The 70,589-nt window shown below is 42.1% G+C and overlaps 2 protein-coding genes across 7 annotated transcripts; one reads left to right on the top strand and one right to left on the bottom strand.

Annotated features, from left to right (window-relative positions):
* Window positions 1–10,444: 10,444 nt before the first annotated feature.
* Window positions 10,445–13,285, bottom strand: LOC103755134 (thymosin beta-12). Its single transcript, XM_008921047.2, has 3 exons — window positions 13,217–13,285; window positions 12,194–12,301; window positions 10,445–10,778 (listed from the first exon to the last, which is right to left on the bottom strand). Exons 2-3 carry the CDS (start codon window positions 12,291–12,293, stop codon window positions 10,741–10,743), a joined length of 138 nt encoding a protein of 45 aa, XP_008919295.1. The 5' UTR covers window positions 12,294–12,301; window positions 13,217–13,285; the 3' UTR covers window positions 10,445–10,740.
* An 11,295-nt stretch (window positions 13,286–24,580) lies between these two features.
* On the top strand, window positions 24,581–69,474 carry FAM13B (family with sequence similarity 13 member B). Of its 6 annotated transcripts, XM_018081041.2 has the most exons (25): window positions 24,581–24,598; window positions 34,660–34,826; window positions 35,811–36,001; window positions 36,480–36,692; window positions 39,342–39,519; window positions 40,094–40,238; window positions 42,340–42,497; window positions 48,249–48,290; window positions 49,190–49,345; window positions 51,291–51,426; window positions 51,669–51,692; window positions 53,603–53,670; window positions 54,409–54,463; window positions 54,847–54,994; window positions 57,506–57,571; window positions 58,655–58,865; window positions 60,368–60,497; window positions 60,945–61,026; window positions 61,281–61,510; window positions 61,870–61,953; window positions 62,744–62,839; window positions 65,076–65,159; window positions 65,256–65,428; window positions 65,839–65,940; window positions 67,072–69,474. In XM_018081041.2, exons 3-25 carry the CDS (start codon window positions 35,845–35,847, stop codon window positions 67,193–67,195), a joined length of 2,862 nt encoding a protein of 953 aa, XP_017936530.1. In that variant the 5' UTR covers window positions 24,581–24,598; window positions 34,660–34,826; window positions 35,811–35,844; the 3' UTR covers window positions 67,196–69,474. The 6 variants fall into 6 exon arrangements, with proteins under 6 accessions (XP_017936530.1, XP_029818819.1, XP_029818820.1 ...); XM_029962959.1 differs by lacking the exons at window positions 24,581–24,598; window positions 57,506–57,571; XM_029962960.1 differs by lacking the exons at window positions 24,581–24,598; window positions 61,870–61,953.
* The last annotated feature ends 1,115 nt before the right edge of the window (window positions 69,475–70,589 follow it).

Genomic DNA, 70,589 nt, shown 5'->3' with positions numbered 1-70,589 from the left:
AGAGCTGTCAAAGGACAATTACTGGGAATGAAGTGTTTCCCATGTATCAGGGAAGCTCATTGATTAAAACCCATGCATAGGGCTTGGAAATCTGCTGTGCATTTTCTATATGCACACAGGTAATTTTGGGGTTTGTGCCTGGCTGTCCCTGAGGGCGCATCGATGGGTTTTGGTTTTTTTTCTTGTGTGAGAGAGCTTGTGCAGCTAAAAAAACGTTGGTGTGTCTGCTCTGTCAGTTCACACATGATATTCCCATCACATACCAGAAGAATAACAGCGTCCCTGGGCGTGAGCAGCCGCTGGCAGGACCCCACAGCTCTCTGGCTGTTAAAAATTTCCTTTCCAATTAAAGTCACAGGGATCTCAAAAGTCACTCATAACGTTGTCACTTGCACTGGTTGTCAGCAAACAAAGCAGCGTGCTGGGAAAAGCCTTCCCGCTTCCCTGCAGGTTTTTTCCACGCTCACAGCTCAGCCCTGACGAGCAGGAGGCAGCACTTCTGCAGGTCATCCAGCAAGGACTGCAGTCATCCCAGTGGGATTGCTGCTAGACTTTCCCACCTTAGGCAAAAGCAGACTTTGGTCTTGCTGTGTTACTGAATTTTGCACTTACAGAGTGGTTTGTGCAACGTCTTTGCTGTACAGGAGATTAAACACATCTCTATTTGCAGTTGGGTAAACTGAGGCACAGAGGTGGGTGGTCTTTTTGAGCTCAGTGGCAGAGCTGATCAGGAGCTGATTTTGGTGCTTTGTTCTGTAAGTCACCAGCCAGGCTCTGGGGGGCTGCAGGGCTGGATGCTCCCCTATCACCCATGGGAACAGCCCCCTGGTCACACTCTGGGTCACCTGAGCCATAGGTCCCATCTGAGAGATGATGCTGAGGGTAGTTTTGATGCTGAAGGTAGTGTTGATGGTAAAGGTAGTTTTTTTGCTGAAAATGGTTTCTCTTTGGCTTCCCCGCTGCCTGGAAACTAGCTTTTGGTTTGGTTTTGGATGGGGAAAAAAAAGGCTGAGAGGAAAATTCTGTTGAATTTACCTGGTTATGCAGAAAATGCACTGTCAGTCTTTCTGGGCAGCCTTGGACCTCACAGTGAGCTGTCAGCATGGAGACACCACCAGAGCCTGCGTTGGCCCCACGTGCTGCTGAGGGACAGGCTGTTTGGAAAAGCAGTGTTCTGAATGCCAGCTGGAGCCCCTTGGCTTCACTGACAAAATCCTGATGCTTTGTTTCTTGTTTTCTTGCTATGTGACTGAACAGCCAGGGCTTTTCATGGGATGATCAAAATCTTAAAGCATTTTGGTATCTGTCCTGAGTAAAGAAACAGCAGTAGTATATACAACCCCACAGCCCCACAGAACCCTCTTCACATCACAGTGTGGGTTTTAAGGGAAGGCAGACATGAGATAAATCAGTTTATCAGGGCAGCAGGTCCCACAGGGGTGGGGTCCTGGCTTGCCAGGGCAGCGAGCCCCGTGGCTGTGGACAGCAGGAACATAAAGCACAGGCCACTTGCTAAATTGCCCTGGGCAGGTGACACATTCAGAGCCCTGGCGTCAAATCCTGCATTGCTGCCCTCCTTACAATAGAAACCCACCTGGGTAATTAGAAAGCCACCCCCTGGCTGGCGAGGTGGAGGATGTTTTATGGGGCTCTCCCACCCCGGTGTCCCCGGGAAGCCCCTGAGCCCCCGGGGGTGATGCCGTGCCCTGGGTCTGTGCACAGCACAGGGGACGTGTCCCTGGGCTGCCCAGAACTGCACCATGGAGCACAGCAGCCATGGGGCAGCCCTCCTGCACACCCAGCTCTTCCAGGAATTGTTATTTTTACCCTTCTCAACATTCCTGCATTGGGGAAAATATGTCCCCATTGTTCTGCCTGTGGCACAGTCCCTTGTGGGCTGTGGCAGTTCCCACTGGGAGCAAGCACTGGCAGGACCCAAGCCCTGGACTTGGCAATGCTGGTGGGAGTTTTGCCTGTATAACGAATATGTTTTAATTAATGGATGGTAATTGGGAATGAAGGTGAAACTGGAATCAGGTGTTGTGCCACACCTACCCCACGGGCTCAGTGCTCTTCATGCCTGTGTTGGCACAGTTAGAAGTGGCCTGATATTCACTGAAAACAAGGTTAAACCACCCAACAGAACCAGCTTGGGATGTGCTTTCCCAGCGACAAAATTACCCCGTGGAGTTCCTGTCTCCCTGCAGCACCTCGTCCCCCTCAGCTGTGCCAGTGCAGCCAAGTTTTCCATCTTACTTATAATCCTGATTCCCAGCACAACCCCATGTGCAGCGTGCTGGGGTGAGCAGTGAACTTCATCACAGAGGCCACGAGTGAGCAAGTCCAAGGTAAGAGCCTCTGCTACTGAGGGAAACATGTCCTGGAGTAGAACACAGAGCCATTGGGATGCCAGAAAGCAGGACCACAGGAGGATGTAAGGTGCACTGTTTGGGCTTTACACCCTTTTGTTTCAGGAAGGAAAAAAAAATCAAGGTTTGGATCCAAATTCTGATTTTTCCAGCCACAAGCTGGGCAGGGACATAAATGCTTCCCAGCAAAGGCTGTCAAGATGATTTGGGAATGTCCTGATGGGAGTTGTGGAGCTCTTGGGAGCTCTCTGGGTGCACAGGACGTTGGGTTTAGGATAGAAATGAGAAGGTGGAGCAAATGAGGGAGGAAAAAACCAGTTATTTCATCAACAAGAGAAAGGACAAGGGGCTCAAGGGCTAGATTTAACTGGCTGTGGGCTCATGGTGCGTCAGGAGTGAAGCAGGTGGGGAGGATGGGCTGGGAGATGGGTCAGGACCCCTCCAGCCCAATTGACTGGGGGGCAATGGCTGGAGGGGAGATGTTCACCCTGTGATCAGCAGTGCCCTTCTCTCTTGGGAAAGCTCTTGAGAGCACTTGGCTGCCCAGTCGGCCCTGGAGAGGCAGCTCCATGACCTGATCAGCCTCACCTCACCTGCCTCCTTTAGGTGTGTCCCCCAAAACCTACAGGGCTGTTTACACAGCAGCATTATGAGGTAGGGAGAAGTGTTTTGTTTTCCTCACCTTTAAAGGAAGTGTCATGCAAACGGTGTTAGTGCAGCAGAGAAGTGACTGCCTGGGCATCTGCATGCGGGGACCAGATCTCTGTCCTGGCAAAGTGTCACTTCCCAGGTAAAAGCCTTTCCAGGAAGAGATTGGGCACTTGATACAGAGGAAAATTATCACCTCCTTCTTAATTATTCCCAGCCAAACTCAAGTTAAATTAACTGATTACTACCTGGCTCCTGTGGTGCTCCCTGTCCTTTCCCAGCGTGGGTCCTTGCACTATCCCTTTGCAGCCGTGGTTCTGTCACCCTTCCTGTCCCCCACCCATTTCATGTCACAGGGAACGGAACAAGCCCAAATATCTTAGTTTCTGGGCTGGATGATATGTGTGTTGCTGCTGGCTGTGTATGGCACACTGAGTGTGGGAGGTTTTGAGGCTCACAGAAGAAAATGGTGATTGAGCTACAAATACTTTCTTAAAACTCATCTTTATTTCTTTGGACAGAAGTGATTCTGAGTGCAGAAGGCTGAGGCTTCCTCTGCAGAAAGCTGGGCTGTGAGCAACTCTAAAAGTTCTTCGAGTTTTGCTGGGAGAAACAAAGTGAGGAGAAAACTTGCTTCTGGCACCAGCTTTGCCCAGGAAGGCAGTGGGGAGCCTGTGCTGCTGCGGGGCTTGTTCCACCCGTGGTGCCACTGGGGCTCCAGCACTTTGCTCTGCTTCCCCCTAAGGAAGTTCCTCTTGCCTTGCCTGTCTTTCACAGGGGTTGAGGTGCATATTTCCTTTTCATAATGCAGCTGGGCATCGATGCCATGTTCATATATTGCTTTAATCAGTCTGGTCATGCCATGCACTTATTCATCTTTCAGGTGGGAGGAGACATCTCAAGTGTTATCTGAGGTCAGAGTGAGATTACAATTCTTGGCAAGGTCCCTGGCTTTACTAAACCAGTTTTAGGCCTTTACTGTTCAGTGTAAAGTTGACCTGATGGGAATGTGTAAGGTGGGATCTGGGTCAGGGGTCTGGCTCATCAGCATCCTGCAGGCACAGAGACCCATTAGGACCCTTCATGGGGTGAGTTCTCCCCAGTGACACCCTTTATAAACAGATTTTGTAGATCATAGTCCCTTGGTGATTCCCAGATCAGCTCTGAACACTGGAGCTATGGTGGTTTTGGAGGGAGCTTTGCCCATCCCTGTCGAGGATGAACAGGACATTTTACATCCGTTAACTCTGAGCAGGTGGAAATGGAGCCAAAGCCACAGTGCCAGGACCGAGCCCAGAGGCAGAGTGTGGGGAGCAGAGGGTGCCTGGCGGGGGGATGCCCGCGGTGATGTCCCGGGGCAGTGTCCCGGGAAGTGTCCCCGCAGGCTGGTGACAAGGCTCCCCCCTGTGGGACCTCCCTGCACCGCACACCCAGCCCAGCCCATCCCGCACACCCCCCGTGACAGTGTCAGGCCGGGCGGGTGGACACAGAGGGGTGGGACAGGCTTGCAGAGTCCCCCCATCTGAGCAGCTCAAGTGTCAGCTGGGATAAAAGCTGTCCAGCAATCCCACTGCAGGAACGTGGTGAAATTTCCATGCTCATTGCTCAACTTGGCTGGCCCAGCCATCTGAGCGTGGCTTTGGGATTTATATACAGTAGCCCATTCTGAATACCGAGTGCTATTTTGGGTTAATCTCTTTTATTTCCACCTTGGCCATGAAGCACTGAATGCTTCACACATGAAGTTTATAAAAGCATGTAAGTTAAAGCTTTATAGGTCCTTTGTACAGCTAGAAAATGAAAGAAGGCAGGCTCAGCACCGTGAGGAGCCAGCGCTCACACTGAGGCAGCTCCAGTTTAAATTGGTCCTCAATTATCTGTTGGGAGCAGGGAGGCAGATTCCTGCAGCTGATACAGCCATACTGGTGTCCTGACATTTCCAATTCCCTGGGTATTCGTGAAACACATTAAAAGAGAAATAAAATTAAACTGGAGCCCTGGTCACGTGCATTGCACTTGGCATGTTACAGCAGCATGATAATAAAACAGTGCCAGAGGTGTGTTAAAGCAGAGATGCTGCCCCACTGTGCCCCCCAGGGCTGCCTGGTGGTGGGGGTTACCCAGGTCCCACTGAAAGAGGAGCCTGGACAGGACAAAAATAAGATAGTACAAGTCAGGAGGAGCAGTGGAGAGACTGGAGCAATTATAAAGCCATTATGGAGCTATTGCAGCACTCTCAGCTATTGCTACTCCTGCTCCCCGGAGAGAAGGATCCCAGGAGCAAAGCTGCTGCCCTGGGGGCATCCCTGATGCCTCCATCCCTGCTGCCTCCATCCCTGCCCTTGGGCTCAGCCCCAAAAGCACACACCTTCAGCCAAGGCTGATTTCTTCATTGCTGGGTGAAAGGTGTGGTTTTGGACCTGCACATGTGTTTCTTTACCACTTCGAGGTGGTGACTCCCCTCAGTGCCAGCAGGGGTGGGAGGACCAGCTGTGGTCAGGGGTGACCTGAGGGAGCTCCCGTGATTTGATAAGAAAATAACCCCCCAGTTCTTTTCTCTGAGGAGGAGAATTATTTCCAGCATCACGAGTAAACAAAACAGACCAAGAGGGATTATTTTCCCCAAACAAGATGCTGTTTGAAAACACCCACTTGGAGTCACACATCTTTTTTTTTCCTCCCTGGTTATTGCAACTTTGCCAAGTCCAAAAATTTTGATACTGAGTTGGCCTTTGAATTCATGAGACCAGCTTAAAATTCCTGAGATTGTTTTTTTTATTTTGAAAATTCTCCTTCTTTTTGTTCAGTGCCTACTGCTGGAGCCCTAGAAGGCTTCATTTTCGTATGTCTCTCTGACAAGAGCTAGAAACCTCCTTTTGCTCCCCCTTCCATCTCCTTTTTTACTGATTCCCCGTGGATTGAATGAATTCTGGACCTGGGCCCTGAAGCAAACACGAAGCATTGGGGAGATTTGCAGTTGGTGGTAGGAGCTGTCAGGAGCTGTTGTCAGCACAGCTTACAAGATGTGCTTGAACCATCCCCAGCAACTGTTCCTTCCCAAGCCAGCTCTCCTGACAAGACAGAAAGCACAGGGAGCCGCCTTTCCCAGCACAGACACCAAAAATGAGAGCTCTCCCTGCTGTCAGTTTGAGCTGGAGAAACGCCCCTGCACACGCACCCACCTGCTCCCACACACCCTGGCTCAGCCCCAGCCATCCCCTGCTGCCTCCCACCCTCCAGGCTGAGCGGGTTTTGCTGTGGGACACACCTCGGTGGCTGGGACAGACAGAGCTCCCAGGGCCCCACGGACACGCTGGGTGGGAGCAGGTGGAGTGGCCCGGGCTGGCTGCCTGTGCCAGGGCTCCTGGAGGACACAGCAGCTCTGTTTGCCCGTGCACGGTGTGGGAGGCTCCCCCAGCTTGGCACCAGAAGGTTAGGGCTGTTGAAAAGGCTATTGTTTTCACCCTGTGTTTTTGGAAAAACAAGGGGTGAGCCAGGCAGAGGTACAAGAGCTGCCCTGGCTTCTTCTGCCTCGAGTTTGTGCTGCCGTGGGCACCTCCCTGGCTGCTCTCCCAGCCCCTGACCTCCTCCTTCCCACGCCCTGCAGTTCAGACCCCCGATCCCGCAGAGCTTGTGCCAGTGTCCTCGTTCCCTCACATCTTTCCCTGATCCTCTGTTAGCAGGAGAGGTCTCTGCTGTGTCAGGAGCAGCACTGATGGCAGAACCAACACACAGAGGTGTTCTCCCCAAGCAAAGGCTTCTCCAGCCTTGGCCTCTCTCTGTTGTGGTGACCAAGCCACTGGCCAAGCCTGATTGTCCTCATTGCTGCAGAGCTGGGCCTAAAGACTTGCTGTGACATGGCTCAGCAACCATGGGGCTAATAGCCCAAATAAGAGAGAACCCCCAGATATATTTGAAAAAAAACCCCACATGTGCTTTGAGACTCGGCTGTGGTATCTGAGCTGGGGCTGGAGCTGGGCAGGATCTCCAGGGGCTTTTAGCCAGGCTCCAAGTGAGTTGGAACACACACGTCCTTTTCCCAGGAGAGCTAGGCTTAGAGCTTCTCCTTCCTGGCTTTCACTGCTATCAAATGCCTGCCTAATGAGATTTATTAAATCAACTGACTTCTGTACAACAATGACAGGAATGCAGATCTCCTCTGCTCGGTCAGAGCTTGCTGTGACTGTGCAATTAGAGGTGAGTCACAGGGTCAGGTGGACTTGGCCAGGATCCTGAGAGGGCTGTCCCTGTCCCTGGGATCCAGGGGGCAAGACTGGCTTCATGGTGATGCCAAGAAAGTGGGTGTTTGTCTGCATATAATGTTTATCTGAATATAATGATTTTTTGGCTGTAACTGCATGAGCATGGAAGGCATTTTTCCTTTGGAGGAGTTGCAAGGTAACACCTCGTTATGTACCCTTACATAACAGCAAGGGGCTGCTGCTAATTGGCAGAAATATTTAAGTTTCCCACCTGGTGCTAGTTCTGTTTGCTGATGACTTTGTCTCCAGCTCAGCTGCCCATCAGTCCTGAGGCTGGGGAAGGGGTGACTGTTGCAGAGCCTCGGCGCTGGAGGACGCTCTTCCAGGGGTGAAGGTCAGATTTACACCCAGAAGGTGTTTCCTAGGTGTGGGTAAGGTGTTTGGTTTTACTTGGCTTGGCTTGTAGCTCCCTTCCAATGGTGAGAACAAATATTTCCTTAGTGTAATGACTGGAAGGATGAAAATTCACTGTCCCGACCTGAAGAAATGAGCGGTTTCCTGTTCTGTGTCCCCAGCTTGCCCCACTGATAAGGGCTGTAATGCTCTTTGATTTAGATAACAGGGAGCCAAACCCATCCCTGCTCTTGACAAATTTTAATTTCCTGATCCAGATCCTGGGCTGAAGTGGTCTCACACAGCAGCAGAAAGGGATGTTTCTCAAATCAGGGTACTGCAGCTATGTGTTTTTAACTTTAAGCCTCTTTTAACTGCTAACTGTGAAAGAAGCAGTCTCCAAGCCCTGCCATGAAGCCATGCTCTACCTCGATCAGGAAGGAGAAAGGTGGAAAGATCTGGCCTTTAACCTTGAGGAATTTTTCCTGGTGTGCAGGTGCTGCGTGCTCTGCTGCAGCTCAGCAGCTCTCGTAGTCAGGTCCAGGGGCGGGGAACTTGAGATAAAAGTTCTTCTCAGCCTTTTCTGTGTGGTGAAACGTGGATAACAGCACTGAGATGTTTGGTTTACGGTGACAGGCCTTAAATGCAAACAGCTGAACTGGGAGGAGGCTTCATGGGGAAAGACAGAGCCCTGCAGCAGCACCAGGAGCCCTGAGCCAAGTGCTTGGACAAACCTGGTGTCTCTTGCATCACTCCCTAGGGCAGTGCTCCTAATCCTTTTTATCCCTGCAAACACAAGAGGAGAGTGTCTCTGTTGTTTTGTTGCTTTGTCCAGACCTTCCTTCCCTCCTGCCCAAAAAGTGCAGGCTGAGGATACAGCCCAGACCTTTGGTTTCTGGGAGAACTCGGGGCACAGCCATGGCCACTGGTTCAGTGTTGCCAAAGAGGTTTTTGGTGATTTGCAGCATGTTGTGCTGAGTGAGTTGGCAGATGCTCTGAGCTGGCAGAGAAGGAGGGAGATGGTCACATGGAACAAAACAGTCTCCTGGCAAAACCAAGGAGAAAGTCTGGTCTATGGGCTCATTGCTGGGTGCAAAATGGTACTTAAAAATCACCCTGTGGAAAAGTAACGGGTTGGGTGGATCTGGTTGAGCAGAATGAACTCCACAGATTTCCATAGGTGGTGTTTCTCCAAGTGCTGTCTCTGAACTCTTCCTCCATGAAGGAACCATCATCAAAGCAAGTATTTAAATAATGTCAAAGGCTCTTTGACCTTGAAGTGTGCAGGTGTGAGGGGAGGGCACGGGTCACAAAGAAAATAACCGTTTTCCTTGTTGCCCAACCCCTCATGTTCCTCACCTTTTAAATAAAAAAATAGTATTAATAAACCTAGCTGACCTTAAAAAAAACACCCCTTTGAGTCAGGAGACAAGGCAACGAGGTCCTCAAAAGGAGAATGTACAAAAATGCTTGGTCATGAAAAGAAAACCTCAACAATGTTGAACTGATGAAAGGGGATTGAAACAGCAGCCTCAGTCCTTTGGACACCACTGACATTAATGGAGCTCTGACTGAGATCACCAGTCCTGTGTGCTGGGTGTTTTCCCTTGGTCTCCTACTCACCTCTGGTTACCTTCTGTTGCCAGCAAAGGTCACTCCTGTGGCTCCTGGTGCTGTTTAATTGCAGTCCTGACTATTCCCGTTCAGTGTCAAGTGTCAAACAACCCTTAAGTAAAGGAGAGCTTTCTGAACACCACCCCAACCTTTCAGCTCTGTGTTCTGAAGCCTGTAAAGCTGCTTTCTGCCTCAGCTCAGGCAGGTGCAAGCCCAGAGTAACCCTGCTCAAGTACACAGAGCTGTTCTCATTTCACAGCACAAGCAGGACCAAACCAGAGCTCCAGGGAGAGCAGTTTATCTGCCCAGGATAAGCACTTGTTTTTCTGATAAGACTGGAAATTAATTCCAGAAGTGTTGTGATACCATGTAATTGGGAGTCCCCTGAGCTGGTACCAGAATCTACTTTTGCCAAGTCCTCTGCAGACCAGTGAGGATGTTATTGCACCACCAATAACGAAGATTTAGGGAGTCCTTGCTTGCTTTGAAGGTTTGTGTCCTAGGCCCTTGTGCTGCTGAAGGTCTCTGTCTCATCCCAGAAAATCAGTGCAATACTAAATTTTCTTTCCTTCTCCCACCTTCCCTCATTCTTGTATTGTTGATATGACATGGGCCAAGGGCTGTGTGTGCTGCAGTTGCCCCAAGGTTTACTGGATCTTGGCAAGTTAAAGAGAAAAAAAAATCTGTGGAGGGTGTGCTGCTGCCCTTTTTCCATCTGGGATGCTAATTTGAGTATTTCCTGAGCCCAACCATCAATTTTTCATGGAATTTCTAAGTGAGTACTTGTATCTGAGACCTCTAACCTACTGTTGGACAGGACTGAAGCAGGCCATTAATTCCACATCTTACTCATGCCTGCTGCCAAGCTGAGGGTTTAAAAGCACAGGAGCTGCCAGCATACACAGTTTGTCCCTCAGGGTTCCCATGAAACACTCATTTGAGTGACACAGGGAATGGGATTGAAGTCTCCAGGCTGCTGTGAAGGTATCTTGGGGGTTCCTGGGGGTTGGTGCCACCTGGGGCTCCAGGATTCTGCAGGATACAGATGAATGTGCTGATGGAGAGGGGCTGTGTGCCCAGGAGCCTGTGGGTGTCTGGGGTAACCCTTCCCGATCTGACCATATTCCCGAGTAACTGTGGAAATGGAAACAAAGTGGGAAGGATGCTAGGAAGAGTTGGAGTTTAAACCCCATTTCTGCAAGGCTCAAAGACAGCTGATCAGAAGAAACCTGTTTATTGTGAGGCTTAGGAAAACAATTTCTATGCAAATTGCTTTTTTTGGCAAGTAATGGGGTCGATACAGAACTTGGAATTACAGTTTTAAGAATACAAACACATAGTATCTTCTTCAACAAACACAAAACAAACTTCTCCAGGGAACATTAAATGAACAAATGCTTCCTTAAACAAATGGGAAACAAACAAGGGCTGGGGGGGGACGAAACAAAACAGCAACCCAACTCAGAAGCCAAAACCCCACTGAAGAAGCAGCAGTCACATCTTGAACTTTACACTCAGGCTGTACTTTCGCTTTGCTTTTCCTGTTCAATAGCTGGCAGGAAAACAGAGGAAACAAAAACACCATCAATAAACATTACTGTTTATAGACTTTGCTTTCCTATGGAGACAGGCTGGGAGAGTTGGGGGTGTTCATCCTGGAAAAGAGAAGGCTCAAGGGAGACCTCAGAACCCCTCCAGTGCTTAAAGGGGCTCCAGGAGAGCTGGAGAGGGACTTTGGACAAGGGATGGAGTGGCAAGACAAGGGGGAATGGCTTCACACTGGCAGAGGCAGAGTTAGATGGGATATTAGGGAGAAATTGTTCCCTGTGAGGGTGGTGAGGCCCTGGCACAGGTTGCCCAGAAAAGCTGTGGCTGCCCCTGGATCCCTGGAAGTGTCCAAGGCCAAACTGGACAGGGTTGGAGCAACCTGGGATAGTGGAAGGTGTCCCTGCCCATGGCAGGGGGGTTGGAACTGGATGATCTTTAAGGTTCCCTCTAACCCAAATCATTCTGTAACTCTGTGATAGTGGTTCTACAAGGTACAGATTCCTACAGTCTTTTTTAAAGCCAAGGAATGGTTAAATCCCCACTTGCTTTTTTTGGTCACCCTGGAAATGCCAACTCCTTCCCATGTCTGCCTAGCTAGGAGGGGGCAGTTCCTGATGTGCAAACCTCCTTTTGTATTTATAGCTTTAGCACTGGTAAGGATAATGAAACAGGGGGAAAAAACAGGTATCATGCCAAGGGACAGTGCATCTCCATGGCTATCAGCACAGATATCCAGAGGGGTTAGCAATGCTCTTCTGAAGGAAGCTGCCCACAAAATCTGGTCCAAAATGCTCTTTCACACCTGAAGTAGAAGTGAATCCCAGCCTCATCTGGCTGCCTGTGCACAGTGCCTGTAGGGGAGAAGACCCTGCACGAGTAAAGCTCAGGGGTGCTTTGCTAAAGATTTCCTATTAGGTGAGGATGATAATGGGGTTTTCTTCCAGACTTATTCCCAGAGAAGGTGCCTGGAGGTCTCCTGGCCAGGGCTGGCAGCAGGTACCAGTGGGAGGCAGCAGCTCATCTGCCTGCTAACACATTAAATCCAGAGCCCAGGCACGCTCTGGGGAGGCTGCCAGGGATGGGCAAGGGTCCCCCTGTGCCTCCAGAGAGGCTGGTAACATGGTAATTACAAACAGATTGATCCTGTTACCAGCACCCAGCGGGGACACTGGTCTTGCTTTTAGCAGAAGCAAGAGCAATCCCATCAGAAAGGGTTTTTCAAACAAAATGCACCATTGGTTATAATTACTGGCATCCTTGGAAGCCCAGCATAGGCTACAAGTCTTAGTATTATCCCCACTTAAAATCAGGGATGAGTTTGAGCCTGTAATCCCATGATTAGTATTCATTTTGCATATGAACTGCAACACAGATTGTGTCCTTGCTACTCACAGTTCAAATAGCCTCAGAAGCACTTACTCTCTTTAGTGGGCAAGGGATTTTTCTCTCTGGTTTCTGTCTTCTTCAGCTTGGTCTTGTCAAACGTTTCAATTTCTGCAAAATCTGGTTTGTCGGACATGATGGGTCCTGACAAAGAAAGGGAAAACACACCCATGGCTTCATTAGCTAGTGCTGTGATATCAGCCATCTGCAAAGCATTTTCTCCTCGAAAGAAAAAAATGTGAAAAGACCATGGAAATGTTTATTCAAAAAAACCCCACAAATCTAACACCTCGATCTGGGACCTTTCCCCCAAGGCTTGGCTCTTTCAGAGCAAAAGAGGAAAGGCATAAATATAATTTTCTCTAGATTTCTCATATGAAATTACTAAAAATCCTATTTTGCACATGGCAACAAGAATATTCAGTGTTGAAGAGACAATGCATTAATTGCCAGTAATCCACGGTGCCTCCTGACGCAAACCTCTATTTTAAGAAACGCTGCTAACCAGAAAATCTACAGTAAACCCCAAATCCAACAGGAACAAAGAGCTTCAGTTATGATTTTCTTTTAATTAATAGGATTTGTCTTAAATTCTGAGCCCCCTGTCCTGAGCACATCCACCCCCTGAGCTGCTGTGGACACTTCAGCGTAACAATAGAGGACCGGTTCCCTCAGCCCTTTGTTTGCTCTCGCTTCATATCCCACTCACAGCTCAATGGGTTTGATTATACCCTGTTATAATAAAGAGAAATCCACAAAGCACACCAGCATTCAACCCTTCACCTGTCAAAACTTCCCTAATCCAATTCATTTTTTAATAAGAAATTCAAGTTAAAATCCAGCCTGGGCGTTATTCCCCTCATTTCAGTAGAGTTTCCCGTCAAGGCGAGGCTTGGCCCGGAGATGGCTGGTATAATTATATTTTTTTCCTTCCTGCAGAAAATCGGATTTCATTGCTATCTGCACTGAGACAACAGAAGTAAATATTCACAAGGAAAAAAAAAAAAACCAAAAATGAAAAAAAAAAAAAGAAAAGCTACTAAAACCACATGGCATTACCGTCTGGCTGCTCTCTCCTCAGCTGCTTGGTGGCCGTCTGAGGCAGTGTGAGTTGAAAAAGGTCAGGGTAATCCCTCCTCTCCTCTCCCCTCCTCCCCCCTCCCGAGCCCATTGCTATTAATATTGATTAGTTTAGTGCTGGGATTGCTCAGCGTTTAGGGAAAGGACAGATTGCTCCTGCAGAAAGTGCACGAGGGAGGGAAATGGGAAAACTGGCATGGAAAACTGCCAAAATACATCTTGATCTTTCTTTTTTTTTTTTATTTTTCTCCTCGTTTGCCGTGGCAATCATGTTGAAGTTTTGCTTCCTGTCCTTTCCCAACGCTGAGGTTTGGAGCAAAGGTGAGCCTGGGGGCTGCTGCTGCTGCCAGCTTAGTTTTTGGGGAGATTTTAGGTGCATTCAGCAACATGCCTGGGGTTCATCCCTACCTGCCCAAGCTCACAGGAGCTTGGGGCTGGGGAGGGCTCTAAGCAGAGCCGTGGTACCATTGCCAGGATCAAGGGCCAGATCTGAGATTAGCACAGCCTGAGCACCACACCAGGAATGTGTCCTGAAAGGATGGACAATGGATCTTCCATTCACTTCTGTTTTGTAGCAATCCACCCACTTTTTGGTGCCTCTCTCAGCCTGTGGCTCTGCACACCAGACCAGGCAGCTGCCCACAGCCAACCTTCTTGCCTTCACTGTGCAAAAAGCCATGTGTGACCATTCCCTGTTCTCCACCTGTGCCAATGGCATGGATCACACATGGATTGCTTCCAGGGAACCTCTTGAGCTGCAGCAAAGGGAGAATTGTGTAGGTGCCAAGTGATGTGATTAAGAAAATTCCTTTAAAATGGCTGTTAGCCCTTGTCTGTGTCTGCAAGCCATGCTGGGTATTAGATGTGGGCACGGCCTGTAGCCACTGCCCAGCGCTGCTGCTCTCGAGGGCTGGGACATCCCTGGGGCTGTGACATCCCTGAGACTGGGACATTCCTGGGGCTGGGACATCCCTGGGGCTCTGATGTGGCTCCAGCTACCCAGCACAAAACCACTTGGGGAATCACTTTCCAAGGGAAAGGAAGGGAAGGGCTGTGTGCAGCCTCCTAGATCCTGGTGTGGGGTTTCCTCTCGGGTACCTTTGGATGTCTCCATCTGAATTACCTGTCTAGACTCCATGATAAGCCAAAAGGGAGGCAAGTAAGTTGGGATAAAATTAATTGAGCCCTAGGAGTACCTGGTTCCCTCTAGTGACTGTAAGGCAGCCTGGACAATGGGCTCAGGGGGACAGAGATGTCTGTGGATCTTCCTGTTGGCATAACAGGCTCAGGTAGAGTGGGTTTGAGTCTGATATATGTGCATGGAAAAAATAGTTTTAATGTGTTTAAGTGTGTCTTAAGGATCTCTTCTTTGTTTAAATTCAAATAATGAACAGGTCTGTGGTTGGGCTAGATGGTCTTCGAGGTCTTTCCCAACTCAAATGACTTCTGCAGACTGGCTTGGTTACCAGCCAGTTACTGCATCTGCACTGACTGTCCCCACAAAATCACTGTGTGTGTGCACCATATTTAATGTCAGGGCTCCGTTCCTTTGCTTCCATCCCATATATGCAACCAGTTGTCACAAACTGAAAGCTGTGTTCTTGACTGAAAGACTCTGGGAACAAGCAGGAAGGTGGATACTGGGTGAATATTGGTGGAAGCTGTAGCTGAGATTTGGCACTGAACAGTCTTGGTGTCTGTATAAAGAGAAAGCATTAACCTCTTGTTAGGCTGGGCATGAGATTTGAAAGATCAGAAAAGACTTTAAAACATAATATGAGTGATTCATCAATCAAGGCAGTTCAAGAGTTTCAGTGTTTTTAATGTTTGTCCATTTTTACAAATAACAAATATAATTCTGATTATGAAGAGAGACCACAAGGGCAAAACCTCTTAAACTTTTAGACTGACACGAGTTCTCGGAGTTGCAGGAAGCAAACAAAATGTTACAGCAAAGCAGAAGAATCTCACTTCTGGCTTTCTGTGTCCTGTCATGGGCTCAGCCCCAGGATCCACAGCAGAGCTCAGGCTCTTCTAAACGTGTTAGGACAGGGTGAGCACGCTTGTTTTCACCACCACCACTTTAATTGCCCAATTTATTGGAAGAGCTAGTATTAAAAACAGTTTGGGATACATTGTTTGGGGTTTTAGGCTGAAGATGACCAGGTTCTTAATTGATATTGGGTTGGGTTTGTGAGGAAGGTGCAACAGTGTTAAGCCAAACAACATAATGATGAGAAATTACATGTTCTCACTCTGTTGAAATCAGGAGATACTCATCTCTGCAACAAACGTCTTGACCACTGCAGAAAGTGCCTGTCAAGTTTCTGTAGCTTTTAAGTTCGGTCCTGTGGTCAAACACAGCTCATGTGGGATTCAAACCTCATGTTTATATACTCTGTGCAGCACAGGCAGCTGGATGCAGTTTACATATGGAAAGTTTGGAATTTGGCCTGAGGGCACTGCACACTGCATTGAGGCTGATCACAGGAGAGCTAAAGATGGGTAGGTAATATAGTACTCAGATGCCTTTTCCTTTCACTGGGAATGGAAATGTTTTGCTATGTGAGCAGCAAAGCAGTTATTTGTCAGGTTTTTAATGGCAGGATTTTGGAGTCACCACTGTCAGTAGGGGGAACATGGCATTTCCCTGGCCTTGGGATGACTGTGGTTGCAATAAATCTCAATTTCTTTGAGGAGCACGGAGGCAGTAGAATGATCCAGCACACATAAATGTGAAAAACCAGGAAGCCAGTGGAGCATGCAAACTATGAGATCTTTACACATGTTCTACACATAAAGCATGTAAAGCTACACTGGTGTGGCTGTGCCTGAAAAGCTGCCTCATACAATGGAAATTGCATTTTTTTTCAATCTGCTGCCAAAAGATGAAGGGCTGAGTCAAACTGACACCTCTGATACCAGTGAGTCACCTGCCATTGACAGCATCAAACCATGCCTGGCAGCACAAGGCACTGAGTGTCTGTCAGACACCCACAGAGAAACCGGGGAAAACAAACACTTGCTACCAGGATTTGGTAATAGGTGAGAGGAAACGTTTAAAAGGAGCTCGAGTGCAAAGTCTGAGGAGTGAGGCTGGGACTTTTGGAACCTGCTGCCACTTGGCCTTTTCCCTTGACTGCTGTCCTTTGGAAGCAGTGTGCCCAGTCCACGTGGGGCTGGGGCTGCAGGGACATCAATGTATATATTATATACATGAGGGCTGTAGCCTTTCACGGGCTGGGGGACGCTGTGCTCATGTTTGGCACAAGAGGTGCTCTGGAAATGCCAAGTTTCATGGAGACGAGATGGGCAAGTGCCAGAAAGAGGGGGTTTCTTTCTCCTTGGTGCAACAGTGGGAATCAGATCGTATCCATTTCCACGGGGAGCTGAGGAGGGACAAAGCACCCCAACGAGCAGCCGGCGGGAGGAACAGACGCTCGAGCAGATCAGTGTCTGTAGCTGAGCCAATAAGCTGACACAACTGATTTTATAATCACATCAGTGCTGTCTCGAAATAACACACCCACTCCAATGTAACAGTGATTTCATTTCCAAAATGTTGTGGTATTTTTGGTGCTAAAGGTAGGGGATTAATTTTTCAAGGTCAAAAGCCGGGCTGGAATCTGCACGTGGCCGAATTCCTCCAGGTCCCTGTGAGCACTGAGCACCTCCCGGGCAGGTAGCAGGATTGCGTGTGCTATAAGCTGTCCTTAGAAGGTTTCCCGTCCTCAGGGGAACAGGAAAAAAAAAAAAAGACTACAGCTCCACTGAAAGGGTTTTCTTAGTTCTCTTTGTGCCTTTTGTTCCGTCTTGCTGCCAAAAAAAATATCCATGTTTGGGAACGGAGACAGGTTCCCAGGCTAAGAGACAATGAATCCTGGGGGTGTAAGGAAGGCACTGATCCCTCTTTGGCAGACTTTCTGCTCTAAGGCTGCACTGTTAGTGAGTAAATACTCGATACTTGTCTTACACTGTATGTTTTATCATTACCTAAGGTGTTTCATTTTCCTTATCAAGACCACTGTACCTTCAGGGTAGGTACATAGAGAAGATGAGGGGGGAGGAGAGGCAGTTGTAGATAGTCCTTCTCCTTGGGCTATTTTTTCTAACCCTGTGTTTTCTGAATAGCTCAGGATATCAAACAGTCTATACTGGGAGTCCCATTGCAGCAAAGAGCAAGAAGAGAAAACATAAGCTAGTGGGAGTAGAAATTTCCTCTCTCCCTTTTTTTTTGATATAAAACTTGGTATGGGAGTGAATTTTTAAAAGTTTAACCAGATGGAGGTTCTTGCAACAGAGCTTTCTTGAGAACTGACCCAAAAGTGTGTCTTCCAGCATAAACTACTTTGCTCTAGCCTGGCCTTTTCTAGCAAAATGTGGTGACCCATGTGTGCATTGTTAAAGGAAAAAAAGAATTAATACAAAATGTCCGTGCACATGGTTCTCTCCCAAAGACAGGGTGGGGAAAGAAGCATGTGATATCTTAGTCACATGAGTTAATGCTATCAAGCACATGACAGTTTGTGATGAATGCTGGTCTAGAAACACAAGTTTAGCATGACTTTGAGTCTTTACTAACAGTCATTTTTTTCTCCCTGTCTCTGGACAGAGGCATCTCTTGCAAGCAGCAGCTTTTAGGGAAGTAGTAAGACAGGGAAGTCTAGGATGTGCTCAAACACATGATAGCTCTTCTCAGTGTAGCTGGCTGCTCTGAATGGAACAATCCACTCTTGGAATTCTCACTCTCTTTGCTTTAGACAGGAGGAACATCACCCTTCCTTATGAAGTTCAAATTGTGCAGCAAATAGACAACCAACATAATCCAAGAGAAGATAATCAAAGATAATACAATCCAGAGATCTACTAACTTTATATTACCTTCAGATTTTCCTTTTGTCCAGAGGAAGAAGGACAATCAGTGGGTCTGTCGTTACAATCTGTGTTGTGCTGGGGTAGGTATGGTGGTGTGGTGTTGACTCCTGGGACACAGGGCTGTGGGTGTAGTTTTGATGGGTGTCTGACCAGCACTTCTCTTTGTGTCGCCAAATCATTCAATTTTCAACAGCCTGGGACCTCCTGGTAGCTTAAGTGGTTTTATGTTTTGGGGAGAAGAAGATAAACTCTGAAGTTTTCCAGCTGCTTAAGGGAATGAGGCTGCTGAAGCAGAGGAACAGACTAAGCAGCCAAGTATCTTTTCTAGCTGATTACTGTGAGCAATTCACATTCATACTTGCATTTCTACATTGTCTTTTCCAAAAATCATTTTCCAGTTTTATAAGCTTGTTAAGCAAACACACGGGTATTCCATACGGTGTACAGGGTCAACAATTATGTAAGAAAGTGGTAATCAGCAAGTTCCACATCTGTTAACTTCTGCCTGCTCAAATGGAAGCTGCAAGTATGTTGTGTTAAATGCTGTTTATCTTTCTTTAAATGTAAAAAAAAAAAAAAAAGATGAGACTATTTTCCTCTCCTGGCATCTGAAGTGAAAATCTTTCTCTTCAAAACTTGACTGTTTTCAATTACTGGTTTTATGGCTTTTTTTTCCCTAGCAAATACATATAAAGTGCTGAAATCAGTCAGATTAAAGCCATGTCTTCATGACAGAGTTAACCTGAGCTCTGTCAAAGTGACTCCTCTGGTGTTAGTGTACCTTGAGTGTGAGTGGCCACACCATGAAATAACATGGGAGCAGCAGAGGAGTGATTGTGTTGGCAGCAGACAAATTGTGCTAACGTGAACTGTGGCCTCTCCTCAACTCGAGGTAAAAGCACCACAGCAGCCAGAGTACAGATCCATGGGAGTGCAAAGAATGGGAATTCCAAAGGGATGGGGACATTCAAGCTTTAATTCAAGTTAACTTTTAAGTGGGGACTATCTTTAGGGCATGAGCTTGTACATCCAGAGCCCGGGCTGGTGAACGCAGAGAAAAGCAAATAGGAATTAAAAAAATACAAGTGTGCAATATTGCAATTTTCGCTTGCCTGGTGCAGACACTGAGTGATTTTTCCCTTTGGATGAATAAAAGCTTGCATAAAATTCAAATAACTCAGCTGTCTACAGATGGGGGGGGAAGTGTGGGAAGGGGAACAGACGGAAGGAAATGGAACTGAGAAGACTGAATTAACCTTTCGATGTCTTGAATTTCAAGAAGGGAAGAATTATCTCCTGTTAAGTCTGTAACCGTGCAATTAAAATATGAACAAGCCTTAAAAGCCACATTTGACCCATATTCCCAGATTTCTACTTTAAAGACAGATCTCCCAAAAGCAAGATTCAGATCCAAAAAGTATTCAAAGGCAGGGAAAAAAAAATCTCATGCTGTAAATGTTTATTTTAATCACAGAACTCTAGTAGAAAAATGAGTAAAAATGTCTGACATTTACGCAGAACATGTGCCTTTGATATAGAATTCAGTTTTTAAAAATCCTTACATATGTGTGTCTAGTAATGGCTGACAGTCTTTGAAACGATGAATGGTTTTCTCTGGGCTGGAGTTTCTGTTTCTATAAAATAGATTTTTTTCACCTGTCTACTTGAGTGTTGAGAAGCCTCATTTGTTAATTTAAAAATGGACTTTGATTCTTAGGTGCCCTTTTGGACACTGTGAGTCAGAAGAACTGGATACTTGCTGATTCCAGAGCCTCCACGGGGAGTTATGGATGTCCAACAAGGCCAAGTGTCATGTGCTGGGCATCCTGAAACAAAATGTTGGTTAGAAAATTTTGTAATACTGGAAAAGAGGAACAAAGTAAAGCTCAGTTTGGAGACATGTCTCTGTTTCTGGATGAAATATGCAGGAAAGGAAAGCACTTTGCAGCTGGAAAGTGTTAGTTTGCTAATTCTTTGGTGTTGAAAGGATTCATGTTTGTCAGTATTTTTTGCAAGAGAAAATAGGATCTATTTAAGAGAAACAGTATGCACTTCCAAGTTCAGAAGAGTGTATCAAATAATTTATATGTGAACAATTAAACCCAAAAGCAAATACTTTACTGACATACAGATAGTTTCCCCCCCCGCCAAGTAAAAAGTGTTTGGCACATAATGCACAGGTATTGCAGCAAACAGTGTCTTGTTTTGCTACACATCAGATTCCTGTTTGCTCCTAGTAAGATAATAACCCAGTATGAAGGTAAGGAATTGCATGGCAGGCTATCACCCTCCCAAGGATTGGATTGGATTGCAAAGCTGATTTAAGTTTTGGAGTATTTTAGCTCAGTTTGTACTAAGCCTTGTACAACACTGAGCACAGTTGGGATAGGGATATTTTTCTTTAATTTGCTTCAATTTGTCATGAGGAGTAAGGCAGGGCTGTTGCTGGAACTAGACTTAATTGGAAGCTAAAGTCTTCAGAGAATCTTTATTCTGAAGTCATACTTCTGAAGACATCGGGGATACATGGAGGAAATACGGCTCTGGTTCTGTGACATATACTGGTAATAATGATTTGTGCTCATGAATGGCTTTTCCTGAAAAAAAGGGAATTACACTAGTAATCGTTTCAGATCTACTAAGTTACTTTGAGCATTTAGCAGGACAATCTCTGCAAAACGTTTATGCTGAGCAACTTAGCTGGACTTGTAAGAAAACACAATGAGCTGCAGAAAACACACCCTTTGTGGTGTGGCTCTGGACACGGATTTATCAGGGAGACAGGGATGCCACGGCACTCTGGCTCTTTAGTTCTTGGCAGATGTATCTGCCAAGCTCCTGGAGCTGTGCAGCAGCTGGGGAACGGGTCCTTCTGCTCAGGAGCAGCCTCACACTGGGGCCTTGTCCCTGTACAAGGCAGTGCACTGTCGTATGTCCTGACATGTGGGTGACAGTGCCACCCTGCAGCCGTGCACCTGCACAAGCCCTGCTCATGCTGGGCCCGCTCTGGACATGCCTGTGAGTTTGGGAGAGGGTAAATGAACCTGCGTGAGCTCCACAGTGTGCACAGCACCAAAGAGGGAGAATTACAAAATGCTGCCATCAAATTGAAGCTGGGCCTGAGGCAGTGGGAAACAGATGGAGACAGCTCATGGACATTCTCCATTGTAATGTTTAGCAGTGATCTGAGAGGCAGGGGCCTTCAACAGCTGTATTTTGGGAGTGTAACCATGCAGCCACTCATTAAGTTGTTGCCTCCCTTCCCTCTGTATTTACTATCTTAGAAGAAGGGGCCAAAGCACCAGAGAGAGACCAGGATGGTAAAAGGCACAAGACTTACAAAGAGCCATCTACAGCTTCCCTTAAATGGAAGAGGAGGTGCTGATCTGCTTTCTCTGGTGACCAGTCATAGAAGTTCAGGAAAGTTGTGTCAAGGAAAGTTCAGGTTAGATATCAGGAAAAAGTGATTCACTGTGGGGGTGGTTGGTCACTGAAACAGGTTCATCAAGGAAGTGGTCACAGAAGCAAGTCAGAGTTCAAAGAGTATCTGGACAATGCTCTTAGTCACACGGTTTAGTTTTAGCTAGCCCTGCAAGGAGCATGGAATTGGACTCCATTATCCTTATGGGTCCCTTCCAACTTGAGATATTCTATGACTCTGTAACTCTCAGGTTGTACTCAACCTTTCAGAGACAGACAGAGAACACAAAGTGAGCAGAAAAGCCTAAAATGGCAGCCTGGGACTGCATATGTCTGCCCCCTGCGAGGAGTGTTGGAAGCCTTTGAAAGGAAGGGGGATAAGCTGGCATGAAATGGCGAACTCAGAGCCAGTTCAGGGGAGGGAAGACACTGTCTGGGACTCAAAACCAGCAGACAGGTGCTGTGCAGCTCCTGCCTACCTGCCTGCCTCTGCTGTCTGTCTCCTTTCACCACGTGTGCTTTCTGTGTCAGGTTTCTTGCAGTTTTGTTCCTGTCAACTGGCCAACGTCTCTGCTGAAGAGCCAGCTGGAGTCCGCTCTCCCCCATGTTTCATCAACAAAATTGCCAGCTTGTTCTGATTCAGTATCTTTATTGTTGTTGATGAGGCTAAATGAATCAGAAAGAACACAGCGATGTATACAAAATACAAATTCAGAAACCTCATCCTGATGCGAGGAGATTTTATTAGCAGTTCAAGTGGAGAAATCTGCTGTGGAAGGAGAGGAGACAGCACACACAGACCTCCTGAGAGGCTACTTCCCTCGACCCTACACATTTTATTGCTTTTGCGTGCTACTTCCTAATGACACCAAATCTTTCCAGCAGGAAAATAGAGTTTTAGATCTGATTAAACCCTGGCTAATTTACTGTGGGATTGTGACTCTCCCTTCTTTGGATTCTAAATGTAAAACCTCTTAATGACTCCTATAAATGTATCTCTAGATAAAATTCAGAATCCATGTTGGAAAACCTGAAACAAAACCCTCCCAGCTATTGAAAACACAGAGGTTTCAATTAGTCCCACCCTAGTCGTATCATTTTTTTCCCCCTTTCATATATTCTTTGTCAGTTTTTCATGGGGGAAAAAAAAAGCTTTTCCTGAGAGGATTTTTACTAACTAAATCCAAGTTTCCTTAAATGCCTTATTAAACCCACCACCTATGGCTGCTGGCACTGCATGACAGAAAAAGCTGTTGTAGTTTCAGCGTGGCATGTGGGAACCACAGACTGCCAGGCACGGGTTTTAACACTTCGGGTGTAAGCTTGCATCTCCTCACTAACTTATGCTAACTTACTTTAAGGGTGCTAAATTTTCTGCTTCAAAATGCATTAGCTCTTTGTCAAAGGGCAGTTCATTACTTCTGGCGTGCTTACACTCGGGGAATGTTTGGGAGTGATGGCTCTTGATGCTTTAATTCAGAAAATTTACAGGAAATATTTTAATATGGTTGTGAGAAAGGGAAAACTAGAATCACAGAATCAGTTAGGTTGGAAAAGACCTCCGAGATCATCGAGTCCAGCCTGTGACCAAACAACGCCGTGCCAACTAGACCGTGGCACCAAGTGCCACGTCCAATCTTTGCTTAAACAGCTCCAGGGATGGTGAACACCACCTCCATGGGCAGCCTGTTCCAATATCTAATTGCCCTTTCTGTGAAGAAATTCTTCCTAATGTCCAACCAAAGCTAGCGGGGTATGAGCCTCCACAGTGACACTACTGGCCATGGTCCCTCTCTGCACACCTCAGGACAAAAGTACATGGACTTAAGCTGTGCCAGGAGAGGCTTAGGTTGGACATTAGGAGGAATTTCTTCACAGAAAGGGTGATCAGATGCTGGAACAGGCTGCCCAGGGAGGTGTTTAAGGAAAGACTGGACATGGTGCTCAGTGCCATGGTCTGGCTGACATGGTGGTGTTGGGTCACAGGTTGGGCTTGATGATCATCCTGACCTGGATCAGGAATAGTGTGTCCAGCAGGACCAGGGAAGTGATTCTTCCTCTGGACTCAGCACTGGTGAGGCCACCCCTGGAGTGCTGTGTCCAGTTCTGGGCCCTCAGTTCAGGAAGGACATGGAGGGGCTGGAGCAGGTCCAGAGAAGAGCAACAAGGCTGGGGAAGGGACTGGAGCACAAGTGCTGTGAGGAGAGGCTGAGGGAGCTGGGGGGGCTCAGCCTGGAGAAGAGGAGGCTCAGAGGAGACCTCCTCACTCTCTACAACTCCCTGACAGGACGGTGCCACCAGCTGCGGGTCGGGCTCTTCTCCCAGCAGTAGGACAAGAGGGCACAGCCTTGAGCTGCACCAGGGGAGGTTTAGATCCGACATGAGGAAAAAGCTCTTTACAGAGAGAGTGATCAGACATTGGAATGGGTTGCCCAGGGAGGTGGTGGAGTCACCGTCCCTGGAGGTGTTTAAGAAGACACCGGTTGCGGCACTTCGTGCCATGGTCTAGTAGACAAGGTGATGTTGGGTCACGGGCTGATGATCTCAGAGATCTTTTCCAGCCTGGGTGATTCTGTGATCTCAGGACGTGTTTTCCAGGCTAACTGACCCTGAGCCCGCACGGGCTGAGTCACTGTGCGGGTGCCCGAGTCCCTGTGTGGGGTGAGGACGAGACAAAAACGCCAATTTCGGGCCGCCCGTTCCCGCTCCCCCGCGGGCGCCGCCTCAGGGCGCGGGCCCGCCCGCCCTCAGCGCCCGCCCCGCCCGCGGCACGTACCCCGGGAGGGGGCGGGGCGAGCGGAGGGGTGGCGCGCTCGTGCACCTGTCAGTCAGCGCGTCACTTCCGGCCGTGGCCGCCGCGCTGCCGTCGGGGACCCCCGCTCGCGGGTCGGAGCTCGGAGCCGCTCTGAGCGCACGGACGGCGCCCGGGCCGGCAGCGCGGCGGCCGCGCGGCGACAGCGGCGGGGGGGGCGGCGGCCGCCGAGAAGGGGGAGCCGGGACGGGCACGAGGAGGGGCTGCGAGCGGAGCGGAGCGGGCAGGGCAGAGGCCCCGCGCCCGGCCCCGGGGTAGGAAGGGGCGGAGGGAGCTGCCGGCGGGTGCCGCGGACGGCGGGGAGGGCGAGTCACCCGGCAACGTGAGGGCGCGCGGCGCATGCGCGGGGCGGGCGGGGGTGCCCGCGCTCGGCGGGTTCGGTGGTCACCTCAGCGCGTCAGAACCTTCTGGCTCCGGCAGCGCCCTCCCGGCCGGGCCGGCCCGGGGAGCTGTCAGGGGCCGAGCCTGCCCCGCTGCCGCCTGGGGAGCGCTGACAGCCCGGCTCCTCCAGGAGTTGCCTGCCCGGCCCGTCCCCTCCTCCCTCGGGTCATCCCCCCTGCGAGGGGGCTCGGGCAGCACCAGCCCCGCAGCTCCTCAGCCAAGTTGCTTCCAGAAGTTAAAAGAAGGGCAGGCACTGAGCGAACACGCCGGCGTTGATAACGCCGGGTCATGGGCTGAACGTGCCAGGCTGTGCCCAAATGTATCATCCGAGGGGTCTGCCGGTGTGGGGCTCCATTGTTCGTGGAAGCTCCTTAGGGAGACTGAAATATTCGAGTGTTTCTTGGTGCCAGAAAGTTGCTTTAACGTGAGATGTCCCAGTGTTAGGGTGCTCCTTTCCAGGTTTGGGAAAAAAACCCCCACAAACAACCCCAGAGCAAAACCCAACGACAGAAAACCTGCCATCACACGCTGCAACACCAGGTTTTAATGCTCAACTCTCTTATTCTCAAGTCTGGCTGCGTTTTAATAAATTTTTGCAAAATTTCGTGCTGCTGTCGGGCTCGAGGTGGAGAAAAGAGGTAGCAAATGAAGAAAGTAAATGCCACCTAATGACTCTTGGCTGTTAAAAAAAAAAGGAAAGAAAGCGAATATATTAAAACCTACATGGTTGTGGTGGTTTTTTTTTTTTTTTTTTTTTTTTCTGGCGTGTATTCCTGAGTGTCCTCAGGGATGGAATTGTTAGTATGTGACTTTGGAACAAATTGTTAAACTGGATTAGCATTTAGGTTTGGAGTTTTTCTGTCTTCCGTGCAGTTGAACTTGCCAGCATAAAAGGAATAAAAAGCTGGTTTGTTGGCCTATACTATAAGCAATTTAGCTATTTTGTTTGGGTTTTTTTTGTTACTGCTCGTTACTAGTAAATTGCTTTATGTGTTCTTTGTTGCATAGATTTGAAGGTATTTAGAATCTTTTTTAATCTGCTTTGTCTGTGTTTTGTACATTGTGCAGCACCATAGGGATCCTTTCCTTGCCTTGACAATGTTACAGTAAGGAATCAAATACCTCAATGTTTTGAAAGCATCAAACTGGAAAGTTACTGTATTATTTTAGAAAAATCAATCAAGCGGAGTGTTCCATGGTTACATTTAAAGAAGCTGACTCGGAGGAGCTCCTGGTAACTTCTAATGCTTGCAAATTTTGACATGGACAATGTGTCAAAACGTCTGAGTTTGGCAAATGATAGTTTTTATCTGCTCAGTCTTAGTGATTTGGGGCTCTCGTTACTTGTAACACGGGAGGATCTTCTCAGAGCTCGTTAAAGGGCTTCCCGTTTGTCCTGTGTGGCTCTTGCCTGAGACCTCTGCAAGCAGTGAGGCTTTACTTTCTGATGCACATAAAGCCGTGTTTGCAAAGGCAGGTGAGGCTGGAGAAACATTCCAGCATTTGGAACAGACATCAGTAAGTGTGGTGAGCCCCTGCTTTTTGGGGTGTTGTTTTTTTTTTCCCTTTCAAATACTCGGGCTTTTGATCTCAGGTCGAATTGTAGCTCAGCAGTGATGCCCTTTTTTAGGAAAATGAGGAAAACCTGCCAAGTCTTGAGGTGATTTTTTTAGTTTGGATTTTTTTTTTTTGGGGTGGTTGTTCTGGTTTTTTCCCCCCCATCCCCCACAAAAGAAGCTGCAGCTATAGGGAAGAGGAAGTGATGTCGGTAAGAGAATGCCTTTAAGTTGTCCTTAAATTCGGTGCATAACACCAGGTTAATTTTATCACACAGAAATCTAGTGGCCATTTGGATGGGAGTGAATTGACTTCTTGCAGGGCAGTTCAGCATTTGCATCTGTAAGGGTGAGAGATGGCAAACCCTTTTAACTTTTTTCCTGTGTTGCAGGCCTGGTTATACATTTATTGATCATTTCAGATGTGAGGACTGGTATTTAAGGACCAGAAAATAACACTTAATCCAAAACATCTGAGGAGGAGATACAGAATTGAAGGACTATTAAATCTTCTGTGAAGGGCTATGAAAGAGGGAGATTTGTTGCTTGTCATGCAGTTTGTAAAGTGATGGCTCTATCAGTTTTTCAGCAGAGAGGCTGTATGTCTCGTGTCAAAATTGGATTCAGGCAGAGAATTTCACATTGCTCCCTGGAAAGTTAGTAAAATTGAGCCATTCAGCTTGGAATCTCTTGTTGACTATTTTCTGTAAGTTATAGATTTTACCTGCAAAAATTTTGTTTGAGAAAGGCAAACTGTCTCAAGGCTTTGATAGATTCAGATTTGTCTTCATAGTTATATACTGTCTTGGTAGCCAAGTGTTGGGATTTGTGAAAGTTCTTTCAATTCAGGTGAATTCTGTGTATTCTTGCAGCCTAAAACATAATGTATTTGTTACTGCATCTTCTACCGGGCTTTTTTATTTTTTTTCGAAGTCTTTAAAACATAGTTAAGAGGGTGATTATGGTGCTTAAAACCTGTTAGGTTTGCAAAGTATGGGTGGAGTCCTTCACTACAAGAAATGGGTGATATTTTGCGGGACCGTGTTGTGAATATCGTGAAAATAGTTCTATTGTGATAGTAACAAACAATTACTCTTGTGGTCTTTCACCGGAGAACGTGTGAAATCCTGTGCATTAAAAAAAATACAAACCAAAAATATAAACCAAAAGAGCTTAAAATACAGATAGTTCATTATATTCGTGTTCAAACAGCTTGTAACAAAGGCTGTGGTTGCAGAGGCTTTTTTTTTCTATTGAGAGGTTTAAATGGTTTTTATTTTCTTCACTGTCTGGACATTTGTGAGGACGTTTGGGTGGGGCAGCTGCTGGATCTCAGCGGAGTCTCTGGTGGGAGCCCTGCATTGATTGTCCGGGGTCCAGTCTCTGAGTGGCTCTTCACGTGTCTCCTGTGTTCAGTGTTCCCTGCAGAGTGTTCAGGATTAAAATTAGTGCTCAGCTGTGTAGGATAATAATACATGGACAAAACTGAAAAGGTGAGAGCTGGAATCTTACAAATGCGGTTCTTCCTTCCTTTATACTCTTTTTTTTTTGTGTGTGTGTTTTTGAAAGGTTTTCTCCTCTTTTTGCTGAACTCCACATTTAATGAAGTCTTTTGTTGCCTTGGCACTCTTGTAATGTAATCAGGTTACTTAAATTTTTTTTTTCTTCTTCTTTTTTTTGGCTTCTCTTTCTTTCCTTGCAATTCAAGGAGTCATTGCTACAGAACGGAATGAAATGTGTTACTCCTGCAGTGGGGATGCTGAGCCTGTCGTGTGTTTCGGTGGCACGTGCTCGTGGCTGTGGCAGAGGCAGTGTTTTGATAGGGAATGGGCTGTGTAATCATTTTGTAATCTGCTGACTTCCAGCCTGTGTTTCTGCTTACCTGTTTGTGAGGGAGGGGAAACAAGCTGACGATAAATGTATGTAATATGATAACTTATGTATAATGAATCAAGTGCATTACATATTTATAGTTTGCTTTTTTGGTGCCTCTGAGGTAGCTTGACTTCTGTTCTGAAGTCTGTTTTAACAGCAGTGTCAGTTGTTAAACTGCTTTGGTTTTATAACACGAACCTCTCAAGTTTCATGTTTTTACTGATAATTTCCTCCTGTCTGTTGCCTTACTGTACTTTTATAATGCCCCTGCTCATAAGTTCTGTATTATCTGATGCAGAGGCAATTATTCGTGTGTGGTTGGTGGAGTAGAGCTTTGCATTGGGGGGTGGCGAGTAGGATGACTATAATTAGCTGTTACACAAGATACAAAAGCCTTTTTATTTATTAACTACTGTTGTTAAGAATGTGATGGGATCTGTGCGAGCAGGAAGTTTCTTTATAATTCTGCACATGTGCATTGGCAGCAGCAGATGAGAGCAAATCTGGCCGTGTGTGGTGGTGGGTGTGAGGCACTGAGCAAACATCTACTTTTTCTGGTATCGCTGGTGGTTTGATTTCATTCCTCTTGCTACAATAGGGTTGGAGAAGGATTACGAGCTGCTCTAATGCTGCTAAAAAGCCTCTGGATTTTATCTAGTAAGTGAATATAAAACGTTATTTTTGCATATCAAAACCAGCTAATGTTTTAGTGATCCCTCAGCTTGTTCTTTCAGAATGTGGAATTGTTTCACAACGTTTGGAATACTTAAAACAGTCACTGTATTTTAGGATTTACTAATAAATAGCATCTACCTGTCATGAAGATCTGTTTTTGATGGGCTTATTTACAGACAGAGTGATCAGGTTTTGTCAGCTGAAACTGTAGACTAAACTATACTGATTGGAAAACGAATCCTAATCAGTGTTATGGTTTCTTGGCTTGTAAATTTAAAACCCGAGAAAATACAAAATTCTATTAGTTTCACTAATATCTTTTCCAGAGGAGCTTTGATGAGGTGTTCTGTTGCTTTCTTCCACGGTAAGGACATAAAGGCTTAATTTAAATTGTTCTAATTTGTAAATTAGAAGGCTTGCTACTACTGCATTTCCAGGAAACAAAAATTGCATTATAATTGCATCCTCCTAAATCTTCTGTTGTATTTTTTGTGCTTTTATTTGCTTTGTCAGTATAACCAGCATTTTGTCAGTTGGGTGGTTTTTAAGGCAGTCTCAGAAGTGCTGGTGGCAAACGATGGGGAATTTCTGCTAATGGAGTTGAGGTTCAGTGTGTGTGAGTGCACATGTGAAGGCATATACAGGCAAGCAGTTAATTAATTAAAGAACTGGTGTTCATGCTTCTGCTGACTCCTTTTGTGATTGTGTGCAAAACTGCAACGAGCTTGTTTCCTTCTGATTCCTACTTAACCAGAAAGCAAACAGGGCAGTGAAGAGTCAGTGACTGTGACGAGAAACGAAGGGAGCAGGGAATCACATCTGCTTGAGAAGGCTTTTATTCCAGCATGGTTTCCTTCAACAGTGCAAGCTAAATTCTGCAGTTATACTTAATTTCAAACATTATGACTTTGTGGGGATGGGGATTGGATCCTTAAGACCAACTTGTTAAATTTAAGGTAATAACTGAGCCCAGTTGTCTGCTTTGCCAGTCCAGACTTGTGCCTGAAATACCTCTCGATAGCTGATTTCACTGGCAGTCAAAAAGAGGAAATCTTGCTTTAAGATCTATTTTAAGCTAATCTTGCTGGGTTTAGAACTTTTATTTTAAATAATTTTTGTTTTGACTACTCAAATTATTAGTGACTGCTTATATGTGATTATTCTTTTTATGTGGAGGATATTCTGTTCCTATTCAAGCACTCGCACAGCTCTGCTTGCTTTTAGCTGTGCTCTTGAGACAAGTGTATTGTTTGTCCTTTTCTGTGTCCGGGTTTGTGGTAGGGTTCAGATGAGCAAAAGCTCTTTTGCCCAACAGCAGTTCATCCATTGGGAATGCCCCAGTCATTTGAGTATACAAATGGCATCAAAATCAACCAGTGTCAGCTGTTACAATCCTGACCTAACATTACAAAAAAATCAGCTTCCTTTTATCTTGACGAAACTTAAAAGTAAGGAGAAGAAAGCTGGCTGCTATTTTTTTAAATCATAAATGAAACAGTGTGTAGTACAGCAGTAGCCAAATGGTCTGGGTGTTCCACAGTGAGCTGGTACACCAAAGTTTCCTGGGGAAGCCTCCTTGCTCATGCTCACGCCTGGCAGCTCCTCTGCATGATGTCATTACATGGGGAGAGTTCCCGTGATTCCAAGTTGGAATCTGTGTCATAAGTTTTGCCCATCGTTTAGAAATTCGTAAAATCTGTTACAACTTTGAACGTTTCAAAGTTAGCAAATAATAATAAAAAAAAAAGAATTCTTTATTTTGCTTTAACAGTAAGTTTGCTGTAGGCATCCAGGAGGAGGTCACGGATTTTGTCTAGTTGTAAGTCATATAAGTAACCTAATATTTTATTTATCAAATATAGAATAAGGAACTAAAAACTTTGAGACACTTAATGGCTTTTGGGGAATTTTATTTGTAAATAAACCTCCTTGTGTTGCAGAAAAGGAGCATTGATCCTCTTTGTACTGGAGGATGTGTACGTGACCTTTTAGGACCTGTGTGCAGCTCGTGGGTGGCTCACAGGGTCACAGCACTGCAAGCTCAAAAAGCCAAAAAACTTGAGGTGTATTTCCTGAGTAACAGGGACAGGCTGTTTTGTTGCCCTATGACACTTTTTTCCTATCTAAAAATCCTATATTTAGAGGTACAAAAAAAAAAAAAATCACTGGCAATGTCTGCTAATGCCACGAAATAAAATATTAAAAGTAGAGCAGAGCAGCAGTCGCTGTTAGCTTTGGGTTTGGCTTCAGAGACAATATGAATTTCTTGCTAGATAAAACAACCAAATGAAAGAATTGCCTGAATAGTTGAGACTTGTGGCAGAAATTCTAGAGGCAGAATGAATGTTTTCATTCCTATGGCACGGTCTCAGTTTGCAGCCTTCCTTTGTTTATTTGTACTTGTTGCTTCGTTCCTTTGTTTTAAGGAAAGGTGGTGGAACCCTGAGGACTTTAATTTAAAATGACACCCGTGTGTTATTTGTAGTTCAGTCAGTAATGTAAAAGCTGAACTAAATGCAAGTCTAAATTTTCCCGTGTATTCCTCAAATATTAATGGTTAGCCCTGTGTGCTGTGTTTTCTTTAGTGGCATTTCATGTGTGGGTGTGAATACTTCTTTAATTGCCAAGATAAGTGAATGCTATTATGATGGCAAAATGAAGCTCATGGTGCTGTTTTCCCATCAGACTCTGTGAAGAACTTGCCTTAATAAAAAAACCAAAACAAAGCAAAGTTTTTTTAGTAATGTGTGAGGGCACGAAAATTCTCAATGCAGAACAAAACTGTGTTTTACCCTTATTTAAGATGCCTGGGCTCAATACATGTTGCAAAGGACATAATAGGTTTTTTTCAGCCTCTTGTAAATAAATGAACTTATAGTATAATATGTGGTTATAATAAGATGTATTTTTAGTTTTCTGTATTTAAATTTTGTAGAACATGATTGTAGCTTAGGGATGTCTTTAAATGTTTATAGTAACAAGGAGGGTAAGTAGATTGAGAAAGACACAACCAGAATATTTATAATAAAACATAACCTATTTGGTTTTCTTTTGTGTGATTTTTTTTTTCTGTTTTTTTTTTTCTTTCTTGATAAATCTTGTGGAGCATTTAGGTTGTGAAATTGGGAGGGGGAAGGACATATTTGAAAGGATCAGGATAATATGGACATAAGTAGGAAGAGCTGACTGAATGGATCAGCTCCTGTTTTCTGAGTTGATTGATCATGGCAAAAAAAGTAAAAAAAAAAAAAAAATCCACAGCAATGCTTAGTGTTTGTAAAAAGCTCCAGAAATCATCCTGAAGGTTCCCTGTCTTGTCCTAGTTTTCTTACATGTCTGCATGGAAGTGCTGCACTTCCTGAGTCAAGAGAGGGCAAGTGGGAAAGCTTTTGATCCGTAGAAAAAGTGGAGATGTAATGTTTAATTATTAACAGTTTTACAATGTTGCAAATAGCAGGAAATAAAACTTACTGGAAGTTGAATAACTTTCTGAGAGTTTCCAGCTTTTTCTAGGCTTGGTAAATACCAGATGCATTGTATCACAGCCTGTGAAGATCCCAAAGCCTGGCTTAAAAGGGAAAAGGCTTAAACGATTTGTAAATGAATTGTTGCCTATAATGATGTATTGGAATGTGTGTATAAGTATGTGTGTATCTGAGAGGGTGAAAATGAGCCTTTCACTAATTCTAGGTGATGATAAGCCCTATAAACCTTTGTTTAAAGTATGAGCTTGGGTTGTAAATCCGGTTTTACTCTAACAATAAGACAACCGGGCTCTTTCAACTTCATTGTTGCTTTGCCAAGCCAGTTAAAATAGAAATCTGTGTTTTTCTTTTTTTTTTTTTTTTCCTGACTGCAATTAATGTTCAGGCAGCCTGTTTGTCTGCAGCACCTGGTGAAAGTGGCTGAGTGAACTGAGCACCAGGTTACCTCTGCTGAGAAAGCTGCACCTCGAGAGCCTTCATTTGGTGCTGAATTATAAAGAAGTGATCACTTCTGAATTGGCCTCTTTATTAGGTTTGTTTGTTGGTTTTAGCAAGGCAGCCCAAAACATTGTGGCAGATCCATCAGAGATTTTCTTCCAGCTGCCCTTAAGCCCACAGTTGGCCAAGGTGTGAGGTGTTGTGGACAGGCTGACTTTGGTAAGACTCGAGAAAGTAGACTTTGTTGGGATTGATTGAAAACTTATATATGTTGACTTTCTCTTAATATACCTAAACTTTAAGCAAAATGGCTGTACAAAGCCTTCAGAAATTATAGGAGAGCCATGAATTGCAGCTGCTTCACTTTTGGAATCTGACATAACCTTTTAGTAATCAAGAGTACACAATATCAGATTTGAAAATGGTTGGTTAAAAAACCCCCTCCAGACAAACAAAAAAGTAAAACCTGTTGACTGCAATATAACCCTTCATTTTCTATTGCCAGCTCACCTGGAATCCTGATCTCAGACCAGGATTCACTTGTGTGAGACATAACAGATTTACAACCTGTGTGTAATACAAGACAACAGATAGAGACAGATGACACAGAGCAGGAAAGAATACTGGTCAGCATTACATTAATAGACAAAGACTTTAGCACTTTTAAGCCTGAAATATTTTTTCCTCTAGGCCTAAATGCAAGAAAACACTGAGCAGGTTGAAGCAGTCTTGTATAGAGCTTATTCCCCTACATGTGGGTGCATTTAGGGAGGCTTGGGAGCAGGAAAACAGCTTTATTCAAACTGTTGGAAAGCCTCTGGATTCCTGTTGTCACAGGCATTTAGGTACTGAAAGGACAGTGGTGGGTTGTCAGGACTTTGCAAGCAAGGATGAAGTTGATTTGTTCTGATGTGGAACAGAAGCAAGAGCTGGTGTGGGGGAGCAAAGAGAGGGAAGGTTCTTGTCTCCAGTCATATCAGTCTCCAATTATGAAACAGGAGGTTTCAGTACACAACTTTAAAACTGGGAGAAGCCTTTTTATTGTCTAGTTGTGGTTTTGTGTGTGTGTGTATGTGCATCTCATAAGCTAGTTTTGCCCACTCAGAGTTGCTTGAGTTTAGTTAAAATAAACAGGTAGTGATGGGTGGAGATCAAGGGGCTGAGGTGACCCTTTGATTTGGGACTTTATATCAGCTCTACTGTGCCATGAAGCTGCAGCTTAAATTTTTTGATACCACAAAAAATGATAAAGGCTGTTGCTGTGGTTTGTAGCTATTTTGAGAGCTGAGAACATGAAAAATGTCCAGATAATCTGGATTATAAATAAAAGGTGGCACAAGTGTGGGTGTTTCTGTGGAATCTGACTTGGGGGCAGTTGCTTCCTGGATCCAGATCTGATGATCTCTTGGACTTTGATCTGGCAGTTGGGACACGTAATCAGCTTCCTAGACAAGATGATCAGTACCACTGAAACTGGTTGGTTAGGACTTTGGGTTTGGTCTTGCTGTTTAAAAATGGTGTATTAAATCAGTGCCTGAGATCCTTCTAAAAATTTTACAGCCATTCAATATTTTATTATGCACTTCTACCTAACCTACTTAGCCCTCCTTGATTCTCCAGAAGAGGATTGAATAAGTCTGCAAATTATTTAAAAATTGTTAAGACTTAGATGTCCCATGATAACTTTCACTTCAAGTTTGGTTAACTCCTAAGTGAAAAAAGGGGATTTGCAGTTTTGGGAGCTCTCTCATGAGCTGTGCTAATGTGGTCTTTATGCTTTCCTGTTCAGAATAAGAAGCTGATGATTTGACAAGGAGAATTCCTCCCGTGTGATGTTTAGACTTGTGACTGAGTTTAAAACTGTTGAAAACTTTATGGTCTAATAATATTTTTCCTTATTTTCAGATTAACTGCTGAAGTACTGATCGAGTTCTGCTATTCTTCAATGAGGAACTACAGGCTGATCTTTTGCCATAATCTTAAACAACCATAAATGACAAAAGAATGCTTGGTCAGTGAGGGCAGCTGGCGCAGAAAGCGTTTTTCAAACTCGGCTGTTTAAGTACTCTGAGGTAGGTTTCCTAAATTGTTTTACTGGAAAAAAAAAAAAGGAAATATGGATTTCAGGATGTCTAATCCATTAGAATTTATCCATCAGTAAACAGAGAATTTGTTTGGTTGCAGTGCTTTGACTAACAGCACATGCTCTATGTTTGCTTTGCTGTGTCAACCTCTATGAAAGTGATTGCTTGCATTTAAACAAGTATGTTTTCTTTTCTCTTTATTATTTGTTTTGAAAGGACGGTTTTTTTCTTTGCTAGAAGAAATATTTTGGTTTTGACAGGATAACAGTTTAACTGAGTGACTTACACTGCCTCTGGTGATACCTTTGTTATCTGTCTAGATCCTTTATCAAGCAAAGACTTGCCAGTGAAGCTTGAGCTTCTGCATGATAGAAGAACGGTATCACTGAGCATCTAGAAACTAGTTTTGGGGCTTTTATGTTCAGTAGAACTTTTAATTTGATGCAGGTGTTGAAAGCTTTATTATGCAGACCAGAAAACATCAACTATATTAGAAGTTGATTACAGTACAGTTGTGTATCACAAAATATGTAATCATATCACTGAAACTTGGGGTTTGGTTTTGGGAGGATTCACTGGTTTCATTTCTTGTTGAGAGGCTTTTTTGTTGAGTTCTGGAAGCCTGACCACTAAATACTGTTAGAGAGGTACTGAGGAACCTACCTCTCCCAAAGGACCTTAGAGCTTAATTAGCAAATGCTGTAACTAGAATTTTCTGTATTTCCTTTGCTGCTCTCCATGTTCTTCTCATCCCTCTGTTGAGGATTGGACAGAACACCTCAGTGATAGTCATTTATCAAGTTAGCTGTGTTAGGAGTCATCACAGAACTGTTCATTAGTTCAGTGAACTGATGGAGGCAGAATAGAGAGTATTTGCATTAGGTAATTAAAACATTTTGTGTTACAGATCAATGCTTTCAACAGCATACACTGAAGTGTGTTTTTTTGGTTTTAATTCCTCTTATTTGACAGAAAAGACAGCTTTGATTTTTGGCTGCAAAAAGATATGAGGAAGAGCTCCTCCCCTTCCTTGAGTAACTGCAACTCTGTTCTTGCTAACAAAATATTTGGAATTCCACTTGATGAGCTGCAGCAAGAAGGGCAACCAGACAATGAGGTTCCATTCATAGTCCGCCATGTCGTGGACTATATTGAGGAACATGGTATGTATTGCCTTACTGTACTTTAAATAATACATTTAACTCTTATTCTTAAAGAATAGCTTGGGAGTTTTGAAGAGTACTTGTTTTCTGAAGTTACTTACATGTAATTGGCTGTGGTTTGAATGTTTTGGGGGTTTTTTTGGCGATACACAGTTCCTTTCTTTCCTCCTGTTATGTTTGATTTTTGCTGTTTTCTAGCCAAGAGCAATGCAGTCAGCTCAGCAGGGCACCTCCTAGAAAATGCTGTGGTTTAGGTACTGCTAACATTTACCTTGTTATTTTATTGTTAGCTGGGCATAAGAATGTGTATGCTGGGACAAGGACTGCTGGAAGTCTTGCAAAACTGTTGTCCAGGAAGTGTTTCACTCAGTGTGGGAATTGTGCATATCTGGTTATAGGTATTTTTTCTGATACATTTGTCCATATGGGATCTCAAAGTTTATTTCTGCAACTTTTTTTTTTTTTTTCCCTAACTCAGGGGGTCTGGAACAAGAAGGACTTTTTCAAGTCAATGGGAATGCTGAGACAGTGGAGTGGCTCCGGCAACGATACGATAACGGAGAAGATGTGGACCTGGTTAAAGAAGCTGATGTACCCTCAGCTATCAGCCTTCTTAGATTTTTTCTTCAAGAACTTCCAGAGCCAGTTATCCCAGGCAGTTTGCACATACATTTGATGCAACTTTCTCAAGGTAATAACTATTTTTGATTTGGTGCTTTTATTTTGTGATTTTTTTTTTTTTTTAAGAGTAAAACCCATTATTGAATTGAGATTTCTAGTGGCACTAGAATGTCTTTGGTGGTCTGTGTAATAATATGTATATCAGGAGGCATTCAAATATACCTTTTCTTAGCATAAACCCCAATAAATTGGTCTTATTTAGGAAGCTCAGTCTGGGTTCAAAGGCACAGTTCATCTGTCGTGTAGGAAAATGGTGAAGCTGCCATGTATCCTGCTGATTAGTTCTGAATGTTCTATGTTGTGTGAGAATGCTGGAACACTGGTCAAAACTACTGGAATTGAAATTTTTGGACAATTTCCCACCACTGGTGCATTGAAAGTGCTGGGGAATGCCTTTGTTTCTCTCTTATTTCACTTACTCTGCCTATGCTTTCATGGCAGTTAAAACTTTTATATACTAGAAAAGCAATCTCAAGTCTTATATTCATGTCATATTTGCTCTCCCACTGTGGATTGTTTTCAGCTTAAAATTCATTTGTAGGAGGAAAAAACCACCTGTCATCAGCATATTGTTATTGCTAAGTATGTTTTTTCTTATAGTACAAATCTTTGCCCTCTCAAACTGACACCCATATGCTGGCACAGCTATTTTCTTTACCAATTCCCAGCTTGTGTCTCTGTATCCACCCTCCTGGGTCCTTTGGCCTCTGCTGTGTTGAGTGATGTTGGAGTTGGTTCATAACTTGACTATTAGAAGCACTTGTCTTGCAGCACTGCATCAGTCATGTCCTCAAAGGGGCCACTACTGGTTGTCTTCCTACAGGGGTGTTACTCCTTTTCCAATGTAAAGTCGTATTTCTCTTCAAATGCTGGTTTTTTTTGGCTTTGTAAGACACACATTTTTGTTTGATTTAATTTTCTGTTGTTGGGTTTATTCCTGATAAGAACTCGATGGTGCTCGTGATAGTCGTGTTTGTTCAGAGTGGGAATTGGTTTGTGGGAGGAGTACATTCAGCAGAGTTTTCATGTGCTGGGACTCTTATTTACCAAGTGCTAAACTGGAGCATCATCTGCAGCAGTGTGGGGCTGCTTCATTTGCCTCTCTTAAGTATCCTGGTTTCCTCTAATTGGCTTTTGGCTGTGTGATGGACAGACCTCAGTTAGTTTCCAGAATTGCATCATCAGCTGCATTTGAGGAGGAATTGCTTACACAGGTGCAGAAGATGGCAGTAATTGTGGATCCATATGTTAGTTCTGGTCTTCTCCCTCTTTAGCTGTCCTTAATATTGTTAGGTCAGGCTTAGTTCTCAAAACAATTAGTGATACAAGGTGTGGCCTATGTACATGTTAGGGGCTCCTTCCATGCAGGTGGCTCCTCAAAGACAGGTCATTTTGGTAATGGAAGTGTGAATTTGACCTGATTGCACAAGGTCACGTGTCCCAGAAGTGTGTTTTCTTGCTTTAGTGTCAGAGAACTTCAGGTAGAGGTAAGAAGGTTCTCCTTTTAGGTCTCTGGTTGTTGTTTAGAACTTAAATTTCTGGACAGATTGGTTAGACAGAACATGGAGTATGTGTAAGGTGGTCTGTCACCTCTCCCTTGCTCCCTTTCTTTTTGAAGGTCTGCATTGTGAAAGTACTTTTTATAGTCCTTTTATCTGTTCTAACAATGAAATATTAATTTTATTGTGTTACTGTGTTGAGACAACTGTTTTTCTGTGCCTGGTTGGCTGTGTTCAGCTTCTGTAGATAATGACTGTGTCTGAGCAAATGAAACCCTGTGCAGTTACTGCTTGGTGTTCCTGTGCTTACACAACAGGGAATTTACTCACTCTTTGCTTTGATATTAAGGACTAGGATGTGTCAGCTCTCTCATCTAGAGAGGCAGAGTGGTGCCTCATAACCTTCAAAACTACTTTTCCCTTTCTAACTGATCTCAGAAGAGTTTTCAAGTGTCTGAGAAAGAAGGGGAGGCCTCTTTGTATCAGTTTTTCTCCTGTTTTGCTTTCCTGACATTTCCTATATATGGGATTTCTCAGCTAGGTACAAACAACTGTAAACTCTTTGAACCTTGTTGCCTGTAAGGCTGATGATGCAACAAATGAGATTTATGGAGAGACATTTTGATGAAGGGTATAGTTAAGTGGGGTGAGAACGAAGAGGTTTTATGGTGACCCTTTTTCAGATCTGAAATTGAATCAACAAGCTTCAGTCTAAGCATGTGTGAAGATGATTGCATTGAGATAGCTTGGATTTATCAGTGAAGTATTATAGAAGCAAGTAGAGTGGTGAGGATGGGATGCTTATAAAGGTAAAGTGTCAAAGTAGCTTGTCTGATAGGAGAATTTAACTGGTCTGCAAAGCAACTGTTACATAACACTGGTAAAACAAAAACATATAGAGGAGTTTATCCTGTGAAATCAGAAACTTGAGTGAGTGTTAATTGGGGAAAATGTGCTGACAACTGCAGATTGGACTTACAGAGGAGACTATGGTGGAAATTACTGAACAAATTCAAGCCAATTCTGACATTTTGGGCTGTGGTTTGACCATGTTAGCTGTACTTCAGAAGTAAGAAATTGTCAGAAAAAGTCTGATCAGTATCAAATATGAAAAAGCAGATATCTTATTTTTGGTTAAAATATTTTTATTCCTTTTTCAGATTATAATAATGAAGATGAATTTGGAAGAAAGCTGAGGTTCCTCTTGCAGCAGCTTCCACCTGTTAATTACAGTTTGTTAAAGTTTCTGTGTAAATTTTTAGCTAATGTAGCATCTCATCATGAAGAAATTTGGTCAGCAAGTTCTTTAGCTGCAGTCTTTGGTCCGGATGTTTTTCAGTAAGTTAATTATAAAAGTTCATTAAGTGTTTCTAGGTGAATTTGAGGGCATATCTGTAGTTTAAAGTCATTCCTAGTCCATGAGCAACAGTAGCAAGTCCACAGGATGGTTTTGCAGTTTTTGATGGGATTTAAACAGCAACTCATCTGTGAGTTGTGGCATTAGAAATCACTGATTTGATTGTTGCATTACTTATTTATTCTGAGGTTCAAATATTTTAGTGATAGTGTGTAAGATTACTGTTTGTAGCAAGAAAACAGTTCTGGGAGAAGGCAGTTAAAAGTACAGCTTATCCTGGTGTTTCCTCTCTGCAGGAAAACACTTGAATTTTAAATATTCCTCATAAAAATTTAATGCACTAAATAGTTGCTACTTCATAATTTTAAAATATAAAATAATATAAAGCTTTGTAATGCCAGCAGTGTGAAGGCATGCTTGAAGTTCTCTGGGTTCAGAATGGATATGGGGTAATGGTGTGAAATGTAGCCCTTAGTCATGAGAGTCATTCACAGGAGTTCTTTGGGAAACAGTTGGATTTCGATTTTTAAACTAAAACAGTGTTTAAATCTTTAGCATTTACACAGATGTGGAGGATCTGAAAGAACAAGAAATAGTTAGCAGAATAATGGCGGGACTTCTGGAGAACTACTATGAATTTTTTGAAAATGAAGAGGAAGATTTTTCATCTACAAATGATTTAAGCTCAATAACTGAGCAGGTAAGCATATTTTGAACAGCAATATGTTATCACTTAACTATCTGTTATACACATTTGTGATCATGAAACATATATTGAAGTATAATTTCTTTAGCCTGCCTTCTGGTAGTTTCTTGCAAACTGACCAAACCTGGCATTTTCTTAATTTTCTTTATGCTTCTGAAATTGTTGCTTTTGTAATAAGTGTAGCTGTGCCATGTAGAAAAATCCATAGGAACTAAACCAGCAGTGATCTCCTGTCCAACACAGACACTGTCATGCTGTCTAAACAGTAGAGCTTTCTGAGTACCTTTTGAGGAATGAACTGCTTTTGAACCAAATGAAGAACCAAGCTGTTGTTGTCTTGGTCAGCAGTATTTCTGGGTGTGTCTTACAGAAACATGCAGGGTCTCACACTGATGATGTTCTCAGTGGTGTTTTCCTAATCCAAAGGCTTTGAGTGGTGTTTCTGATTGTAAGACTCCAAAATGATGCATTTTTTGTAAAGAGGAGAAAGAATAAATAACAAGCAGTTGCTGGGGAAGGTAACAAGAAATACTGAATGAATGAAGCCTATCTTATGAATCCCTCTCCTGTTCAGCAGGACAGGTAAGGCAGGTAGGAGGGCAGCTAGTTGCTTGCTCTTCCCTGCCAGGCGTGGGCAGCGAGCTGGGATTGAGCAGCTCTGCTGTGGATGCTCCTTAGCAGAGCTGCAGCTCTGGAAGGTTCTCTGAGCTCAGTGCAGGACCCTGCCTGGCACTGGGACCTGCCACAGCCCTGCTGCCTGCAGGGAGCTGGGGGACAGAGCTGGGCTGAGGCTCCTGCAGCCGGAGGCTGGGGCTGTCCCTGGGTCGGGGTAACTGCCCTGTGGCTGGGCTTGGTCTGTGCTCTCATGCTCTGAAATTACTGACTTGGCTGTGCCTCATGATGTGCTTTAGCAAAAGGGTTTCCCGAGCACAGCAGTGTGTTTGGTGTGTGGTTTTGTTTGGTTTTTCCCTTCAGCTGGTGGGGTGTCCCTTTAATTTCGCGGTGTCTCCACCAGATGTCAACAGTGCACTTGTGTCGGAGGGGACGGAAGGGCCGCTGTCCCTGCCGGGCACAGCCCCCCTGGCAGCTGCCCCCAGTGTGTGGGTGGGCTTGCCTCTGCTTCACTGGCACATCCTCTTGCAATTACAGAGGAAAACCAGGGATAAATATGTTTTGTGCCCAGAATGTAGTGCCATGTAACACATTACACCCCTTTTAAAAATAAACAAATACCTCCTCTCTGCCTTCTTTGTAATCTTCAACTTCTAAAGTTTTAGTTTTTCTTAATTTAGTACTTTTGTTTTACGCTCATGTGGCAGATACTATAAAGCATATTTTCTTAAGGCTACTACTTTAATTTTTGGGTTTGTACCTTTGGAAGATCAGTAATCAATCACAGAGGGGCCTCTGGAGTCAAACAGCATCACTTTATTCTGTTTATCTTTTCATAGTTTAGACATAGTTGCTTTTTAAAAAAATGAAGGTGGCTGTCTAGAGTTACCACTTGGATATATTGTTTTACTTTTTAAATTGGTTTTATATTGCTGCTTCAGTAAAAACATCTGTGTTTGGAAACAAAGAAACAGAAATAGACAAGAGGTGTCACAGAAACTTTGTAAGTGTTCATTTAGTGCTTTAAAGTTTGGATCATTCAGTGCTTTAAAGTTCGGATTCGTAGACCTCTGTATTGCCTCCCCTAGAGGGGTTTGGAAAGGCTTCTGATACATGAATAAGGCTTCCTGTGGAATAGAGGAGAATTATCTATTTTATACAAAGAAGAAGAAAGGTTCTGTGGTTCGTGACTTCAGTGTGGTTGGGATTGGGTTGTTTCTTGAATCTGCTTGTGTTCATTTGTGGCATTGGAGGTGGTGCTTGCTTTTCAGTTTTTGTCCAGTGTTTCAAAAGTAGCTTTTTAATGATGTGGAATTTCTGGTTTTACATAAAAGCAAGTCCAGTGTGCCTGTTTTTTTTCTAAAATTGAAAAGTGTTCTGCTTTTACACGTACATTACTTTCATACCTCTCATGCTCTTTTAATTCCCTGGACCTCTTAAAAGGAATTTTTCAATCCATTAACTCTGATTAAATCTTTTTTAGATCAATGATCTCTTGGAAGAAGAGGAAGATGTAAAGCTTGAGCAGTCTGAAGAACTTCCAGAAGATGGCACAGAGAAACCTGTTGAAAGGCCAGCTGTGGTGCATCTAGATGTGACAGGGAGTCTCTCGGATTCCAGGAGTGTTACAGCATCAACAAGGTAACTCAGTCCTGCCTTGGAGTTTGGATTTAAATCTAGGATTATAGTTTATTCTGTCAAAGAGAGAAGCTGTCAGGATTTTGACATAAGTAGTGTCTACACACTGAAGCTTTAGAAATAGGTGCAGTTCCTATAATAGTAAAATATGGGTTAAAATAACTGTTCCCAAATTCAGCAGAGGAATGCCTGTAGGACTCAGATTGGATTAAATATGGTGATTTATGCAGAGAAAGGTAAAAAGGGCATATTTTAGTGAAACTGTTAAGTGGTATTTAAACAGTAAATTTTGTAGCAGAAATAAAGAGTCTGCATATGGTAGATGCAAACCCATCCTGTACCATCTTTCCACCTCTCCCTTTTGGTGGGAAATCCTGGGACTGTTTCTTGTCACGTGCTGGTGGAGAGCTGTGGGCAGGTTTGGAAGTTGGAAAGTGTGATACAGGCAGGAATGTTGGAGTGGGAGTCAGCTTTTGAGAGCAATCCTCGTAAAGGAGATGCATAGACATAAAATACTTCCTTTTGAGAGCTTATTTGCACTTGCTTGTAATGCACAAGATTTTATTTTTAAGTCAGCTTTACTTGTACTTAGAGTTTACATTTACAGATGGTGAATTTTACCTCTTCCCCTCTACAGCATGTGTTTGGTATGGGCATTGCATGGAAGAACTTGTAGGGAGGGGTGAGGAGGAATTTATAATAAAAGTGTGACTAAAAGCAGCAGAAGTGAAGGGAAAATCACAATTAAGCTGCTGCCTAAGAATGAGTCATTTCAAGAATGTAGATTTTGGGTTGAAATCTGTTCAGCTGCTGGCAGCACACTTCCTTCTACGTCATGGCAAGAAGTTGTAAAATATGAAATAATGAGAGAAACATAACTCTGTTTTGTAATTTAAATTATATTTTAATAGTTAATTATCTTGGTCAGCAATAAAACTGTTTAATTTTAGTTTGAGTTAAAAAAAAAAAAAGGTTGAAGTTTACCTGTTCACAGGTATTAGGTTGCTTCTGGAATGTGTAAACACAGCAGTAGTGACAAACTCAACATGTTTAAGAGTTTAAATTGGATAGCCTGAAGAGAAAAACATTTTTACTTGATGTTTAAGGTTAATTAAAAATGAATAGGCATTAATTATGGTTGGCATTTTACATAATTTGTGGGAAAGGATAAGGAGGAATCCTGTAGAAGAAGGAGAATTTTGACTGTAAAACCAGATCAACTGCAGGAAACATTAAAAAAATTGAAGTGAATGAGAAAGTATACTTTCTTGGATTTTTAACCACTATAAATACTGTGAATATTACTCCAAACCTAAAGGCTTTTATGTACATATTTAATGGCATTCTTTTGGACTTAGTTTCTTGATGTAAAAAAAATAATTAAAAAGGCGAATGTTAATGCAGGTTTATTGGGATTATTTATCTCTGTCTCGAGGTAGGGCCTGTGGCAGCTTTTATGTAAAAGAGAAGGAGAAGCAGATCTCAAACATGATTCTTTCAGTTCCCTGTCTTGGAGTTTTGTTGCATTTTTACTGTTAGATTTTGGGAACCAGATATCTGCATATTTCTGTCTCTCTGTGGAGAGAAGGAAAAGAATGCTGAGCTTTCATGTTCTGCATTTTAAATATTGGTTATCTTGATTCATACAATGGGGCACCTGACCTTCCTCCTGGTTATTTGGACTGTAACTTGCTTATAATTTTGCTCACTACCTTTTTTCTGTACTCATTCTGTTTGTGCTTTCTGAAACCTGTGATCTTCCTGCACTACCTGGTGTTAATTTGACTTTGAGATCTGGTGGGAACGTGGATAATCATTAATACAGTTTGATTTAGAGGCTGCTTGCAAATGGTATTTCAAATAAACCTGTTGAGTGATCTTGGAGCCCGTTCCCCAGCCAGGGAGCATTTGTTGCACACAGGTTGGAATTGTGCATGGAAAGGAAACTGTTCTCCTTTACCAGGAGCCTTTTCCCCACGGCTCTTTTTGGTTTTGATGTCCTGACTTCTAGAGAAAAGAATCCCCGAGTCAGCATTGCAGACGAATTTTAAGATGTGCTGTTGAAATAACTGCTTCAGGCTCCTTCTCTGTCATTATTCCAAATTTTTCATCACTGTGCCTTGCCAAGCAGTATTTGCTGTACTCGTGCAGTTCATCTGAAATACTGTCAGTCAGAAGTCTAATATAAAAACCCTTTGTGTTGGGGCTTTTCAGATCTATATGTGTAAAAATACAAGATACGACATGTGAGTTGTATAAACAGTTTACTTTGTTTCTATTAAACGCAGTGAGAGGGGCAACATCCTCACTGCTTCTGTGATATTTTTGTTAACCCTTTTGTGATTTAATCAGCTCTAATCAGGGAGAGGTGATAATATTAACCAAGCGAGACAAAACGCATGGCAAAGCTGACCAAATATAACACCTGCCTGAATTGCTGGAAAATATATTCCTATTTTTGTGTAGTGCCGTTTTTTGTTCCTACTTCCACCCTGGAAAATCTGTAAACAACATGTTAGGAAAGCTTTCAAGTGTTGATTGGGCAGCTTATTGTCAGGAGTGACCTCATGTTGCAGTCGATTTCTATTTAGACTGCAGGGTTTAGTGCAGCACTCCAGAAGTGCCAGCCCCCGGAGCCCAGCGAGCACCATGCACAGCCAGCAGCCAACAGCTCGCTTTGCTGGCTTCCAGATGAGGCATTTTTACATGAAGTGCTCGTTTGGGATAGCAAAGATAATCAGAATGGCCTGTAAAGTTCTCCTGCACAGGTAAATCTCTGAAAGGACGATGTCGTTTTGATATGATTCGTAGTTAAGACTTTTAACTTTGAAACTGTGGGAGGTTAAATGTGTTTTGGAGATTATTTCATTTCATAATATGTCAGAACTGGTTGTTTTAATGAGATAGAAGAATCTGTGTACAGTCAGGAAATTACTAAGGATAACTTGGACATATTTTATCTCTGGTTAATATATTCTTCTACTTAAGGTATGTTTTTACTGGGACCTTTTGTGGGTAGGGAGGCAGTGCAGAAGGAGTTCTTAGGAGTGGGTTGACATTATGAAACAAAGATGTTTACCTTTGTGTGTCTTGCTGTGTCATGCTGCGTTCAGGCTGTGCCTGGCAGTGTAAATCACAGCTTTTAAAAAGTATCCCTGAACTGTGGAACGTGGGCTCAGGAGTTGGAATTGGCTTTTTAGCTAAGATTTACACATTTTTTTTCAGAAAGGGCTTAATTGCTAAGGTGATTAGTTGAAGATGTAAGATATTCTTTATGTAGTAAGAGGATTCTCCAGGCTTTGCAATACTGCTGATTTATGCCAGCTTTTGCTGAGTCCCTTCTCATGCACCTGAAGGTGTTGAATAAAAGCACTGGAGAGCCGTCCTGTGCTGGGGGCTGAAGGTTACACACTGAGGTGGAAAATTTTGTTGTGAACCGTGTCTGAAGTCATCTGGATTCTTTGGAGATGAGTTTGATTCTCCCTGATCTTGACACAGTTCCTCATTGTCTCAGGTGGTAAAATAAAAGGATTTCAGGTCATCAGTTTCCTATGAATAGTGTTTGTACTTGTGCCCTTGACTTGAGTTTTTCTTGCTCTCTTTTGCAATTAGTGTTGCAGTGTTTTGTGCTCTGATTGCCTCTTTTTTTCTCCCACTATATCCTAGGAGTGACTGTTTTAATAGTAAATGGATTTCAATGTACACAATTATGTATTAGTACCTTTAGAATGTAAATATACTTTTTATAATGCAACTTTAGTAGAACTTATTGAGAGGGATGCATAAAATTATATTTGTTGTGGTTTAGAATATTACTGGTTTTTTTCTGAAATTCTTGGTCATGCTCCTTCTCTCTTACCTTGTTCGTGAAGCTGAACTTACAACTTCATATCTTCATTTTTTTATTTCAAATATTGTCAAAACAAAATGTGTTTATCAGAAAATTTACTTTGCCCAAGTAGTAGGACTATGCTGAACTTCTGTGCACAGAATTACCAGTGAAATGTAAATATATTAAGCTGTAAACTACCTTACTAATTTTTTTTTTGTTGGAAAGAAAAATGCCAATGTGTTCCCCCTCAGTTGTTCCATCCAGCAGCTTTGAAATCACTGGCTACAAGATCTGGCTTCTCTTTCAGGTGTTTTAATTTCCCAAGGCTGTGTCCATTTTGAAATGGTAGTTGAGTGCTGCCCATTCTGTCGGTGCCTTTGGAATAGATCAGCTTTCATTTTTCACCCAGGCAAACACACACACAAATCATAGAAAGAACTTGATTCACCAGCAAGTTTCCATTAAAAAAAAAAGGAAAGAAAAGAAATTAAAAGCCTCTGTGAGCACCTGCTTGTTCAGTTGTGCCGTGGTGGGTTTAAGGTGTCTAAGGCAAACTAGTGTAGTTATTTTTAAATAAATACCTTAGCCACTTTCCTTATCAGCTTCTGTTTAATTGAAAGTCCTTTATTGCTTGTGTTTCATCTACTTGGAGGAACAAAAAAAAAATAGAAAGTCTGCTTGAGGTGGTCTCCCTTTCTGGTGGTGGAACTAGTAATAAACCTGGTAAGGTCTAACCAAGATGTTCTTTGCTGTATTAAAACTCTTCTTAGGTAAACAGAGAGACTGTCTACATTTTTTAGTGCAAGTCAGGCTCACATCAAAACTACCTTGCAGTGGTAGTGCCTGTTCAGTTTTCCAGGGGAGTGGCAAATTGCTTTGTATTTTGGGGTTTGCCTTATGCATTCATGAAAATAATATTTAAAATCAACTCTGTCTGACAACAGTGCTGTTGCACGGTAAGGAGTAGACTAAAATCTCATTTTTCAGCTTTTAGGGCTTAGTTGCCTGTAATAGGAAAAAAAAAAGCATTTGTTTACCTCCCCACCTCTGAGTTAAACTGCAGTTAGTATTTGCTTCTTTCTGAGTGAGGTATATATGTTGCAACTCACTGCTTTTTATAGTAGATTTTTCATCTTTTATTTTATTCTTACCATATTTACTGTCACTTTGTCTAAAGTTTTAAGTATTCTGTTTCTAATGAGAACTTCGATCATGTTAATGGAATATTCTAGAGGGACCACATACACATGAATTAACTTACTTGTGTTAGTTGTGCTGATTTCCACCCTTCCAACCCCCCCCGAGGACTTTAGGATTCTGGGCTGAAGTGGGTGGCTTGTGCTGGGAGATTTCCAGATGTTTTCCAGATGTCTAGCCCCTGTCCCAAAACCTCTGGAAGGTACTTGCCCCTGCAATGTTGTAGCTGTGCTCAGAGAGTGTTGTAGATCTGTTGAATGTTGCAGAATCAAATTATGCAACAGTCTGACAGGCAGGGAAGAACCTGTGGAGGAAAGCAGAGTCATTTGGAATTTGCTTTAGGCAGCAAAGTTAAAATGTGCATTCTTAAGCAAGATGTCAGGAAAATGTTTGACTACAAAGTGATTAGTGTTTCCCATGGGAAAGGCCACACATCTGAGAGCCTGTAGCTTCACAGTATACCAAGTATTGGCTCTTGAGAGACAGAAATCTGCATTGCTGCTTCTACAACTTTCTATCTTGTGATGGTGCTCCTTAAAATTTCTTCATGTAAATAATAAAGGGACTGCAAATCAGGGTGTTCTTTACATATTTATTCTACTTTTATTAGCTGCATCACATGCAATCTTTAAGTATTCTCTAAGTTGCTTTCTGTTAACTTCCAAGACTTTTATTTAGTGTGATAAGTTTTTGCATTACATTAACTTATTTCTTCTTTATTGCAGTGCTCATATCTCTCCCATAAGTATCTTGCCAGCCTCTGCAGAGTAAGTATAATGAAAATATAAAATGTTTGAATGATGCTGTTACTAGAACATCCCTACATCCCTACATTCTTTCAAAAAAATGCAGTAGGTTTGGTGATTATAGTAATGAATTAATATATTCTAGTGTGAAGTATTTAATTTATGGCATTTAACACTAATGTGGGAAAAACCTGATGTCTGTCAGTGTTGTTGACTGCAGGAACATGAGAGCACAGTATGGTAGGATCCAGAGTCCAAAATACTTTGGTTTTATACTTAGATACATCATAAATGTTTGACTTTAAAATTATCATAGCATTCACATTGTATTTTTAGCACCACTTCTGGTTATTGATACTGAGCACAGTTCAGTGGAATTTTGTGTGCAAATGCAAGGGGGAAATAAAAGCACAACTTCAGAGTTAAAATGGGATTAAATAGTTTAAGATTTTTACAGGAAGATTTTCTATGGGCCTCTGTGTATTTGGGATGAGCTGGCTAAGAAGCTCTCAACAGAACAGTCTGTTTTTAAAGAATGCTGTTCTTTTCTTGATGAATCTTTGGATATATTCTGTGTCCTTCATCAGGTGCTTGCCACAGGATTTTACTGCCACATTATTGTATTAAGCTTTTATAAGGTTTTTTTTTGCATGCTTATTAAAAAATAGTCATTGTAATGTGTTGATTACTCTTAAAACACTATTGATAGACTTCATAATACTTTATGTAAATCTTATGAAATAAAAACCAGTGTAGTAATTTCCACTGCCTTTTTGGAAAAGTTAGTCTCTTTTTGCCTTGAAGTGCTTGTCATCAAATATTTCGGTTGTGTAAAGTTTCTCTCTGCCTTTCTGCATAGCTGATCAATGCAAAAGGAGAGCTCTTAATAGGAATTTTCTGTCTTTTTTTTTTCTCTTTAGCATTTTAGAAAGAACAATCAGAGCAGCTGTGGAACAGCATCTTTTCGACCTGCAGAGCAGCTTAGATAACGATCTGAAACATATCCAGCAACACAGACTGGGCTGTAACAATGAAGAAAAAAATCCCAGTGGGGATGAGGAAGGATCTAACAACCAGTAAGACTTTGTTCTGTCTGCAATGAATTCTGTAGGATTGTATATCTTAACTCTTCCAAAAAAAACCCTGCCCAAATCCCCCACATCAACCCAAAAGTTACAACTTTTGCTATTGACTTTTGATTTTAAAACAAATCAACTTCCATCTGTTGCCACTAATCAACAACTCTTGAAGCAAATATTTTACATTTATTTTGTGGTTAAAATGCTATGAAATGTATCTGCTTTACTGCTGAATTCTGAGTGAGCAGCACAAGAACTTAAATTTACCCCAGTGCTTTCATTCTTATCTCGCTGATTTGACTCATGACAAAATTTTACCATATTGAAGTTATTGGAGATGCTGTTTCAGTTTCTTTACCCTGTCTTTTCATGTCAACATAGATATTTTACTGCTCTGGCTGCCAGTGTCAATGAAACAGCCAAAAATGGGTAGAATGAGCACTGTGGGTCTATTTGCACAGTGTTTCAGCCTCATTTGATCAGCTTTTATTTTTGTTGTAACTCTTGCCATGTTCTGAGTGTAGTGATTGCCATGGCAGCACTGAGAAGCTGGTACACTTTGGTGCTTTATTAAAAATAAGTAGTTGTGATTAATACCCAGACTCCAAAAACGTGTTGTTAAGACTCCAATACCTCCAGCAACCAAATTCCTTGGTTGCTCAGAGCCTGGAATACAGGAACAGAGCCTGAAATACATTCAGTGTTCACAGACTCAAATGCTGTTTTATAAGTTGTTCAATCTTTACTGGTTTTAAAGTCCTATTTGTGACAAGCGGCCAGAATAAAGTTAGCAGTCAATCATAAAAGTAATAATCATCAATAATGATCAATTAAACCTGAGTTTTAGTGTTAGAGATGTAATGCCTTTGAAGTCATTTACAAGTGAGTAATTGCCTGAAGACCTGGAGGAGCTGAATTCCTTCAGTCACAGTGTAAGCTCTTTAAAGGTTGGCTGATTTCAGAGACAGAGGCTCCAAGTGCCACCACTGCTGATTTGAAACCAATATCCTCCTCTGGCACAGGGACTATTCCAAATGCTTCTGATCATCTTCCACTGTGGATTAACTGTAAGACAGGATACCTGATATCTTTCTTCACAGTGGTTGTCTGGGTTCTCTAAGGCAGCAAACTGTGCACAAGGCAAATACACAGTTACATGAAGAACTACAGAAAGCAGTGAGCCAGGAAAAGTTTCTTGGAACTAACTTAAACTGATGGCTGGAGTTAAGGAAAAATTGTGAAAATGTTAATTTCAAATCCATCCTGTTTAGTATCTCCACATCTGATAGAGAAGGAGCTTTTTTTAAAGTAGTTTGGAATTCTTTGTGAGTGAGGAGAAGGAAGGCAAAGACTTGTGATGAATGAGAGGGTCATGTGGGAACTGGGATGGTGGCACATAAAGAGTATATGTGAATACAAAGATGGTGTAAATTAGTTTCAATCTGGATGTACTGTTACAAGCCTTAAGCTGAATTCTAGGAAGATTCAGTGTTAGAAATAATGGGGTTTCTCACTGGAGGGAAACACAGTGGTGGTAGCTATGAACTAACTGGCCTCAGTACTGGGAGGAGTGTGGTCACAGCAGTGTTATCAGATCACAATAGTTTCAGTATGTCCTTGCTTCTGGCTGTTGTGCTTTTATTCCTTAGGTCAGCGTGGTAAATATGGGGTGTATGCCTGGCCCTTAATACAAGAATCAAATAAATGCATTTTAATATGTCTATCATCTACTGATGTAGAAAACAAGTATATGTAAACTACATAAATAATTAAATTCACCTACAGGTGATTTGAATAGTAGATACTACCAGTATCTTTGGTCAGAATAATTCTGTTCAAAAAAGAAAACCACAAAAAAAAGTGGGGGGTTTGTTTTTTTTTTTTCTTTTCCTTTCAAGGGTGGAATTAAAGGTCCCTAAAGTCTTTCTGTTCTTGTCTTTAGGAATGATGTTATTGAAGATAATGACACTGGTAGCAGTGAGAACACAGGAGACTGCTCTGAAGTATTGGTTTGCACTGATTTAGGCAGTGAAGCTATGAAACATGATACTGTAACTGAGGAAGAAGAAAGCATTCAGGTGAGAGGAAGAGTCTCCTGTATATCAAACCATAAGTTGCTGTGACTTTTTAGTGCTTTAGAGATCTAGATTTTCCTAATTTAGAGATCATCAAGTTTTCTCTGTAGCATTACCTGCTGCTGTTGCTCTGTGCAGTCAGTTATCTCCTCGGCTGTACCACGTGCACAGAGAAAGAAAGTTTTGTGTGTTTTGGTGTGACTTGTTTGGACCCTGACTAATGGTTTTCTCTTGGTCTTTCACAGGTACCAGCCCTTCCTTCTGCTGAGGTAAGTCAGTGTGTAGCACTGGTTAGAACAGCAGCTGTGTTAGTAAAGGCTCCCTGGGGAGCAGAAGATGTAGAGCAGTGATTGCAGCACAGCCCACAGTTAGCCACCTTGTACTGGATCAGGAAAGGGCAGGACTCACCTTGAGATTCTGCAGCCTCTTGACTGTGCTCATGCTAGAAAGGTGTGGGTTTGTAAACAGCTAATTACAGACTCTTCTCTCTGGTTCCAGTTTCTTCTGTGGTGGGCAGGGATATCCTGTTCTTTTCAGCACATCTTCATCTCTTCTCTAGTTGGAAGGGGTTCTGCTACTTCTCCTTGGGCCTCTTTGCTTGGCTGTTTGCTTCTGCTGTGCTGATGGCTTGAGTCCCTCCACACTGTTGTGTACTCTTAAAATTCTTACACTTGAGGTGTTCAGGGAAGGAGAATTAGACTGGTGTCCTCTTGAAGAGCTTCAATACTTAATATTGTCATTTTGAAAACTGTGGATGGACCATTTATATTCCAAAGCAGAAAAGTCTTGTCTAGTGTGCTGCATGAGCACGTACTGGCATGTAGTGCTAACATGCTTGTAAAAATAAAATACTTAGCTTTATTTTTTAAAAACCATTTTGCTCAGAAAGTACAATGTTAATGATACTTGAAGTGGCTGTTGAAGTTTTCAAAGCAGCTGAAATTGTAAACAACAAACCACAAGATAATTAGGTGTCATAGACTTAATTTTGGCTTTGCTTTCAGATATTATGCTTGAATTGAATAGTTTCGTGTCACTGAAAGAAGCAAGTATTGTGTACACTCTGGAAGCCCAGTATTGGAGCAGCTGTAAATGTTGAAATAATTGTTTGCCCTATACAACAAACTTGCCTCAGCTTTGCTTTGAGCTACAAATTGTTAGATCCTCACATATAATCAAATGTGAAGGTTTGGAGTATGCATGGCCTGGATTTATGATAATGGCCTGAACTGCACCAGCATTTTTTATTAGTGAGCAGAGATCAGTCTCATTCTGGGTATCTTTGTGTGATCAAGCAATGCTGTAAAATATGTGCTGACAAAAATGAAACCAAGGATAACAGTAATATACAAGAAAATAGAGGTTTTTTACTATTGCACCAGGTAGCCCATAGCAGCTGTGAAATAAGCCCTTCTAATGAAAAAAATAAAGTCAAAGTGGCAACTGTTGGTGTATTGGAACTCTCCTGGTAACTTGCTTTTATATTCAGACACTTTTTGTGAGCACTTTGTAAAGTCTAAACCCAAATGACTTATTTTATATTTCAAATTTCTTATATTCCCCCAAATACGACTCTTTTTGAAGAAATGAAGTAGTGGGCTTTGAGAGAAATACTTAAAGCAGTCAGTCATCCCATGCCAACTTTTAGCAAACAAAATGGTGACATGGATTCATCTGAACTTGTTTTGTGAGATGGTGTCATAGAACTGCCAGCATTTCTTCATCCCCTTCCAGCTCTGTTGCTGCTTTATTTAGTAACAGGGATTAGTAGCTCCTTTTGGAAAGTCTGTCAGAGTTGTTTCATTTCATATATGCTGAGCACAAGGCAACATCCAACCCAGCTGTTTTCAGGACTAGGATGCAGCAACTGCCATGATTTTAGTCACCCCAGACTTCATGCTGTGGTTGACAATTTGAAGTAGAACTTTTATTGAAGAAATAATAAAAAATGGTTTATCTTAAGATGGAAAGCCATTGTCTGACTTCTGGTGATTGAAACACTTGACCACTGGCCTTACTTTAGCTTTAAAAATGCTATATGGTTAAAAAGTATGATTTCCACCCCCCACATTAGAAGCTTTTAGTTCTTGAGGGTGTTTTGTGGTCAGGGATGATTATGAAAATGTTTTCAGCTGAGAATGCCATTCCTAAATCTTCTAAACATACTTTTTGCCAACAGACTGCAGACGTATTATTGCAACCATGTGATGAAGATGCAGATGTTGATGGAGAAAATAATAGTGAAAGGTTTGTGTTTTTCTGTACCCACTGACATGGCAGGATTTGCAGCTTCAGTTTTGAAATGTAGAGTGTATCAACTGTGATTTGTCACAACACAGCATAATATGGGGGAGGTGAACTAAACATACCACATTTCACATATGAAAACAGGATAAGATTGAGTTATCTTTTTATATGATATAAAAGGCATGGAACTTTATGTGCTTAAAAGAGAAAATAACTATAAGCCCATATGATATGGCTTTTTCTTTGAACAATCCTATGTTCTGGGCAAGAGAAGCAGAAGAAGAAAAAGTTATTTTCTTTAAAATTTTTTGGCACATTTTATTGCTCTTAATGATTGAAGAATTAATGCTGGTAACAGTGACTAGCCAGAAAGCTTTGTTAATTTGTAGTTTGAGTTCAGCACTGATTGAAATTTCAGTTTGAGTTGAATGGAGTTTTAAAATATTAACCCCCAGTTCAAGAATAAAACTCTGAGCTGTTTCTATTTCCAACTTGGTTCAAGCCCAATTGTTTAAATGCTTCAGTTTGATATTCCCTGTGAAGATCACAGAGGGGGAAAAAAGAGAAGTAATGTAACTTTTGTTCCCCAGAATTTTAATTATTGCTTTAAGTAAATACATTTTCTATCTGCTAAAATGAACTGGGGTTTGTGAGAATAAAATTTAAGAGGATTTTATGGTATTTATTGTCCATTAAGAACTTGTATTTAAAATAATTTGGTCTGTGTCTTCTTTTTAGGGAAAATAGTATATTGCTTGATGGCAATGATAGAATATCTTCAGAGATAACTCTGGTAAGATGATAATTTCATTTATATACGGATACACAGTGTCTTATAAACTTTTATGAAATACAAATGTGAAGAAAACCAGTAAATTTAGCTTTTAACATCCTCTGTTGGTTGGCCTGCTCCAGGGCTTGCAAAACCTCTGTTAGAGATCTCATCATCTTCCTTCACAGAAACTTGGGGCAGCAGAGCAAACTTATACATCTCATGTAAGGAATGTTTTGTAATGTAAATAATTGCCTCCCGTTGGGACGTGTGTATTTATAATTCCTCGAGTTCGGAAAGAGAACTTTCTGGGGAAAAAAAGTTCCAGAAGCGCTGGAACTGATATAGGCACTGGATTTCCATTGCTAAGTAGTAATCAAATTGTTTCTGTTGCTTAAATGCAGGATTCAGGTAGCAAGACGTGTGATCTAAATGCAAACACTGACCCCGAGGTGCTGGGGGGTGGCAGCGTCAGCGGTTCCGAGGAAGCTCCGAGTGTCCAAGTGCCACGTCTGGATCTCAAGAACGTATCCGATGGTGACAAATGGGAAGGTAATTTCCACCCTTTAGCTCACTATATAGTCAGCTAGGAGTGATAAAGAGAACATTTTACAAAGTAGAAGCAGCAGACAACTTACCTTTTCTTTTGTTCCATCTGAACAATGTGTTCCTCTCCACGGGGTACGATGGGCCAAGGCTGACACAGGTACCATCTCAATTCACAACTATCTGCAACTTAATTAAGGACCTTAAAAATGTATAAAGAAAAAATAGTCAAAGGAACAACTGAAGAAAGAAAGCAAAAAAGCCCAAGTTTCATTCTAGGTGGTTTGGTTTGGTTTTGCTTTTTATTGTTTTTAAAGTGTCTAGTGGTTCCATGACCCTGAGCCTCTCATCCAAGTCTTTAAAACCACTTTAATTATGTCATATAGTTAAATTTCACACTGTGTTTTGTTTGTCTTTTTTTTTTTTTTAATGCAAACTACTGAAATTCTAATGCTAGCTGAATTTGACTTAAAATCACTAAACTGCCAATTTATATTTCAATTTTTCTGAAATATCTGTTTAAAACATCAGGGATGTCAGATGTTGGTTTTCATGTCATTGGACAACTTGAAACAGCTCTAAATTTTCAAATAAGGGCTAAAGTTGCAGATGGATATTATTTCAGTGCCTCTTCTCCCTCCACTATTTGGATTTTAGGAAAAACAACATATTTGAAACATAGTTTTCTCTCAGACAGGGTTCCTTATGTTTTTGACCTTATTCTTCATGGCCTCCCAGGCTTAGCAACCCCCGAGCTTGTGACTTTACTGAATTTTGTTGCTCAAATGTCTGGTAATAGCTGGTTAGACTGTTGCTTTACTTAAACAGACCATAAGCCCTTTGTAACCAGAGCAAAACACTCTCATCAATATCTTCTTTTCAAAATACTTCTTTTGATGTGTACCTTATATCCCATTTCCTCTGCCTGGTGTTGATATTTGAAGTCATGGCACTTTAAAAAATACAAGAGATATAATGTGCTAAAATACTCTGAGCTGTCACTGGCAGTGCAGTGGCCACAGTCCACTTGCTTCTGATCTGAAAAACTTGCAAATGCAATTTGATTAATGCAGTGCAGGTGGACTATGCAGGGACAAGGTTTTATCTTCCAACAGGCTGTTCCAGTGCCAGCTGCTCTTTAATTATCACAGTCAGGTGTTGGTAAGACACTCCTAACAAAGAATGCACTGAACTTCTGGTTGCAGTGTTTAAAAATATTAGAATTAGTAAAGAGAAGCTGGATGTGTGTCCTGTGACAGTGCAGCTCAGAGCTGTGTGTCAGCACACACAGCTTTGTCCTGAAGCTCAAGTGGTGGTAACTTTATTGATAATTTGTCACTGGTGTTGACTGTTTTCCAAATTAATTACCTTCATGAATCCATACTGCCCTTATAACCACTTTACAAATGATGAGGTTTGCAACTTCATTAGATTTGTACAGTATTTGCTGCTTGGTGGTTTTGAGCCCCAGCAAACTGCACATTCAGGGAATGTCATGCACAGAGAGGTCGATTTGCAGGCATCCAAAGACACTGAGTCCAGATTTTCATTCTTCTTGCCCAAGTTAATAACTGTCTAAAGTTAAAAAAAAAAAATCATCAAAACCCTGTTTATGTTCTCGGTGTTTTATTTACATTAGTTGCTTTACTTGCATATTACATTTTTTTGCATCCATTATTTGTGCTAGTCTGATTTAATACATATTCTCAGAAGGTTTGTGGCTTCCATTTTCATTATTTCCTTAAATCTGCTCATAAAAATTGCTTTGGTTTTACTTTATGACCCCTCCTTTGAAAAGAAAGTAGCATATTATATAAATTTATATTATAAGTTTCTTGGTATTAAATCATGATCTTTTGCAAGGTGTTACTTCACTGTAAGGTATTTTAACTTTGGCTATTCTTGGGTTCTTTTTAGGATGGTTATTAGGATCTCAGCCTTCCAAGGCACTGCAAGTCCTTGTGGCATTCCACTGAAGTAGAGTGACTTTGTTGGGAAATCTGTAGTAGTCCAAATTTTCTTACAAGATTTGGGTTATTAAAGCCCATCTAATAGAAAACTGAACATGAAAATGAACACCAAATGCTTGCTGGTTTAAGGCAAAAATGCAGAGTGGTTAATTTATATTTCTAAGTACTTTTTTCTGCATTTGCCCTGCTTTTTGAAAATCACCACCATCTTTATTATTTGCAAACTCTGGTCAAAAACTTATTTAGATCTTGTCCTTTGTTCACGTGAGGATGCTTGAAACTCTTAATAAACTACCAAAAGTCTTTACTATTCCTGTATCAGTTCTTTATAAACCTTTTCAGTAAAAAAATTCCAATTGGCCAGGGGCTGAGCATCCTTACCTGCCACGGGAATTCCTTGGAAGCTGAGAGTGCTCAGGGCCTGGCCCGAAAGACGGGATGTTTTTCCCTGGTACTGTATCTTCCTGCTTTACATGTTATGTATAGTTTGTTCTGACTGTGCTGTGTGTTCACTTTAGTATTTTTGCCATTCTTTTTCATTTATTAGCGCCATGCCCTATCACTTTCCCCCTCATTGATTTCAAAACAATGCATCTGCAGAGAGAAGGGGAGGGTAAGTATGGTTCGCCATACGTTCAGTTATCTGCCTTTTGATAGTTTATGGTTTGCTTTCTAACTAACCCTTCACCTGCTGTCCCTTATATCTTGGGAATATTCTGATCTGCAGTTTTTTTTTGTCGATACAAAAAGGTCCCCTTCTTGTATCTTGTGCTGTGCAAACAGGCCAAGATCATGGCTGAAAAACGAGACAAAAAAATCCCAATCGTACTTAGTAAATACACGATGGAAAGCAGGTACAAGGGTTATTTTTTTTTTTTTAAAGATTAATTTGTGGGTTTTATTGTTGTTCTGCACACTCTGAACCCAGTTTTCAAATTTCTGATTTGAACTGGAAAAATATAGACAGCACTTTGAAAGGAGAAAGGGAGGGTGGGATTTTAAATTCTAGTGCTTGGAAGACCATGTCAGCTTTTTGTTAGACAGTAAGAAAACTATTTCAAAGAATTGTAAGGGATGTTAGGGATGAACTTTTCATAGGGATTTGAAAGGATTGATTGTTTTGGAATCTCCTTCCTAAAAAATCACCTTCCACAAATTAAGAAATCTCTTTTTCTCAGTGGTGTCAAGATAGATTTAATCTTAAAACCCCAACAACACTCTTTTAAAAGGACTTAAGCACATGGGCTTTGTACCTAAAGAGGTACTGTCAGGGTTACCTTCTTCAGAACCAAGAGGACAGTCTTTCCCACTACATGCATATGGTATGAAAACCAATTTCCACAGCAAAATGTTGCAATGGACAATAAATACATTCTCCTAATTTTGGATTTCTGATACATAAATTAGGCTCTTTTACACTGTTGAACTACTCAGAAATGCATACTCCCAAGATACACTTTGAAAAAGGGATCCTAGTGTGCATACTTCATTTCAGTACCTTTTTCTTTCAGTTATATGACAGAATTTGTAGCTTTCTGACGTATTTCAATGTTTTTATTCACTTTGTGTATTGACACCACATCCTCTATAGCATACAAGACTAAGCATTGGGTACTCATTTTTGTTTCCTTTTGACTCTTGTTTATAATTCTGTTAACAGAAAAGTACCATTTTGTGTCCTTTTTTTATCTTCTAGATCCATTTCCTGCTTTCAAATCTTGGCAGGAAGACAGTGAATCTGGAGAAGCTCAGCTTTCCCCACAGGCTGGAAGGATGACTAATCATCCCTTGGAAGAGGACTGTCATCCCATACTGTCACATCGGAGTCTGGATTTTGGGCAAAGCCAGCGTTTCTTACACGATCCAGAAACGTTAGATTCTTCATCCAAAGCACTTTCTTTTGTTAGGTGTGTATTTTAATGCAGTCTAGTGGGTTTGGGGGCAGGAGATGTTACTGGCAGGATAAAAAAACCCCAGCAGTTTAAGAACCTCGTGGGTTTTTCATGACGTGAATTAATTGCAGACCAAGGTCAAGCGTAGCATTATGTGGCCATTTGACTGTTCTGCCTGCCCAGGAACTGCCAGAGTGAGTCAGGCCAGAGGTTCATCTGGGGTGGTATCATATCTCTCCAAGTGGCCCCTGACAGATGCTGAGGGAAGGAGTATAAAAATAGGGCAGGTTTGCAAGCTTTTCCCTGGCATTTGGTCAGGGCTTCTGACAACCAGCTGTGATGGCACTTCCTGGGCTGAAGGTAGTATTTATAGCCTTTGTTTTCCAGGCTTTACTGGTCTATGATTTTATGTAAGCTCTGAGGTTTTTTCCTTTTAGTTTATGAAAGCAGAGTTGTCACTAAACAAGCTGCAAGTTATTTGTGTGACACTGGGGAGTGTGACCCTCCAAAACTGTAACTAACCTGTGACCTGCACTGTCTGCTGCTATTACTGGGAAAGGGAATTTGAGAACACTTCCCATGCTCATTAGGGAAGAAATAATCTCATGAAAGTGGGAAAATCTGGAACAGGAAAGACCAAGTTTAGAATGTCCAGTTGTCTGTCTGACAGATGCCAAAAATACTTGCCCAAGTTTTCTCCAGTGAACCACAGAAGAGAATGGACAAGCACTGTTAAAATGATGTAGAGAGTGGCCTGCAGGAAAGTGCTGGTGTAATAGCTGTTCTCCTCATTCTGAAGCTGATAAGGATCTACACTAGTAGATTATTAGATTAGTATTGCTAATATCTTGAACTAGATGTCACTGGCTGTGTTGAGGCATCTTTCAGGCACCTTGTGTAATAAGTGTGCTGGAAAATTCTCATCTCAGTCTTGAAATAAAAAGGCTTTGCAAAAGCAGCAAATGTCAAGGAGCTGAACAAGTGCAAAATATGATATAAAACCAGAACCATATGCTCTACAAATCTATTAGTAAGATTTAAGAAAGTTATCAGTAAGACCAACAGAGGATGTGGATGTTTTTTAGGTAAGTATCTAAGAACTTGCCTGAGACAGTCAAGTAAAGCTGTTTAATTACCAAGAATTGTTCAGTGGTAGCTTCTATTCTAGGCTTTATTCTGTGCCCAAGAAGTCTTTAAGAACTACTGAGTATCTCTCACTTAGGTAAACAGCCCAGCCACCAGAAAGGTGGCAATTAGTACATTAGTTTACTACACTTGAATTTCAAATGCTGTTTTTCTGTTATGGTTGTTACTGAAATTAGAGAGGAAAAAATAACACATCACATCTTGAAGGCAGCAGCTCAAAGAACTTTGAGTAAATGGCTCTGAAAACTTGAAAAGAATGCAGTGTGAACTAGAGGAAAAAAATGAAATTAGTCACCTGTTACTTAAATATACAAGTTGTTTGCACTCATTTAATTATTTAAATGACATTTTTTAAAATGTTTTTAATACAGAACACGAAGAGCATCCTTTAGCTCAAAAGATGACAAAAGGGAAGACAAGACACCTTATCAGCTTGTCAAGAAATTACAGAAAAAAATAAAGCAATTTGAGGAACAGTTTGAAAAAGAGAAAAACAGCAAGGTAGGTTACCAGTTCTGTTTTCACTCAGGGTGTAAAGGACTGCACGACAGGGCTAAGTGATTCTTGTAGTCCATCAGTGAATAACTGGGGGCTCACAAGTGAGAAGAATTTTGTTACACACTGCTGTCTGCAAAAGTGAACTGAGCTACAGCAATACTTGAAAATGTGCCATAATGCCAGAGCCAGAGTGACATTTATGCACTGAGACTAAGGAGATTTCAGAAGTGGAAAAGCAGAAGTGTCTTACCACTCTGTGGTTCAACTTCTGATATTGCTTCAGTTTTAGTTTCACAAGTGTTTTCCCTTATGTTGGCACTGAGATCTGACCTGATACTGAGTGGCATCTGGTCACATTCACTGTCAAATATTAGCAAATCTTGAAAGAAGTGTTTATAAACAAGATTTAGTGTATTTGTTCTAAAATGTAGTTTATTTGTATTTTTTCAGCCCTCCTATAGTGATATTGCAGCCAATCCAAAAGTTTTAAAGTGGATGACTGAACTTACCAAATTGAGAAAGCAAATAAAAGGTAAGAGATGCTACAGTTTCTGGTTTTTTACAACTGAAACAGCTAAGTCATTCAGTAAAATTCCACAGGACTCTAAAAAATGTTTCATTTCCACATTCTGAACTATTCAAAAATCAAATGATTCTTGTGGCTTTAGTTCATTAGGAGACAAACTTTGCCTTGGCAAATTGCTGTGCTCCTGTATTTGCAGTTAAACGAACCTAGAGTGTTACTTCTTTTAAACCTTTGAATTGAGCAATTTTTCTCCTTTCCAGATGCAAAACAGAGGAGCTCAGAAGGAGAATTCATACCTCAACCACGTCCACGAAGTAACACTCTTCCAAAAAGCTTTGGTTCCTCTCTTGACCAAGAGGATGAAGAAAATGAAGATGAGATGCGGGTTGTGCAGAAGGAGAAGAAGCCCACCAAGGAGGCTACACTGGAACTCATCTTGAAAAGATTAAAGGAAAAACGAGTGGAGAGATGTTTGCCAGAAGATATAAAAGTAAGCAGGAGGTTGTGGTTATGGGATAGGCTCTTTCCAAGAGAATAAGAGAGGGAAATAGAGCCCTGTCAGACACTTCAGATACCATTTTATCAGCAAAATGATGCCTCTCTCTAGCAACCCTTTGCCAGGCCATACTTTCTCAGGCTCTGTGGGGAAATTATCAAGATGAACCACATTTTCCTTGCTCACTCTTTATCAAAATATTTACAAGTATGTGCTGACAATATTTAGGTGGATGAAGGTGGGATGTGTGGTATTAACTAAGCTAAGTTTAGCTGAGGCATCTGTGTAGCTGGTAATGTAGAAAAGCAGTTAAAGTGACTTGTGTTTGATTAAATGTTAATTATTCTTGATAGAAAATGACAAAGGACCATTTGGTAGAAGAGAAAACATCTCTCCAGAAAAGCCTCTTGTATTATGAAAGCCAACATGGACGGCCGGTAATACTTGGTTTTACTTCAAACTCTCTTATTGTATGTGTAGACAACAGTAACTCTTGTGCAGTAGTTAAGACCAGAATTTAATGCTGGTGTGGGGGTTCTTCTTTTTCCTTCTCCAAAACACAAAGGTATCTATTGGCCTCCATGTTGGCATCCGAGGAACTTACTGCATTGACTTCTAAAAAAAGAAAAAAGTATGTATTAATAGGCCCCTTCTTCACAAATCATCAGGTTATCGGAGTTTGCAAAGTGATTGGTGTTATTTGATGCCTTATATGTCTGTGAGGCAAAGAGACATCTTAAAAATAAACAAGATTATCGAATTTCCTGGGAAAAAGCCAGAATTGTTTTTCTGGATTTCACAAAAAAACAGAAAAGGCAGTTCCCACCCCTCTTTCTACAGTTTCATCTTTTTCTTTTTTCCCTTGTCATTTCTGTAGAACCATCATCATTGCCAGGCACACATTTTTTCCCTCAGTTCTTGGTCCCTTTTTTGCCTCTTTTCCATAGATATTTAAAAACAGGGTTTGCTTCTTCTGAAGCTCCCCTGACTTTTAGGAAGAGTTTAAGTCTTTTTCCTGAAAAATGCAAGTGAGAAAAGAGAGAATGAAAAAGCAGCCCCTTTTTCCCATTTATTTGCATAAACCCCAGTCCATACACACAGTTTGAGGTAGTTTTATGTTCCCATTTGGAATGTACGTGGCCTGGCAGGAGAAGCACACTGCTTTGTGTTTGCTTGTCTATTATTTAGTGACTGGTATAATTAATTCTGTGGTTTCTCTGCCTTTAGGTTACTAGAGAAGAAAGACATATTGTGAAGCCACTTTATGACAGATACAGACTTGTAAAACAAATGTTAACTAGAGCAAGCATTACTCCTATTCTTGTGAGTAAAACAAATGCTATTTCTGTTTATTTTCCCACTCCTGAACTGCTAGGCTGCATTTAGAAGAGCCAGTAACAGTGTGCCCTAAAACATCTTTCTTGTGGAAGATATAAGACCATGTTGTCATTGTACTTGAGGCATTTGATTTACTGCTGAGAACAGAGCAGTTCCAAGCTGTCTGTGACCTTGGTGGCTCCTGGGAAGTAAATGGTTCTCGGTGGAACTAAGCGAGCTGTGCTAACTTGCTGTGGCTGAGACATTCCCAAGTCTCTGTGCTAGGTATGGATGCACAGCACATACTGTACTTTTAGTCCTGCCCAGAATAGTAACACCAGTTGCAGTGCAGGTTCCTGTCAGCAGAGGCATGAGTGACAGGATGGCCATCAGAACCATTTCATTCCTTCATGCTTCCCCAGAGTGAGAGGTGTTACCAGCGCCTGCAGCATCTGTACGACATCTGTGCTTTTTCATTGTGTTTTCACTTCATTTCCTCCTGAATTGCAGTGCTCTCTCTTCTTTTCTTTCCTCTCTCTGTGGTCTTGCGAGAGATAAGGAAGAAAAGTTTTCATACTGTGCAAGGAAATTGTTGTAACCTTGTTTATGGTACCTGTAAAACAGCTGGGGAGTGACAGCCAGCTGGCTTTGTTGTGTGTGAGCTCTGAGCAAACCTTGCATCCTGACCCAGACTTGCAGAATGCCTGTTTTGATGTTGGCTATTGACCCTTTTGGAAGGAAGGGAACTGCATAGCTGATGTGAGACAATCTCTTTGCATACAGACAGTTCTCTGAGTAGCTGGGCTTACTCAGCAGGAACTTAATCTGCTGTTTACATTGTCACTGACATTTCTTAGCTCTCCCCTTTAAGCCAAGTACTTTGAGATAAAGGGATCAGTTCAAGACCTTGACTTTCTTGCGCATACTTTTTTTTTTTTTGGTGGCTACTTTTAAAGAAAAACATGATTTGCATCACAGTCATATTTAAGTTGAAGGGCTTTTATATCAGTATCCCTTTTTGAACTCCATAAACACAGGTTGCTCTTAAACACCAATGCATTTCTCAGTAACTGGTGAGTCAGAAGGTTTTTGCTGGTGCCCTTGACTGGTTGAGCTTTATCCCACCTCTCACCTCAAAAATCTGACTCTTGAGCTGAGATGCATTTTACATTCTGGATAGCCTTATGACTATATCATAATTGTTCTTTTATTTTTTTTGGCTGTGAAATAAAGGGGTGGGTGATAGCCCACCAGAAGAGACCTTGGTAACATGATTCCTAGTCTGTGCTGTAGGCGACATCTGTAAAATATTTTTCACAGGCCTTTTGAAACCTATAAGAGATATGGGGAGCTCTCTCATTTCCAAGGGTTGTTCAGTGGTAGTTCTAGGTAGGTGTATGGTGTATTCAGTGCCAGGTATTTCAAGAATATATTTTTTGGTTTATATGACAGTTGATTCCATGAGATATCTCCTATGGTATTGTGGTTCTACAACACTGAAGGCTGTATGGAAACATCCAGAGAAGCAGGAAACTCTTTACCTTTCGTGAACTAAAGTCTTGTGACAGGTCATTGTCTGTGTGGCTTTTATGTTCCACCTTTCTCCTGTTCAGAGTCCATCTGTTGGATTTACTCCTGCTGTCCAGGGATAAGAGATGAGCAGAGCATTGTGGCATGTGTGCAATAGGCAGCTCACAGGGACACCTGCACAGCACAGGGGCACCTGGCTCAGGCTGGACTTCAAAGGATTTTGTCTCTGAGGTGGCAAGAGATATCTCTAACATCACACTTCCAACTGCCAGGCTTCAGAGTGGTCTGGAAAAAGAACCTGGCAGTATTATTCCCAGTGTATGCCTGGCAGGAGATAAAAACCAGCTCTGGCCTTGAGTAACTGAGGTGTGCTTTGGGAGGAACAAGAGTAAATATGAAATTCAGAGATGTCACTGTGCTTTATGGATCTTCTACAAAACATGGAGAGAGCGAGTGCTTTTTAAGTCCAAAGAAGAGTATTTTTGCATAGATAATAAGCTTCAAGATTTACTTCTATGTCAAGGATACCTTGGGCACCTGAGCTTTTTGGGTTGTGTGGTTATTTTGTTTGTGCTTTTGTAAGTACGTTTGCAGTCTTATTCATCTAAAAGAGGAAATACTTTTAGGTATTGGGTGATTTGAATAAAATTGTGACTTCAAACAGCTTTTGACGTCTAATTGCACGTAATGAAACAAACTTCCATTTTTGCAGGGGTCACCATCAACCAAGAGGCGGGGGCAGATGTTACAGCCCATTATTGAAGGTGAAACTGCCCATTTTTTTGAAGAAATTAAGGTATGTCCAGTGCTCTTTTAAAAAATACTTCCCAGCACTTGTAAAAGGAAATTGAAGTACGTCATATTTATGTTGAACTTCTGCTTTGACCTTCAGGAAGAAGAGGAGGAAAGTGATGGTTTGTCTTCAGATCTGAATGATATCTTAAAAACTGCTGCCCAAACCCAGCCCGTTCTAAGCCCAGTTGAAAACTCTGAGTCTGATGTTGAAGATGGTCAAGAGAAGCTGACCCGGGACCTGAGGCTGTCCAGCACCCGAGCTGCTTCCATGTATGGAGGATTTAATTTTAAGAGCTGCAATTATTGTACTGACAGTCATGGTACCAAATCTGTGATGCTGGGTGGAAGGGAGTGACATGTTCAGCGTTTCTCAGGAAATGTTTGGATTTAGAAGAGTGTTCTTTGCTCTGACATGTCTTAAGCTCTTTTTGTATTCAGTGAATTGTTTAGTATCTTCTAAACCTTCTTCAGCCTTGAGCTGTGTAGACAGCAGAAAATTTTACCCCTTCATTAACTGCTGGTTAATAGCAGTTTGATCTCAATATTTCACCATCAGACAGACAGCATGTTCCTTCTGAGCCAGACACATGAATTATTAGTGCAGCTAGCTCAACTGTTTTTGAGGAGTTTAAATTCTATTGTATGGCCAACAGTATTTTTCTTTCTCTTGCAATTTTTAGGCCTGAATTATTGGAGCAACTGTGGAAAGCCAGAGCTGAGAAAAAGAAGCTACGTAAGACATTACGAGAATTTGAAGAGGAGTTTTATCAGCAGAATGGAAGGTTTGTTTAGCACAAAACCAGATGCTGGGCAGCAACCTCATGATGCAGCCAAGTATTTTTTTTTCCTCTATGGATGTTGCCAAATGGAATCTGATCTGTTTTGATCTTTGCTATGAATAATCTCCTGAAGGAGATAACTTCGTGTATTTTTAACAGTGGAGGAAGCCTGCTCCTGGATTTTGCTTCCTCTGTTGCAGTCTGTAAAGCACAGTAATTAAAATGGGAAAAGTGAGATTTTTCCATTTAAAAATAATTAGCATTTAAAAATACTTACAAATACTTACATTTTTATATTAAAAAACCCCTCATCCTTTTTTTTAACATAGGGCAGGTAAATTTGTCTATTTTTCCCTTGTTCCAGTAGGTCAGTCCTGACAGTGGATATTTGCTTTACCAAAAAGGGTTATATAATTTTTATTCTTCTTTGTATTGCTTAGTTATTTTAGGCTTCTCATTTGAATATATGTTGTCATGAATTGGATTGAATTGCTGCCCAATTTTTGAGGTGTCTCACCTCATGAAGAAAACTAACAACACTCCTAAGAGGTCAGTCACTTGACTGGCAGTGTTCTCACTTAACTATCCTTTCTCCAGTATTTCTCTTAAACTACAAACTCTTGGACCATTGGTCACACAAATTCCAGTAATGTGGCTTCACTGTGCACTTACTGAATTTGGCACTTAACTCCTTTTGACTTCAATGGCAAATAATGAGGTTAATAAGATTATTGGATTAATTCATTATACCCCAGTCTTAAATAAGAATAATTCCCTGCTGTCAATTTGTGGGTCATTCTACATACAATAAAAATGACTTAAATTTATTTGTATTTTTCTGTAATCTGTACACAGAATCTGAAATCAAAGCCTTCATATCCTGTTAATAAAAACCCCAGAAGAGCTTTAGACAACAATTAGCACACAATGCTGCAGCACTTGTGCTGAATAAATGCTGCTGGGTTTACAATTCACTTTTTTAGGTGATGGCAATGAACTAAAATATATTTTAGTGTCTATTATTGGTAAACAAGCTGCCAAAAGTGTTTTCATTTCATGACAAAAATGCTTTTGTGTCTGCCTTGCTGCAGGATGGAGGGTTTAGTTGAAATTCTGCTGTGCTTCTTTTTCCAGGAACGTACAGAAAGAAGATCGGGTCCCAATGCTTGACGAGTACAGGGAGTACAAGAAAATCAAAGCCAAGCTGAGGCTGTTGGAAGTCCTTATCAGCAAACAAGATTCTTCAAAATCCATTTAAATGCTATTCCTCCAACCTGTTGAGTAACATGGTGTTTCCATATACTACCCCTGTACTTGTTGGGTGCTTGTGTTCATGTGTCATGCACTGTTGAAAGAATCCAGTTTGTGCACTTTATTGTGGTGCCACTAGGACATGTTTGAAGGGTAAGCAGGTCCTGTCCAGAGAGAAAGTAAGGTTTCTGAGACTGCTCTATCCAACTTTAGCAAACACAGTTTCCATCAAAGCTTTGTATTCCAGATGCATCCATCTTGTTCCAAAACAACCATAGCTTTTTTTTTTTTTTACTTTAGCATTCAAGAACTTTGAGACTTTTGTTATTACCAACTTTTTGCATTATTGAAGAAATTCTTAATTACCATAATGCTACACTGAACTACTCCTCTTGCCTATTTTTTTATTACAGGGGGGAGGAAAAAAAATCAGCAAATTAAAGGTACAGCTCTTATTCCTGGGACACTTAAACAGACTGAAATTCCTTTCAAAGGACTGCTGTGGAACAACTTTAGGTTTTGATATTCTAAATTGCACCTATTCACAGTAATAATTAACATCTATGGATTTTGCTCATTAACGGTCACATTTCCTCCTTGGTAAAGATGACAGTGGACGAACCAGAAAGTGACCTTTGCTTAGTGGCTTTTAAAACTTGGAAAACTGAAAAGTTCAATCACATGCTGCCTACAGGACTTATGTTACTGGTGTTCCTTTGATCTTTTCTTTTTTTTTTTTTCCTGGTTGTTGTTTATCACCCAGTGGTGACGTAGTGTTTTGGCTGAATTGGATAACGCACCTCCGCTCTCGGAAGATTTGAGGAACACAGAGAACACTTTGCTGTATGGGAAATCTGATGGCACTCGCACTGGTGTAGCTCCAGCAGAAAGGAGCTGGCTTAGGACAGTTAAAATCCCACTGTACCTGAAATAAGTATGGTGTCAAGGGCTAAAATCAGTGTAGTTAACACGCACCACAGGCTGAGCGTCGGTCGGGAGTGCAAAGATTACTGCTGTTTATCACGGTTTTGTTTTACAGTTGGAGAATAAAAACAAGTTATCTAACCCTTACGATGTAAGCAACACAGTTTATGGGCCTTGCATGATTTAGCTTCAGAGTTGAAACTAAATAATGTTCTGAGTATCACATCTGCTGTGCTGAATGATGATTTAGCTACTGGCTTTACGCTCTGCAGCAGCCACACGCGGCCGTTTCCGAGCTGGCAAAATCAAAATGTTCATTTTCAGCTGGTGCTTTCTCAGTTTTTATTTATTTTTTTTTTTTCTTCAGTGTATCAGTTTGATTGTGGCCACGTTTTGCATGCACCTCCTCTCAACTGCATGTTTTTATGACTGGCTGGTATCAACATAGCTATGAATTCACTCCGCTTTATGAAAGACCAAAAACGAACTTTCTCACGACGTAAGAAATGGCTCGCATGTAACCTCAGAGACTTGCTGTGCTGTCATGAAGCATATGAAATAGGTTGCAAGTAGGATTTTTAGTGCTCAGATTTCATTTGTGTACTGTAGGATACTCCTTGGTTTGTTTTACTCTGCTTGTAGGCATGTAATTCTGGAATTCAGAAAAAAAAAAGCACTAAAACTATTGAGCACTGGTGGTATGCCTTTTTTATTTTCTTTTTTTTTTTTTTTTTTTTAACCTGCAAAGTGATCTGGGACCTTAGAGAATTATGAGGTTAAACTAGTCTTGAGACCATTTACCAATTTTATTCAGTTCCATTGTGCAATGTACACTTCAGTTCCTTTTCTATCAGTCTGCAGACACGGGTGTATCCAAACATTGAAACTAATGTGTACTGTATAGTGTTGTACATGAATGTTTGTGTTTTATATACCACATGCAAAATGTCAATATGCACTATTTAAATGTTTTAAATAATATATTCCTCCTTTATAATGCTTAAATCTATATGATTCCAATATTTTTATAAGTGAGTGAGTGATCAGACTGGTTCCAATTCAGAATTAACAGCTGCTTTGTGTTTGTTATGCAGTGTTTGGCTGTTTATTCAGTATAGTAGATAAGCATGGCAACAGTTAATGCTGAGTGTGTTTTGTGCCATCCTTGTTGAGCAATAAATAAATGGTAGAACTAGGCATTTTGTGATATAACAGTTTTACTTTGGTAAAAGCAAAACCTATATATCTATATGGATATATAGATATGAAATATATATAACTAAACCAGATATAATTGCATTGCTATGTCTGGTGCTCATTGTATAGACTTTTATAATAAAAGTACCTTAACCTTTATTGTCATATATCTTTGTTTCTCATCATGCTTTCTCCTCCGCTGCCATCTGAACTGGCAGCTGGGCTCGTGGTGCCGTGTGGGCTTCAGTTCCTGCTGGGAATGATGCAGGAGAAACCAGGAGTCTTGCTCCTTCCTGCCCCAGCAGCTGCAGTTTGGGAGTAGATGGGGCTGAGAGCTGAATCAGCCATTACTGGGCTAATTAATGCACCTTCAGCTGAGCATGTTTGATTGTGTCTTTGTATCCATAATGATCTCCCAGCCTTGAAGTCAGTATCACAGCAGTTACTGCTGTTTGTGGCCAGAAAACACTGGCTGCACACGCTGCTGAACACACCAGAGGATGCTTTTCCTCTCAACCAGACTTTATTTCACAGCAGATTGTTGTGAGTTTGTATATGAGAAGTGTTCAAGGTCCTTCGAACTGACTCTTGTGTTGAATTCTGTGAGAATCCACCTTTCTTCAGCCTCAGGCCTGTCAGGGGATGAAGAACTGAAGGTGAAGACTCTGTGGCTGTGTGGCCCTGCAGGTAAATGGGAATAAGGAAATACCAGGAAGTTGAGGGAAGTTGAGGGAGCGAGTGAGGGGGAGGAGGTGGAAGCAGCCTTGGGCATGTTCTTTGGACAGAATAACCTGCTCTCTGTTCACGTGGCCTTTCTCTGAAAATGAGGGGGAAATACAAACTCTAAGAACATTTGACGTGAAGAATGAACAAGGTTTCTACTGATCTGCTCTACAATCCCCCATTTTTCCTTAATTCTGTTATTATTCAAAGAAATTTTCTGTGATCAGCATGCTAATGTGAAAACAAAATTCCCTCCAATAGTGGTGTAGTGGGAACTGCTGCAAATCCATGTGCATTGAACTAGGAAGGTTTTAATGAGAAAAATAATAATGTTGAACACCACTGGTCAAAATGGGGAAGAAGCATGTTTTTGAGGGTGCAAAAAGCTCAGGGATACTGGGACAAATCTTTTTTTTCTGAAGAACCAGTTCTGAGATGGTGCAAATCTAAAGTATTCCAAGCTTGACCTCTTCAAACAGGTTTGCCTGAGCCACTTTGTTAACACAGGGCATGGAGCTTGCAGGGAAAAGCCAGGCAGGCTGTAAGGAGGGCGGGAG

This window comes from Manacus vitellinus, unplaced genomic scaffold (genome assembly GCF_001715985.3).
Source record: "Manacus vitellinus isolate BGI_N305 unplaced genomic scaffold, ASM171598v3 scaffold_51_pilon, whole genome shotgun sequence".
NCBI classification, from domain to species: domain Eukaryota; kingdom Metazoa; phylum Chordata; class Aves; order Passeriformes; family Pipridae; genus Manacus; species Manacus vitellinus.
The sequence above is the reverse complement of the archived record's forward strand: the minus strand, read 5'-3'. Positions and strand labels throughout refer to the sequence as shown.

Excerpts from the sequence above, each read along its gene's own strand:
- LOC103755134 (XM_008921047.2), bottom strand. The coding sequence starts at position 12,293 with ATGTCCGACAAACCAGATTTTGCAGAAATTGAAACGTTTGACAAGACC. Across the intron at positions 10,779-12,193 it reads TCCCTTGCCCACTAAAGAGA|CTATTGAACAGGAAAAGCAA; the intron begins GTAAGTGCTTCT and ends TTTTCCTGCCAG.
- FAM13B (XM_018081041.2), top strand. The coding sequence starts at position 35,845 with ATGAGGAAGAGCTCCTCCCCTTCCTTGAGTAACTGCAACTCTGTTCTT. Across the intron at positions 42,498-48,248 it reads AGTGTTACAGCATCAACAAG|TGCTCATATCTCTCCCATAA; the intron begins GTAACTCAGTCC and ends TCTTTATTGCAG. Across the intron at positions 65,429-65,838 it reads AGCACCCGAGCTGCTTCCAT|GCCTGAATTATTGGAGCAAC; the intron begins GTATGGAGGATT and ends TGCAATTTTTAG.